The 72,089-nt window shown below is 46.5% G+C and overlaps 2 protein-coding genes across 2 annotated transcripts; both read right to left on the bottom strand.

Moving 5' to 3' along the window:
- Window positions 1-18,142: 18,142 nt before the first annotated feature.
- LOC141164738 (E3 ubiquitin/ISG15 ligase TRIM25-like) lies at window positions 18,143-21,054 on the bottom strand. The gene has a single exon (XM_073650250.1). The coding sequence runs from the start codon at window positions 21,012-21,014 to the stop codon at window positions 19,053-19,055; it is 1,962 nt and encodes a 653-aa protein (XP_073506351.1). The 5' UTR covers window positions 21,015-21,054; the 3' UTR covers window positions 18,143-19,052.
- Window positions 21,055-28,112: 7,058 nt separating this feature from the next.
- LOC141164739 (E3 ubiquitin/ISG15 ligase TRIM25-like) lies at window positions 28,113-31,508 on the bottom strand. The gene has a single exon (XM_073650251.1). The coding sequence runs from the start codon at window positions 31,450-31,452 to the stop codon at window positions 29,821-29,823; it is 1,632 nt and encodes a 543-aa protein (XP_073506352.1). The 5' UTR covers window positions 31,453-31,508; the 3' UTR covers window positions 28,113-29,820.
- Between the last annotated feature and the right edge of the window lie 40,581 nt (window positions 31,509-72,089).

The raw sequence follows: 72,089 nt of genomic DNA, 5'->3' as shown, positions 1-72,089 counted from the left end.
TGTTCGTTACCCCAGAATTTTCTATCCCCAGGCTTAAGTGTTAATCCGGGGTCGGTGGCTGGGGGTACAAGTCAGTGACAGATGGGGGTGGTTGGCGTAGGGGTGAGTGAAGTATTAGCAAATGTGAGGGAGTTATTGTCGCGTCTGGAAAGGGGTAGTAGTGCCGCTTCGGGCCATTTAGCTGCATGGATGAGCCCGCAATTGGGCGGGCTGAGCAGTGTGGGTAATAGACTTGGGGGCGAGAGTCAATTGCCCGAGCCCATTTCGGTGTCGGTGCAGACAGAGAAAGAAAAGGAGTGTAGAATTAATTTGGACGATAGGGCTCACGTGGAGGTTTATGTGTGTTTTGAAGGTCCGTTAGGGGCACACCTTAAGAAAGAGGTGAGGGAAAAATTTGGAAAGATGAATACGTAGAAATTTTTTCTCTTCTGCCTCTGGTGAAATTTAACCTGGATAGAAGTAAAAAGGTTGATAGTAGGAAGGAGGACGAAGAAAAGAAAAGGTGGCGTTTAATCCTGCAGACTTTTACTAATTGGCTGCAGGCATTCGTCATCTTGGCGAGCGTGATAGGTGAGAAAGCACTGGAGAATTGCTCTCCCTTGTTTTGCTATATGGACGCTATTGGGGAGGCCCATAGGACTTACGGGGGACAGACATGACTTCGGTATGACGAGCAGTTTCGTCAGAGGAAAGCTATTCGTCCTGCCATAGGGTGGGATCAGAAGGACATTGGCCTTTGGTTATGGGTGATGGCTCCTTCTAGACTAGGGCATTCCTTTCACGGAGGGGCCGGTTTTGTCGGCCATTCTGCTGGTCAATCTAGTACGCAGGGGAGTGGAGGCACATCCGGGCAGTCAGGAACTCAAAAACCGAGTTTATATTGGCAGTTCAACGACAGCCAGTGTAAATTTGGGGCCAACTGCAGGTTTAAGCATCTTTGCTCGCACTGCAATGGCTCATCACATGGCGCTGCCAGGTGTTTCAAAAAGAAAGCCAAGTCAGGGGCCAACAATTCTCAAGGGGGAGACACCGGTGAACCTAACCACGATGCACCCTTATATCTAAATAGGTTTCCTGATAGGGAAAAAGCTGCAGTGTTATTATCAGGTTTTGCTGATGGTTTTAAAATTCCTCCACCTCCATCCGGGTGCTGAAAAATCTTAGATCAGCAGATCAGTAGGCGGAGGTGGTTTCTGTGAAGTTACAAAAAGAGGTGGCTTTGGGGCGTATGGCTGGGCCTTTTGCCGATCCTCCTTTTTCAAATTCGGTAGTATCTCCATTGGGGGTAGTGCCCAAAAAGGAGCCTAATAAGTTCATGCTTATTCACCATCTTTCTTATCCGCGGGGAAGTTCAGTTAATGACGGGATTGATCCGGAACTGTGTTCCGTGGTTTATACATCATTCGATGAGGCAGCACGGTGGGTTAGACAGTGTGGTAAAGGCGCATTGCTGGCTAAGACGGATGTGAAATCAGCGTTTCGGTTGTTGCCTGTTCATCCTGAAAGTGTTAGGTTGTTGGGTTGTTACTGGGGAGGTGAGTTTTTTGTGGATAGGTGTTTGCCCATGGGCTGTTCTCTGTCTTGTTCTTTGTTTGAGGCTTTCAGTTCATTTCTGGAATTGGTCGTCCAGGACGTGACCGGTCTTGAATCTATCATCCATTATCTGGATGATTTTTTGTGCATTGGTTCGGGCGACTCTACATGTTGTGAAATTCTGTTGAGGGCGATTCAGTGGGTAGCAGGTCATTTCGGAGAGCCTTTGGCTTCAGAAAAAACTGAAGGTACAACTACAACTATTTGTTTTTTAGGAATTGTAATTGATTCAGTTAATTGGGAATTTAGGCTGCCAGAGGAGAAAGAGTCGGCTTTGAAAAAGGAGGTGACGCGCGCTAGGAAGTTAAAAAAAATGACTTTGAGGGAAATACAGTCTCTTCTTGGGAAACTTAATTTTGCAAGCCGCATTATTCCCATGGGGAGAATTTTTTCTCGGCGGTTAGCCAGCGCTACGGCGGGGGTGGAATCGCCACATCATTACGTTCGTTTGTCGGCGGAACACAGAGATGATTTGGTAGTGTGGAAAAAATTTCTGGAGCAATATAATGGATGTTCATTGCTCATGGAGGAAGTACAGGACAATTGTACTTTGGAGTTGTACACAGATTCTGCAGGAAGTTCAGGTTTTGGGGCGTACTTCAGAGGTCAATGGTGCGCATCCGGTTGGCCTGAAGATTGGGTAGCATCAGGATTGGTAAAAAACATAGCCCTATTAGAGATTTTTCCCATTTTGGTTGCAGTATATTTGTGGAGGGGGGAACTTCAGAATAAGAGGGTGCGGTTTAACTGCGACAACATAGGGGTCGTGTGTGCAATTAATAACATTACAGCATTGTCGCCTCCGGTGATTAGGGTCCTCCGCCAGTTAGTGCTGACTTGCCTTTCCATGAATGCTTATGTGACAGTGTCTCATGTACCGGGAGTCCAGAATGCCATTGCTGACTCACTTTATCGTTTGCAATGGGAGCGCTTCCGGCGGTTGGCACCAGAGGCGGCAGACAAGGGGCTGGATTGCCCTCCGGAGCTTTGGAAGGTGGTATACGGGCCGCTGAGTCGCTGATTAGGTCATCGTTGGCGGTGGGAAATTGGGAAGCGTATAAATCTATCTGGCAATTATGGGAAGACCGCTTGCTTAATACAGTTGGACTTACGGCTCTGGAGGATGATCAGTTAGGAGTATTATTGTCATGGATAAGTCAAGGGGCTGCGGGGGATTGGTCAGTAGCAAAAATCTCCTGGACTATTGCAGCTATGGCCTTTGGCTTTAAGTTACATGGTCAGAGAGATTTAACAAAAAGTTTTCTGATAAAACAGGCATTGAAGGGGTTTCGGAGGGGGAAGGGGCAGGAGGACTTTAGGAGGCCCGTTTCATTTGGCATTTTGGAAATTATAGGGGGGGTGTTTACCTTCTGTGTGTTGCTCTGAGTTTGAAACTTGTCTTTTTAGATTGGCCTTTTCCTTGGCCTTCTTTGGAGCTTTGAGGGTGGGTGAGATTGTATCACATAGTAGATCAGTGGGTGGGGGTCTTTTGTCAGCAGATGTGGTGGGCACCTCCAGAGGTGTGGAATTTTGGACCTGGAAATCCAAAACGGATCAGGTAGGAAAAAAAAGACACATAGTTTGGGGAGCAGTTAGGAATTCATTTATGTGTCCGTTAAGATGCTTGCAGCTGTTCAGGGAGTCTGAACCAAAGCCGGGAGATCCATTATTGTGTCACAAGGACGGGTCTTTCTTGTCCAGATACCAGTTTATAGCAGTGTTCAGGAAGTGTTTAAAGTCATTGGGGTTAGATTCATCCTGTTTTGGGTCACACTCGTTTCGGATTGGAGCAGCTGAGGGTGGTCTTAATAGGGAGACTATTCAGCGCATTGGGAGTCGAGACGTTATCGGAGTTACAGTTATATGAAAAAGTTTGGGCACCCCTATTAATCTTAAGCTTAATGTTTTATAAAAATTGGTGTTTTTGCAACAGCTATTTCAGTTTGATATATGTAATAACTGTTGGACACAGTAATGTTTCTGCCTTGAAATGAGGTTTATTGTACTAACAGAAAATGTGCAATCTGCATTCAAACAAAATTTGTCAGGTGCATAAGTATGGGCACCTCACCAGAAAAGTGACATTAATATTTAGTAGATCCTCCTTTTGCAAAAATAACAGCCTCTAGTCGCTTCCTGTAGCTTTTAATGAGTTCCTGGATCCTGGATGAAGGTATTTTTGACCATTCCTCTTTACAAAACAATTCCAATTCAGTTAAGTTTGATGGTCGCCGAGCATGGACAGCACTCTTCAAATGATCCCACAGATGTTCAATGATATTCAGGTCTGGGGACTGGGATGGCCATTCCAGAACATTGTAATTGTTCCTCTGCATGAATGCCTGAGTAGATTTGGAGCAGTGTTTTGGATCATTGTCTCGCTGAAAGATCCATCCCCTGCGTAACTTCAACTTTATCACTGATTCTTGAACATTATTGTCAAGAATCTGCTGATACTGAGTGGAATCCATGCGTCCCTCAACTTTAGCAAAATTCCCGGTGCCGGCATTGGCCACACAGCCCCAAAGCATGATGGAACCTCCACCAAATTTTACTGTGGGTAGCAAGTGTTTTTCTTGGAATGCTGTGTTTTTTTGCCGCCATGCATAACACCTTTTTGTATGACCAAACAACTCAATCTTGGTTTCATCAGTCCACAGGACCTTCTTCCAAAAAGAAATTGGCTTCTCCAAATGTGCTTTTGCATACCTCAGCCGACTCTGTTTGTGGCGTGCTTGCAGAAACAGCTTCTTTCGCATCACTCTCCCATACAGGTTCTCCTTGTGCAAAGTGCGTTGTATAGTTGACCGATGCACATTGACACCATCTACAGCATGTTGATGCTGCAGCTCTCTGGAGGTGGTCTGAGGATTGTCCTTGACTGATCTCACCATTCTTCTTCTCTGCCTTTCTGATGTTTTTCTTGGCCTGCCACTTCTGGCCTTAACAAGAACTGTCCCTGTGTTCTTCCATTTCCTTACTATGTTCCTCACAGTGGAAACTGACAGGTTAAATCTCTGAGACAGCTTTTTTTATCCTTCCCCTGAACAATTATGTTGAATAATCTTTGTTTTCAGATCATTTGACAGTTGTTTTGAGGAGCCCATGATGCCACTCTTCAAACAGGAGAACAACTTGCAAGTGGCCACTTTAAGTAGCTTTTCTCATGATTGCATACACCTGGCTATGAAGTTCAAAGCTCAATGAGGTTACAAAACAAAAAAAAATGCTTTAGTAAGTCAGTAAAAAGTAGGTAGGAGTATTTAATACAAGAAAATGATAAGGGTGCCCATACTTATGCACCTGTCAAATTTTGTTTGAATGCAGATTGCACATTTTCTGTTAGTACAATAAACCTCATTTCAAGGCAGAAACATTACTGTGTCCAACAGTTATTACATATATCAAACTGAAATAGCTGTTGCAAAAACACCAATTTTTATAAATCATTGAGCTTAAGATTAATAGGGGTGCCCAAACTTTTTCATATAACTGTATATCCGACCTCAGGCTCGGGGGTTATAGGAAGATTCGCCCCCAGCAGTTTGCCCCCAGCAGTTTGCCCCCAGCAGTTCGCCCCCAGGTACATTTCGCCCCTGCACATTTCGCCCCTATCATTTCGCCCCCAGGAAGATTCGCAGCCGCACGTTTTGCCCCCGGACGTTTCGCCCCCGGACGTTTAGAAGATTCCAGCCATTCAGACACGGGGCTAAAATTCTGCACTAAAACCTGCACCTAAATCCATAGAGCTAAATGGAGATTTTGGTGTAGAATTATCTACACCAGAATAGCTGTGTATCTACAGTTGTGGATAATCCACAGAGGTTAGGAGACATGTTAATGAATCCTTAAGGTACATTCACATGCACTAAGTAGTTGCAGCAGACAATCTGCAGCTATTTTATAGCAGAAAATTCTACACTAAAATTGATATCTAGTGATGCGGGTTTGATGCGACAACCTTGTCCTCTGGCTGTAATTGACAATGGCTGGATACCTGCAAATCATGGTTGTGGACAAGGTTACCACTCTGCTTATGAATATGGCAGACCACTGTATCTCAAAGGCAGGACTTCTACTTTGAAGCTGAGCAGAGAATCAGACTGCAACTAAACAAGTGAGGCATAGTTGGAATCAGTAGGCCTCACCCTACATGAAACCTCCGGGGGCGAACTGCTGGGGGCGAAACATCCGGTCGCGAACTGGGGGCGATATGTGCGGGGGTGAAATGTGCAGGGGAAAAACATCCTGGGAGCCAAATGCTGGGGACGAAATGTGCTGGGGTGAATTGTACCCGGGGGCGAATTGCTGGGGGCGAACTGCTTGGGGCAAACTGCTGGTGGCGAAACATCCAATTCTCGGCTCAGGCAGGTAAACTGCCTCTTTAATGTTGGATTTTATGGCTGTTGGTGGTTTATGGCAAGTGTTTTTCAAGTTTGTTTGTGTTTATTCTGCAGGTTCCAATTCCGTGTTGGTTTGGATTCTGGGACACTACTACGTGCACTGGGGAGCACTGAGGGTGGATATAAGGCCTGCAGGAAGGCAGCTCGGTTTTGACAGAGAAACGGCGGTGATCAGGTGGAGTGCTGCAGGAGGTACATCACATTGTGCGTTTAGATAGGTCACCTGACGTTTTGGTTTTACACGTGAGTGGGAACGACCTGGGTTTGCGCCCTTTCAGAGAGTTGATAAGGGATGTTAAACATGATTTGTTGCGATTGTGGTTGGCATTTCCAGGTTTGTTTATTGTTTGGTCGGAGATTGTCCCTCGGAGATGTTGGCGTAGGGCTAGGTCAGTTGAGAAAATCAATAAGGCCAGGATTAAAGTTAATAGAGCAGTCTCTAGTTTTGTTACTAGGAATGGGGGGATTGCTGTGCGGCATTTTGATTTGGAGAAAGGAGAGGGTGAATTTTGGTTGGCTGATGGCGTACATTTAAATGCTGTGGGCATTGACATGTGTGCTTTGGGGCTACAAGAGGGCATCGAGAGGGCCATAGCTTTTCGTTCGGGGGGGGTCTCGGGCATTTGAGATATTCAAAGTGCCCTCGTTGTGGCGGTTGGGGGTCCTTGAAGTTGGATTTAAATTGGTATGGGGGGTCCATTAGGGTATGGATTCCTTAATTGGTAAACGTTGGTTGCTGATCTGGTTTTGGGGGTCTCACGGCAGGGAATGTCGGAGCCTGGGAAGTGGAAGTAATTAATGGAACCCTTTTGGGTTATGGTGCTCTCGAGCCAGTGGGGTAAAGGCTGGGGGCAAGTTGGTTTTAATTGTTGGTTTTATGTTAATCACCAGATCTTTGGAGCTTCAAGGACCCTCCCACCATTGAATGTTAATTTGGATTTATCTATGTAATTTTGTTTAAAAAAAGGCTGCTGTGGCCAGAATTTCCCAAAGAGTATGGTGTCTGAGTCTTATTTTATTTTCAAAGGCTGTGAAAGTAGAGATATACGTCCGCGCCGCTGAAAGATCCTCAAGTCAGGAACATGTAATAATATCCTTGTTTATTGGTAAATGCCTACGCGTTTCTGGGTGTTCCACACCCCTTCATCAGGGCACCAACAGATATAAACAAGGATATTATTACATGTTCCTGACTTGAGGATCTTTCAGCGACGCGGACGTATATCTCTACTTTCACCGCCTTTGGATTTATTCTGGTCCTGTGGGACACCCATTGGAGGTCCGCTGCAGCTGCTTTTTATACGTTATGGTGGTTGTGTCCTTACACAACCAAACCAGGTGAGCACCACCTTTTTATTATTCATTCCTATGTCTACAGGTGAAACTCTATTGGTCTTTGCGCTCTCTCTCTCTTTGTATTCTTATTTTATTTTAGTAGGGGAATTACAAAGAGGGGACGGTACAAAATTTGGATGGTTCGGATAAACGGATCATCGACAATACCAGTGTCATGGCTGGGTGTATGGACTTGTGCTGTGAGGACATTATGCCTGTGCAGGCTGCCTGTAACCGATGTTGTAGGTTTGCCAGGACCAGATGTTTCACAGTTCAATGAGGCAGACTACAAGTCAAAAAAAAACTCTTTACTGAACGGTAACTTGATAAGGGTTATATACTAGGGATAGCGGGCACAAAGTCTTATGAACATTTCCTTCACAAGTCGATGCATTTTCCACACAGTTTCCTTCCTAAGTCGTTTTCTCCAGGGCTCGTGATGTCCACTATTTCTCCCTACTTCAACACAATCCAGCTTTAACGCTACAGTCTTTACTTGCTCTGCATTTCCGCAACCTCTTTCCACTACTGGCGCCCTGGAACTCCCGCTCGGGACCCATCACAAGTCACTGTTAATCAGTCCTGTTTAGGACCATTACCTTCCAGCATTACAAGCACGGGGTCACGTGGGTAAGCATTCTCTGCTAGGACCCATCTCCGGAAGCAGGGCTGTGCAGTCTGTAAGCTAAACCTCCGACTCCAACGTCTCAATTTCCATGACACCGACTCCAATTCCGACTCCACGACCCCGACTCCCTCATACATGGCTCATGTTTAAGTGATAAACTTAATGTAGCACAGATTACAGTATTTTTCGGACCATAAGACGCACTTTTTCCTCCCCAAACTTGGAAGGAAAATGGGGGGTGCGTCTTATGGCCCAAACGTTACTTTACCGGTGGTGGTGGAGTGGGATCGCAGGGTTCTCCGGCAGCGGCAGAGGTGAGATGCTGTTGGCGGTTAGGCAGAGCGGCTGGAGCCGGGGCCTGTACCTGTTCTGGCCGTGGATGGTGTCGGGTGGTGAAGCAGAGAGGCCGGGACCCGGGTCTGGACCTGTGCCGGGCTGTGAGCGTCGTCGGGCGGTGCGGCAGAGCAGCATGTGCGGCTTCCGGTGTCCGCAGCCATCTTCCTGAGGCTGTGATCTACAGGAAAATGGCCACCCGAGCCGGCGCATGCACAGACCAGGAGCTCCGGCGACCATTTTCCTGTAGATCACAGCTTTAGGAAGATGGCGGCAGCCACCGGAAGCCACACACGCTGCTCAGCTGCACCGCCAGACACAAGCCACGGCCAGCACAGGAACAGGCCCCAGCTACAGCCCCAGAAAGGCCCCTCTGCTTCACCACCAGACACTAGCCATGGCCAGCACAGGTACAGGCCACGGCTCCAGCCCCAGAAAGGCGCTTCTGCTTCACTGCCAGACACCAGCCACGGCCAGCACAGGTACAGACCCCAGAAAGCCCACAGACCACAGAAAGGCCACAGTCCCCAGAAAGGCCACAGCCAGGCACAGGTCTAGGCCCGACACCAGCCAAGCCACAGGCCCCAGCCAGGCCACAGGCCCCAGCCTGGCCACCGGCCCCGCAGTATCTCACCTCTTCGGCTGCCGCCAGGTACCTATTATCCACCCCAAAATTTGGGGTGCGTCTTATGGTCCGGTGCGTCTTATAGTCCGAAAAATACGGTAATCTTAGCTAAAAGTCTAGACCAGTGATGGCGAACCTTTTAGAGACCGAGTGCCGAAACTGCAACCCAAAACCCACTTATTTATCGCAAAGTGCCAACACAGCAATTCAACTTGAGTACTATGTTTAGGAAAAACAACTTGTACAGAGAGCAGGCAGGGGCAACGGAGAACAAGTGTATCAAATATATTATTTTTTATTTATATAGCGCCAACATATTCCGCAGCACTTTACAAAGAGCAAGCAGGGGCAACAGCAAGCAGGCGTATCAGAGAGCAAGCAGGGGTAACACCAATTAGGCATATCAGAGAGCAAGCAGGGGCAACATAGAGCAGGCAGGGGCAACAGAAAACAAGTAGGGGCAAAAGAGAGCAAGCAGACCTATCAGAGAAGCTGGGGGAAACAGAAAGCAAGCAGGGGCAACAGAAAGCAAGCAGGTGTATCAGAGAGCAAGCAGACCTATCAAAGAAGGTGGGGGAAAGAGAAAGCAGGCAGGGGCAACAGACAGCAAGCAGGTGTATCAAAGAAGGCAGGGGAAACCGAGAACAAGCAAATATATCAGAAAGCAGGCAGGGGAAACAGAGCAGGCAGGGGCAACAGAAAGCAGGCAGGCGTATCAGAGAGCAGACAGGGGAAACAGAGAAGACAGTGGTAACAGAAAGCAAACACGTGTATGGGAGAGCAGGCAGGGGCTATAGAGAGCAGGAAGGTGTATCAGAGAGCAGGCAGGGGCAACAGCAGGCAGGTAAAACAAAGTAGGCAAAGGCAAGAAAGCAGGCAGGGGCAAGAGAGCAAGCTGCGGCAACAGAGCAAGCAGGTGTAACAGAGAGCAGGCAGGGGCAACAGCAGGCAGGGGCAACAGCAGGCAGGTAAAACGAAGTAGGCAAAGGCAAGAAAGCAGGCAGGGGCAAGAGAGCAAGCTGCGGCAACAGAGCAAGCAGGTGTATCAGAGAGCAGGCAGGTGCAACAGCAGGCAGGAGAAACGGGGCAAAAGATAGCAATCAGGGGCAACAGCAGGCAGGGGAAACAAGGGGGCAACAGAGAGCAGGCAGGGGCAACAGCAGGCAGGGGAAACAAGGGGGCAACAGAGAGCAGGCAGGGGCAACAGCAGGCAGGGGAAACAAGGGGACAACAGAAAGCAGGCAGGGGCAACAGCAGGCAGGGGAAACAAGAGGACAACAGAGAGCAGACAGGAGCAACAGCAGGCAGGAGAAACAGGGGGCAACAGAGAGCAGGCAGGGGCAACAGCAGGCAGGGGAAACAAGAGGGCAACAGAGAGCAGGCAGGGGCAACAGCAGGCAGGGGAAACAAGGGGGTAACAGAGAGCAGACAGGGGCAACAGCAGGCAGGAGAAATGGGGCAACAAAGAGCAGGCAGGGGCAACAGCAGGCAGGAGAAATGGGGCAACAGAGAGCAGGCAGGGGCAACAGCAGGCAGGAGAAATGGGGCAACAGAGAGCAGACAGGAGCAACAGCAGGCAGAGGAAACGGGGCAACAGAGAGCAGGCAGGGGCAACAGCGGGCAGAGGAAACGGGGCAACAGAGAGCAGGCAGGGGCAACAGAGAGCAGGCAGGAGTATCTGTGAGTATGTGTATGTAACATACCTGGCGGCGTCCTTGCATAGTGGTCCATCTCCCACTGTGCAAGAGCGCGCACTTGATCTCCTGTCCAGAATGTCTCTCTGGCTTCCCTCCTTGCTGTCTGTTTGTCTGTTTTGGCTGCATAGGGCGACGCCCGCTGAACTTCCTGTTTCTTGTACCTGCTGCGGACACGCCCCTGTTGCACCTTCAGCCTATTGCTGTCCATCTTTGGGTATTTATACCACCTTCTTCCTCAAGATGGCGCCTGAGCATTGTTTCTTGTCAGTTGGCTTTTTGTCTCTGACATGCCAGGTCCTATCCTGTTTTCCTGCCTGTTTTCCAGTTCTGTGTCTGAACTGTGGTCTGTTCTTGTGAACACGCTTCTTGCCTGTTCTTTCGCCTTCTAGGGGCCGTATTCCTAGATCTGCCTGTCTGTGCCTTGCGGTATCTGTTCCCGTCTGAACAGAGTCCTGTTTGTGTCTCTGCCTTGCGGTATCTGTTCCCGTCTGAACAGAGTCCTGTTTGTGTCCCTGCCTTGCGGTATCTGTTCCCGTCTGAACAGAGTCCTGTTTGTGTTCCTGCCTTGCGGTATCTGTTCCCGTCTGAACAGAGTACTGTTTGTGTTCCTGCCTTGCGGTATCTGTTCCCGTCTGAACAGAGTCCTGTTTGTGTTCCTGCCTTGCGGTATCTGTTCCCGTCTGAACAGAGTCCTGTTTGTGTTCCTGCCTTGCTGTCTCTGTTCCCGTTCCTCTGTTCCCTGTTGTCTGTGCCTCGTTTCTACTTTAACCTTGTCTCCCTTTTCCCTCTATGTCTGTTTTCTGCGTCTTTCTGCAGAGTCTGAACCCGCTCCTAAATTCCTTCTCGTCGTCTCTGTACCTCTGTTGTGAATTTAGTGTACGCTCGCTACTTCTATGTAAGTACTGTGAGTGCTTCTGGTTCTGCCTTTCCTTCTCCGTCTGTTCTTTGTGAACAGAGTCCTATCCCCTTGCCTTGTTTACCGCTCTGCGGTGTCCGCTCTGCTCCTGCTTAGCTTGCCGCTCTTGCGGTTTCTGCTCTGCTCCTGCCTTGTTTACCGCTCTGCGGTGTCCGCTCTGCTCCTGCTTAGCTTGCCGCTCTTGCGGTTTCTGCTCTGCTCCTGCCTTGTTTACCGCTCTGCGGTGTCCGCTCTGCTCCTGCTTAGCTTGCCGCTCTTGCGGTTTCTGCTCTGCTCCTGCCTTGTTTACCGCTCTGCGGTGTCCGCTCTGCTCCTGCTTAGCTTGCCGCTCTTGCGGTTTCTGCTCTGCTCCTGCCTTGTTTACCGCTCTGCGGTGTCCGCTCTGCTCCTGCTTAGCTTGCCGCTCTTGCGGTTTCTGCTCTGCTCCTGCCTTGTTTACCGCTCTGCGGTGTCCGCTCTGCTCCAGCTTAGCTTGCCGCTCTTGCGGTTTCTGCTCTGCTCCTGCCTTGTTTACCGCTCTGCGGTGTCCACTCTGCTCCTGCTTAGCTTACCGCTCCTGCGGTTTCTGCTCTGCTACTGCCTTGTTTACCGCTCTGCGGTGTCCGCTCTGCTCCTGCCTTGCTTGCCGCTCCTGCGGTTTCTGCTCTGCTCTTATCTTGCTTACTGCTTCTGCGGTTTGCGCCCTGCCCTGCTTCTGCCCGCTGCTCCGGCAGTCCTGTCCTGCCCTGCTTGTGCTCGCTGCTCCTGCAGCCCCGTCCTGCTCTGTTCTTGCCCATCGCTTCGGGCGTTCCCTCTCTGCTGTGGTTGTCTACCGCATCTGCGGTTCTGTGACCCAGTCTGTACTGGGTCTTAACCTCTCTGTGCTCCAGCCCGTCCTTTCGGCCAGTACCTCCCTGCCTGCATACTCGCCTGTATCCACCCATCTGCATACCTGCCGTGTTTGCTTACATCCACCAGTCTGTGCCAGCCTAACCTGCCTGTTCCAGTAATCCCAGTGTGGGTCAACCCCCGTGTCCGGAGTTTGACCTGGAGTAGCACCTGGTCCCTCTGCCCGGTTTCTCCCTGGTGCACTGGCGTCGTATGCCGTCGTGCCACCTTGGTCGGATCGGCCAGATACTTAGTCACGCCCCTCCAGGCACTCTCCTGTCCATGGTCCAGTGGAACCACAACACCCGCACACGCCAGTCAGTCCGGGCGTGTGCATAACAGTGTATAGCACACAATATATTTTCGACAATGTAGCTGGGGGATAGGATCAGAGGTCAGCCTGGAATAATCAGAGTGCAGTGACAGGACACAGTGTTAGTGATTACAAGCAGAGATTTAGTGTCTACTCGGAGCTCGCTGGAGTCGCTGGTCGGTGCAGTGTGTGGATGAGAAATCTGATACTGCATCAATCAGCTAACAAGGAGCTTCAGACTCACCAGCACTAAATCACAGCTAGTAATCTCTGACATGGCAGCAGAGGGGATCTGCATCCGCAGAGGAAGGAATCTGCATCCGCAGAGGAGGGAATCTGCATCCGCAGAAGAGGGAATCTGCATCCGCAGAGGAGGGAATCTGCATCCGCAGAAGAGGGAATCTGCATCCACAGAAGAGGGAATCTGCATCCGCAGAGGAGGGAATCTGCATCCGCAGAAGAGGGGATCTGCATCCGCATAGGAAGGAATCTGCATCCGCAGAAGAGGGAACCTGCATCCGCAGAGGAGGGAACCTGCATCCGCAGAAGAGGGAATCTGCATCCGCAGAGGAGGGAATCTGCATCCGCAGAGGAGGGAATCTGCATCCGCAGAGGAGGGAATCTGCATCCGCAGAAGAGGGAATCTGCATCCAACAGAAGAGGGAATCTGCATCCAGCAGAAGAGGGAATCTGCATCCAGGAGAAGAGGGAATCTGCATCCAGCAGAAGAGGGGATCTGCATCCGCATAGGAAGGAATCTGCATCCGCAGAGGAGGGAATCTGCATCCAGCAGAAGAGGGAATCTGCATCCGCAGAAGAGGGAATCTGCATCCGCAGAGGAGAGAATCTGTATCCGCAGAAGAGGGAATCTGCAACCGCAGAAGAGGGAATCTGCATCCGCAGAAGAGGAAATCTGCATCCGCAGAAGAGGGACTCTGCATCCGCAGAAGAGGAAATCTGCATCCGCAGAAGAGGGACTCTGCATCCGCAGAAGAGGGACTCGGCATCCGCAGAAAAGGGAATCTGCATCCGCAGAAGAGGGAATCTGCATTCGCACCACAGGGGAAAAAAAAAATAATGCTGCGTGCATGCCTGCGTACACTGAGACACAGGCACTATACATTCAAACAAAATAAAACGTGCAGCCCAAGAGATTCGAGGCAGTGCACTTTTGATTTGTGCGCAGGCCCTGAATCAATGTGCCTACTGCCTAGCGATGCCGCTGGTGTACACTTCGTGCTGCACTCAGTGCATTGCCGAACTTCTCTGCTCCCTCATCCCCGGCGCAGAGCTCCCCCTGCAAGTGCTGCAGCTGATGTCACGTTTGCCATAGGTTCGCTACCACTGGTCTAGACCCTTAGATCAGGAATAGGACAGTCATTTATAGGACATTTCATAACTTTCCAAAATTCTTTTGAAAAAAATATTCCCCACAAACTGCATTGAATTACTGTACCCAATTTATTATACATTTTAGTTGGAGTCAGTCCATTTTATACCGACTCAGATTCCATCAAAATGGGCTCTGACTCCATGACTATGACTCCACAGCCCTGTCACATATGCTCAAGATCTTGCTATCCCTTCTCTTCAGTCTCTTCTCATTTACAGTCTCCCCAGAATTCAAAACTGTTCGCCTTGGACCTTTTGGACTGCTCAACAAGCACTCCAGGCCCTATCTGTCTTCCGAGCAGGAAACAGTCACTTTCCCTAACACTAGCCACTCCCATTGTGGGCTAGTCCCAACTATTAACTCATAATCATTTCTATAGTCAACTACACACATTACCAACATCATTAACATATCCAAAGCATTATATTTTTCACACTACATCACAATATCGCAGTACAAATTACACCACATAACATATTACAATATAGCGCTTGGTGTCTTCAGGGAAAGGAATGGAGCAGCAACAGTCCACCTCCTTAGACTGTTATCGCTGTACTGTGACAATTACTATTGTTTGGGTACTGCTCATCGTACTAAAATGGGTGCACTTTGTGATCATGATTAAGATTGTTATTGGGTTTCTATTACTTTTACTTTTAAGATGGAAAACAGCTGGTATGGAGGCACTATGATTATTATTGTTACTTTGGACACTGTTGGATGTACTGGCATGAAGGCAGTGTGACTAATTCTACTACTGTTACTATGGCCAGGAAACTGTATTACAAATCTATTTAATTAACCTTAAAGGGAATCTGTCAGCTAGTTTTTGCTATCTATTCTGAGGACAGCATGACGTAGGGATTAAAACACTGAATTCAACGATGTGTCACGTCAGGCTGTGTGCTGTTGTTTACTTACACTGAACGTTTTATCACCTGGTGATTATCATTGCAGCACATGCCTACTGGTCAGACTCCGCCCCTTCTGTGATAAGCAGCTCACTGTCTATAGACTGTGTACACATAGAGTCTGGTGTGGGCGGAATTAGCTTTCTCAGCTCTGCTGCATTTATATAGGGATCCTGGTGTGGGTGGGATTAGCTTTCTCAGCTCTGCTGCATACTAAATCTAAAAATTCTGAATGTGTCATAACCGCTACATCCAGTAAACCAAGTGATACATCATTGGATTCAGGGTCTCTTTGCCTACATCAGGCTGCTCTCAGATGAGGTAGCAAAAGCCTTCTGACAAATTCCCTTTAAACATAATTTCATTTAATTTTTTAATCATTTTCCACTGGGGACAAAAGTTAATACGATGGATCTGATTTTCTCCCTTTGACTTTGATAAAACCAAAGACTCAGAGATGACAGTTTTTGACTGAGGTTTCCTTTAAGAAATATATTTATCTTACCTGACTGATATCTGTGGACGCACATGTGCCAAAAAATGAGCTCACCGAGACAAACCTCCCAAATATTTCAAGTTCCTCAATATTTTTTAATTGTAGATAAAGAGGACCTGGCCATTTCTGAACAGTATATATATTTTAATTTTGGACCTCATAATACTGCCGTTTAGTGAACACGATATATGCAATATCCAAGGAATACTCCCTTAAGAAACCCAAGTAATACTGTCATATTACGCAGAATACTGCAATTTCTTTTTTTTTTTTTTACTCCTGGAGTTGTTACCCTTAATTACCCACTCAATAAATGGCTCATGCAGACATCCATGCAAATTGGTCTGATCTTGGACCACAATACACAGATAGCCCATAGGTCTCCTGACCAAAGAATGACAGCTTGGGTCGGGAAAGCTGCAGCCAGTCCACGCATGACCCATAATAATAACCCTGCTCAGGTACCACCATATATATTCTTTGAACATCTGAACAACAGATAGGATGATGAATAAATGGATACCTTATTCAGGCACCAACAACTCAGGTCACTGCAGACATGTGGCGTGGCACCATTTACCCACACAATTCTATTTTCAGTTCTGGGCACCACATTTAAAAAAAAAACATCGAAAAACTGGAGCAAGTTCAGAGTAGAGCTACCAGGATGGTGAGCGGACTGTAAACTATGTCCTACAAGGAACGGTTAGAGCTTGCAAAAAAGAAGGCTAATAGGAGACTTAATAGCGGTCTACAAATATCTGAAGGGCTGTCACACTGTAGAAGGATCATCTTTATTCTCATTTGCACATGGAAACACGATAAGCAACGGGATGAAACTGAAAGGGAGAAGATACAGATTAGATATTAGAAAAAACTTTTTGACAGTTAGGGTGATTAATGAGTGGAACAGGCGGCCACGAGAGGTGGCGAGTTCTCCTTCAATGGAAGTCTTCAGAGGCTGGACAGACATCTGTCTGAGATGGTTTAGTGAATCCTGCATTGAGCAGGAGGTTGGACACAAGGACCCTGGAGGTCCCCTCCAACTAAAACATTCTATGATTCTATTTATCTGGCCACTAAATGAACAATGTGTGACACTATCTGCCCTCTGTGTATAATATTACCTGACCAACTGCTTAGTATTTAAATAAAAAATAAAACCATGATGAAACCACTCACATGCCTCTTTATCAATCTTCACAATAAATTTAGAAAATAGAGAAAATAGCAATACTAATAATCCCATTAATGTATCCCTTTTTCTCTTCCCATCACAAATATATTAAAAAATTAAATAGTAAAACATTCCTCGTCACTCCAACGCTCCAACGCTGATGCTCCAGTATTTTTCTCTGTTTTTTGTTTGCTTTTCTTGATCAATGATATGCCGTAAATCCATGTGACTGCTTGAGCCAATCACTGCTCTCAACAGTGATGGTGACATGTTCATCATGTTATTGCTCAGGCCACTGATTGGCTGCAGCGGTCACATGGATATATTACATGTGATCACTTCAGTAAGTTTAGTTTAGGACAATCCCCTCAATCTCACCCTCTCCTCTATGTTTCTAGCCAAAATGCACCAGGATGACTTTAACCTCTGTGTTTTTGGACAGGTGATTAGTGCACAGTTTCATTTTATTCAATTATTTCATTACTAGATGACAATTACTGAAGCAATGCATATTTATTAGTCACAAATCACCATTATCAATATGATATTCATCATCATGAAGTAAGTAAGCTCACATTCATACCTTCAGAGAGTGGAGGTAATGGGTTAAATCTTGCAAGGCTGGCGAATGATGATGGAAAAGGAGTCAGAAATACCGGAATGCGGTTTAATTGTCAACACGTTTCGAAGTGTCACTGTCACGATTCCTCCCCTCTGAGTGTGTGACAGTTCTGCCATCCAATCTAGCAATGGGGCGTGCTGAGCTGTCAGTGTAGTGATGGACAGCTCAGCCGTCCAATCGGATGCTGGGGCATGCTGAGCTCTGTGTCTGGAGTGACAGTTTAGCCATTCATTCTGGACCAGGGTGTGTCGGGGCTTCATTCACCTGTCTCTTGTTCAGAGTATTTACCTGGATCTTTAACCAACTCTCTGCCTTTGATGGCTGCCAATTGTAGCTTTGCTCGTGAGGTGTGTGCTTACCCTGTGCTCCTAGTCTGGTATTCTGATCTTTGCTGGTTGACCTAGGATTTGTCTTGACCATCCCTTTGCCTAGCCCTTTTGTCGTGATCTGATCTTCTTGGAAAATTGACCTCAGACTGTTTCCTGACTATGTCTTCATCTCACTCCTCTGTCTATGACGTACTCTCTTGGCTTTTGACCTTGGACCTCTTGACTACCCAGAATCATGGATTATACATGAGTAGAACTCTACTAGGTGAGCACCATTGCCCAAAATCTCCCCATTTTGCCCGGATAAGACCATATTGCGCCTATTGTCCTTCCAAGTTTCTACCCTAACCCCACATTTACACCTTCACTCAACACCCAGCAAACATATTCTGTTTTGACACTCAAAACATATTCTGTTTTGACACTTTTTTAGTAGATTCTTGAGGTGACAGGTGGATCCTGGAGCACTGAAAATCATTTTGGCAATAATTCTAAGAGACTGAATTTACAAACTAAGCTTATAGATTTATCATCTAATTTCTTAATATTTCAGTATTTTAACAATTTTGTTGGAAATGATTATTAGTACAATTACAAGATAGAATAATCAGGTGTAAATACATTTGTTTTACAAATCATAATAAAACTAAAAATGCTCAACAACTAAATGACATGAGCGCTTGTCAATCAATCCTGGAGGGCGGAGTTTGAGCCGAGGTCATTTATACATTTAGACTTTTCAGCTTTCTCACTCTCTTCTGAACTTAAACTTTCACAATGAATTATATATCGATTTTGAAATGATTTTTCAATGTAAATTCACCAATTTCATCAAATCTAAGAGATCTAATCAATAAAATACATTTATGTAAAATCCACTGACAGATCCATTGTAAGGGTATGTACACACAGCTTTTTCTGGTGGATTCCACCAGGAACACACCTGAAAAAGCACTGCGAAACTGCAGCAAAAAATGAACATAATGCACAGCAAATGCTGTGCACAGGTTAGGTCCTTTGTTACTTCTTTTAACCATTTCAGGGTTCGGAAACCGTGACGTGGTTAAAAAAAGTCGCACATTCATTCACAGTTTCTGCTACGAAGCTTCTCACTAGTTATAGCTAAAAGTATAGAAAAAGATGTCGGCATCTGCGCTGCTGCAAAACGAACCCTCCTGAGGTTCTGTAGGTTCCATTCTTTTCCATGAAGTCAGAAAAAAAAATGTATCATCATTTCCTAACCTGATTCTAATGATAAGAGATAAATTGCCAATGTCAATAGAAGAAATCAATGTACTTAATTTTAGGAAAGCCCCATAATTAATGTAAGAAAAATAAAAATGGCAACGAGACCATATCTTAAGCCCTTCTATTGCTGTATCCTATAGTTCAAATTCTCCCCCAATTAAGTTCTTTAACTTCTCCCCCCTGTTGCTTCTCCTGATTTCTTTACATCACCACGAAATACACAAAGTGCAGAATGAAGGGGCTCGGTGAAGGCGGCAGTGAAGGTGTGTAAGTGTCTGATGGGGTCACACAGATCATAAAAGGACAGTTGCCCGACCTCATAATCCAGATATATCCTGACTCTATCACTGGAGATCTGGTCAGGTAATGGGATCTCTTCACTGTCATGTATCACTGAACACTGATTATTATACACCAGCCCTCCATATAAACCCCAAGACTTGTTATTATATCCAATGTGTGACTGACGCCCCCTCCTGTCCATACTGGGATAACACATCCCCACCATCCACAACTCTGAACCACCTATCTCCACGTCCCTGTAATGTCGTCCTGAGGTAAATCTCCGGCGGCTTATCACCTGATATTTCTGGAATATCTCTGCTGCTTCTGGATGATGATTTTGCTTTATTTGTAACCTGGTTGCAGTTTTCCGATCATCTGATGTTAATATCTTATCTGCTGTATTTACCTCCACACCCTGACCACATATCCCTCCATTTTCTGTAGGCAATACCTTCCCTCTCTCACCTCTAGTACCAACTATTATCTCATCATCACCTCCATATTTTATACCTGATAAAGATAAATCTTGCTTGAGACTGGACAGAGATAGAGTGCCAAGGGGTTGAGGGTTCGTTTCTTTAGGTTTTGCAGATGGGATGATCTGTAGATAAGTCATTATATCAGAGAAACCTGCATGTAACATCCTTGTAATTACATCCACATCTACATCATGTGTCTTATCATGTCTCCCTTTTTCTTCATCACCTCCATCAAGTCCCCCTGTGTCCTCATCACCTCTATCATGTCCTCCTGTGTCCTCATCACCTCCATCATGTCCGCCTGTGTCCTCATCACCTCCATCAAGTCCCCCTGTGTCCTCATCACCTCCATCATGTCCGCCTGTGTCCTCATCACCTCCATCATGTCCTCCTGTGTCCTCATCACCTTCATCCTGTCCCTCTGTGGTCTCATCACCTCCATCCTCCTCAGTATCAGACAAGTCACCACTGTCTGGTTCCTGTAAGACAGTCAGTGGATCCGTCATGTTACACAGCTCCTCAATGTGTCTCATCTTCCTGGACAGCTCGTCCTTCTTTATTTCCAACTTCTGGATCACATCAGACAGTGACAGTGACAACTTCTCTTCCTGCCTGGAGATCTCATTCAGGACCTTCTTCTCCAGGTCGTCCACCCGTCTCCTGATGTCTGTACACAGGGCAGTGACTCTCTCGATTTCTCCAGCTGCTTTCTCTTGAGCTTTCCTCCAGTGTTCCTCCAGACTTTGGACACTTTCCTCAGTCTTCTTTCTCCTTGTGAATAGGGTCTGAAGAACATTCCTCAGTTTTTTCTTCCTGTTCTCAGAGGCCTCATCCAGCAGCTCCACCCGGTGTCCCCGGTGATCACCGGCCAAACTGCAGGACACACAGATACAAGCAGCGTCCTCGGTACAATAGTATTTCAAAAGTTCTTGATGTACTAAACATTTCTTGTTCTCCAGAGAAGTGCTGGGATCAGTGAGGACGTGTTCTGGTCCTCTGCTGTGAACTCTCAGGTGATTATCACACAGAGAAGCCTCGCAGTGTAGACAGGATCTAACAGCAGGTACAGGAGAGTGAATACAGTAAGTGCAGTGGATCCCGGTGATCTCCTCCAGATTAGGCTGAGTAGACAGGAAACGTTCTGCTACGTTACGGAGAGTTATGTTCTTTATCAGCGAAGGCCGCTTCAGAAACTTTCCTCTACATTCAGGACAAGAATAAACTCCAGACTTGTCCTGTGCATTCAGGACCTGAACAATACAGACCCGGCAGAAGTTGTGTCCACATCTCAGGGTTACTGGATCTGTATACAGGGTCAGACAGATAGAGCAGTCCAGATCGTCTCTCAAATCTGCAGACGCCATCGCTTCAGGATTTTCCAGAAAAGAAACTGAAAGTGTGTGCTTGTTCCGGCACATATGACATTGCACAACCTAAAGATCCCTGTATTAACCCTTTAATGAGCTAGAAGAGAACAAAATGTTCTTTCTCCAGTTTACAAATACAGTGAGTCAAGTTGATTTCTCCATGTTTATACTCTCCCGAGCCTTCGGTCACACATCAGCAATTTTGGTCAGAATTCATCAGTATTTATAAGGAATAACCAGGAGTATCTCTAAAACAGAGAAGTGGTGTGAGATTTTCAATTATATTTTTTTCAACTGTAGTTTTCACCCCTGTAAACAAAACCTAGGGCATCGATAATACAAAATTAGAGTTGAACAGATCAGGCAAAATTTGAATTCGCCTGTTCTGGTGGTTTTTCCTGAGAAATTCAATTTGCTCTAGGGTTCCTGCTCTGGGGTTCATTTAGACCCCAGAACATAACGTATTATGTAAAAAATAAAAAATAAATCCTTATACTTACCTCCCCGGCCCCTACACTCCTCACTGTCATCTGTCTAGTCCTTGTCGTATCTTTGGATCACATTGGCAGAGCTGAAATCACCATTGGCGGAGCTGAAATCACTGGGCCTCTTAAACTAGGTTGAGACTTCCGGTCTTGATAAGCCCGGGAGGGTTCTGCACATGCACCCGAGTACAGGGTGGGATGGAGAAGTGAGGGGTGAGGTTAACATAAGGATTTTTTTATTTTTTACATTTAGATGGCCTTGTACAGTTCATGAAAATAAATTTTGCCGAATCTGTGTGGAAACAGATTCCAAAAAAAAAAAATAATAATTCACATTTTGGCAAATGCAGATTCTTGTAATATTATGATATTCTGGTAGAATTCAATGGCACTCAAATTTATCCACTCATCTCTATACAATAGTAAATACTGCTCTGGAATAAAAGAGTGTCGGATCTCTATAAGACCATCTACTTCACAAAGATCATGAGGATAGAACAGTTGTGACGCTGAGCCACTACTCACGGGAAAGCCATGAGACAGGGTAGTCAGGAGGTCTGAGGTCAGATACCAGGAGGTCTCGTAGTACAGGGAGGCAAGACAAAGGCATGGTCAAGTAACAATCAGGGGTCAAATGCCAGGAGGGTACGTCAAGACCATGGAGCATAACAAACGGATAGTCAGAGGCAAAGTCCGGGGTGTCAGATCCCTGAAAAGTAATTCACATGATAGTCATGACTGACTGACATTTTTGGTGAAAGAGTAACGCTCTTCGGGCACAGTCAGATGGCCGTATGAATTGGAGCGAGATCAGAACACAGGGCATGGACTGGCTGGCGGCTCTCCCAACCTGGGTGTGACAGTTTTATGTATATCTATGCAGCTGTAACACTCAGGTCGGGAGAACCGCTGGCCAGTCTGTGCATTGCATTACGATCTTGCTTCGATTTATACGGCCATCTGACTGTGCCCTTACTCAAGGAATCATGGCAATGTATATAAAACAACAATAGACCCATTATGTGTGAATATGCAAAGAATTACAATTAAAGGGGTTGTCCACTACTAGGACAACCCCTTCTTGATCTCAATGTTTGGCGCCGATAAAAGAAAAAGGCCTATACTCACCTCCTGTGCTGACATTGTTCCAGCGGTGTCGGCACTCACGTTCCCAGGGCTCTCATGTGGTTGTTGTGACACGTGACTCAGGCACCCAATCAGCACTGGCGTCACAGTCTAAGCCTTCATATGGTTAAGTAATTGACAGGAAGTGAGAGCAGCCGCAGCCCTCAATTCCTGTTAATTACTTAACCATATGAAGGCGGAGACTGTGACACCAGTGCTGATTGGGTGCCTGAGTCACGTGTCCCAACAACCACACGGGAACCCCGAGACCACAAGTGCCGACACCGCTGGAAAGGCGCTAGCACTGGAGGTGAGTATAGGCATTTTTCTTTTATCGGGGCCAAGCGAGGAGTATGAGAAGGAGCTGTCCAAGTAGTGGACAACTTCTTTAAGGCTGTGGTGTATATCTGCACATAATTATTCATAATGAAAAGCTTCCTGCTCTGACATATAAAACACTGAATAGAAATCTACGTGAAGCGTGGGACCCGTATTTTATAGTAAATTGATGAACGAGGGACGGTGTCTTGCTTTTATGTCTCTTTTTATGTAAGATGCAGAATAAACTCCACATGAAAGGCGCTGAAGGGTACAAGTTTATAATATGTAGGAAGTTGTCAAATTATATATCTGCAGTCCCCCTATCTATTCTATTTATGTATTTTTCTATTATGTATCTAATATCTTTCTATCATCTATCTATATCTGTATATAAGATTGCTTTATTAGTTTTGTAAATTAGCTTTAAGTTACATAGAGCATTATCGTTATGTAAAAGATGATGTTAAAAACACATTGTATATGAATGCCATATGGATGCTAGGTGAGAAAAAATAAATCAAAAATAAAATTGGCACCCTCGCATAGGAATATCTCACACATGACACTTGTCCAACTTTTCGGGATGAACATTGGAGCGATTTTTAATACGCAGATACGAGTGAAGCCTAAATGTGTCCCCCCTTGAAGGAGAAGGGGACTTGATGTTTTCTATATGGAACAGCGTGTTGTGAGTGTTTGGGTCTGTGGAATATAATATTGAGTACACACCAGGACATATGAAAGAATGGCCAATGATGATTGTTTGTAGAGATAAGTCTATCGATTTGATGCAAATTGAACTAATGTTGAATTTTTGGAAGTTCGCTGGACTCAATGACTGAACAATTTGTGGTTGGATTAACCACTATATTACACAAAGCAGAAGGTTGCCAGAGAAGGCACACATCACATTAGGCGTAAACAACAGACCTGCCAAAAATGCCTTGAAGCAATCACATCACATAGTAGAGCGCAGTAATCACATAGTATAGTACAGTATATCATAGCCTGAATAAAAGCCAATGCAGGGAATGCAGTAAAGCAACCATTGTGCCATATGTATACAGCAGTGGAGCAGGAGTTCCATTGTTAATACTAATGTGGTAGATTTTCTGCCCACCTGGAAGCTCATATTAGAGGGAGGAGAAAAATATCAAAATACAACAGTGAGGGTGATTGACAGTCCATATATGAGCAACAAATACCCATTAGGAAAGGCAAACATTCCTCAGGAATGCTGCCAGAAACTGGTGTCTGACTATGAGACAGGTCAGCAGCAGGTTATAACAGCCGGATAGGCATTTCTAAGTACTAAACATGTTAGTCATGAAGGGGTGAATAATTCTGATAAAAGAGGCATTTTGTGTTGAATTTGGAGAAACCACGTGTTATATAGTTCTTGTTTGATTGGACTATTGAAAACAGCGGAAAGCTTGTAAAGTTGCAATGAGGGGTGAATAATTTTGCTTGAAACTGGAACAGTAATATAATAAAAGTGTCATCACCATCTTGAAGAAAAATCATTTTATAGACTCCATATGACTTCCTCTTAGGTTTTTCTTGGTGTTGCACATTTCCCCCTGTTCCTTTTGCGTGAATTTCTCCATAATATTCTCTCTTTCTCTTCATTCTGCTCCTGTCCTTGTAGCAGCTGAAGAAGCCGTTGGGGCAGAGGAAACACATAGATGACGTGTAGTCAGAGATGTATGAAAAGTTCATTATTAAAAGAAGAAGTTCATGTGATTTTCATGTTCATTATAAACATGAATCCTGGGGAGAAAATTGTACATTTTGTAGGAAAACACGTTGATAAGATAAAAGTGAGCATTTGATGTTCGATTAGGAAACAACAGCTTCTGCCAGAAGTAAGATGGCGCACGAGGAGACTGAAGGGAAGGGGAGCTCTGCCACGAGGGAAAGATTAAAGGGGGCACCCCTGACAATTGCCCTTCGCAACCCTAAGCTCCCTAGCGTCCTTAGACGGGTTCATCCACCCCGTGCGGCGATCACGTTCCCATCCCTGTCCCATCTCCTATAACATCAGATTGGAGAGTCCGGTGTCTTTTGCTCCCACAATGCTGTCCAGAATCTGATGTTACAACCCAAGAGCGCATATGATTTACAGTATATAGTACTATATATGTATAAGTCTCTTATTGATGTCTGAACTCCCATTCCCAACTCATGAAAAACAGGATTATTTAATAAATAAGGCAAACAGAGCGTACCTGAAGAAGCCAGAGCAGGTGAAACCTGGGTCAGTCTTCTTGGAGGTTGAGCACCATATGGATTTTGTCTTCCACAAGCTGTATATAACCATTTGTACAAATAGAAATAAAAGGACCTGGAAGCCATTTCTGCTATTTCTGTGGTGCAACAGTGTTGCAATCTGATCCGCAGGAAATGTGTGTCTCCATTTAACTTTTTTTTTTTGTGTAGATTTTGAGTTTTAAAATCTTAAAAAATATATAATTTGTTTGTCTGTTGCTTTACTCTCAAAAGCATAACTTTTTATTTTTATGTTGCCATGTGATGGTTTACTTTTTAGAGGACGAGTTATTGTTCCCATTGGTACCATTTTGGGGTACATATATCTTTTATATGACTCTTCATTTAATTTTTTACAGATATGATGAAGAAAAAGAAAAAAACACAATTCTGACACTTTTTTATTTTATGGCTCGTAAAACATCGGGATCATTTAATTGTTCAGGTCCTTATAAATGCCACGATAGTAATCTAATAATCATATTATCTAATAATATGAGAAAGTAACTCGATCAAAACCTTTATTACTAGATGTCAAAATGTTACAGAAATGAATACTTATTACATTTACCACCATTTTCATTAAAATATTCATCATTCTATTAGTTTATTTAGTTCACTTTTATACCATCACCAATAACTCTTATATTGTAACCAACATCTGTAACAACATAGTTCTATATAGACGTCCTTAAAGGGGTTGTCTATGCATGTATTTGGGGCTAAAATTAATTTTTGTAACTGGCTGTCATTAAAGTTTTGCAATGTTTGACTTTTACTTGGTCGCTGATTCTATACGTGTAACTTTGATGTGGTCTGTGGTCATAAGTCAGCTGAGAGAAGATCATAAAAAAATAAAAACCCACCAAAAAGTTACTTCTTTCATCAGATTCTTCGTTATCTCATTCTGCATAGAGCAGTAACTGTAGTTCCACAATAAAGTGGCAGGTTCTAGACTCTGGGGCAGCCACTACTGAGGCGGCATAGATGGTGCTAGTAGTGGAGATGGGGCTGGAGGTGGACGCCAATCTATGTGGTTAGTATCATGGCTTCCAGTGCCACCTATATACTGATGACACCCAGATCTCCCTCTCTGGCCCAGACGTCACCTCTCTGCTGTCCAGAATCCCGGAATGTCTATCAGCCACATCCTCCTTCTTCTCCTCTCACTTCCTCAAGCTCAATGTGGACAAATCTGAACTCATTATCTTTCCTCAATCTCGCATATCTTCCCCACCTGATCTATCTATAACAATAAACGACATCACTCTTTCCCCTGTACTGAAAATCCGCTGCCTTGGAGTAACCCTTGACTCTGCCCCATCCTTGAAACCGCACATCCAAGCTCTCTCCACCTTCCTTTCCTCAACCCTCAATCTACTAAACTGCTTGTGCATGCCCTCATCATTTCCCACCTTGACTACTGCAACATCCTCCTCGGTGGCCTACCTGCTAACACTTTGCAACCTCTTCAGTCCGCCCTTAACTCTGATACGCGACTATTTCATCACATCCCTCGCTACTCCTCTGCTTTGCAAATCTCTTCATTGGCTCCCAATTCCCAAACATATCCAGGTCAAACTACTAACACTGACCTACAAAGCCATCCATAACCGGTCTCCTTCGAACATCTCCAAACGAATTTCCCGATATCTTCCCTCACGCAATCTCCGGTCCTCCCAAGACCTCCTTCTCTCCTCCACACTTGTTCATTACTCATCCAATAGCCATCAAGATTTCTCCCGAATATCCCCACATTCTCTGGAATTCTGTGCCCCAACACATCTGATTATCTGCCACATTCGGATCCTTCAGACAGAACCTGAAAACCCATCTCTTCAAAAAAGCCTACAAACTGCAATGACCCAACTGCCACCTCAACACCACCGGGACTACTGCAACACTCAGGCTATGTGCCCACGTTGCGGAACTGAAGCATATTTTTTACGCTTCTCCCTGGCGGGAAAATCGCATGCGGATTTTACATGCGGTTTTCCCGCCAGGTAGAAGCGTTTGTGAGGCGTCTTTGCAGCGTCTTTGCATGCATTTCCGCATGCGGGTTATCAAGCACTTCTCCAAGTGATTTTAGCATCACTTGGAAAAGTGCTTGACAACTTGTTCACACTATATAAATCCATGCAAACGGCAACCGGCATGGATTTTTATAGTGTGACCAGTAATAGTTAAAAAAAAAGAATCAGAATAGTAAAAAATAAAAAAATAAAGTTTATACTCACCTTCCGATGCATTCTCTGCCCCGTCCGGAGTCTTGAGCTGCTCACGCTGTTGTATGCACGACCTGCGGTGACGTCATTGAGTCATGTGATGGGTCGCATGACTCATGACGTGGCAGGTCCTTCACACAACAGCGCGACGGAGGGAAAACATCAGAAGATAAGTATAAACTTTATTTTATTCTTTTTTTTACAGGTTCTTTGGTACCCAGGTCTGGATGAGAGTCTCCTCTTCTCCAGACTTGGGTACCATCCGCACATTGATTCCGCATGCGGAAACGCAAAATTAATGAACATGCTGCGGATTTTTGACCGCAGCATATACGCTGCGGAAAAATCCGCAGCATGGGCATTGACATTGCATAATGCCATTGGGGACCATGGGGTGCGGATATACATGCGTTTTACAAGCGTTTACGCTGCGGAAATTCCACATCAAAAACGCTTGTAATCCGCAACGTGGGCACGCAGCCTCAAACTACTTAAATACGAAAATACCGAAAATCATGGGAGTGTAAATACACCATAATGGTTAGGTATAAGGGCTCTCCCAATAAAGTCAACACCTACAAGAAAAATGGAGTAACTAAGCCCAAGCAAGAAGACACTGTAGAATGATTTCAATGTAAAAAAATACATTTTATTAGGTATGCAAATGTAAAAAGGAAGTCAACAGATCCCTCCTGATTGTAACAAAGACATTTAAAATATGGGTCAAAGGTGAGAACAACATGAACAGATGTTCAAAACCAAGCAAAATAATTTTTTTTAAAAATAGAAAACTGAATCCACCTCTATTTTGGTCGTCACTTTTCTGGTAAATTCTCGGCAACTGATGACAAACCAACATACGGTGGATCCTGCGGCAGCCACAATGAGTGTCCCAATATCTCTAAGTATCAGAATCTGAATTTACAATCTTGTGTATGGATTTATCATCTGATCAGTGATATATGACCATTGTTACATACTGGGTATAAATAATTATCAGTAAAATGACCAGAAAGGAAAATCAGGAGTAAATACATTTCCTATTATTGTTAGTTATAGGCTGTGTTCACGTGAGGTTTATGCTGTTTTCTATTGTAAAGGTGACATATTTTCTTGTCAATTTTAAGCTGGTAAAAAGGACGCATGTGATCATTGCCATAATGTAAGCTGTAAATGACAATATTACAAAGATCTAAATGTGTTTTTATAGTTACCCAATAATGTTTTATACATTATAATAACTAAAAATAATAACTAAAAATTGGCAACAACAAAATGAAAATTATATGTTTGTAACAATTGCTGAATTTGCTTGTAGTAAAATACCTTACTTAAATTAAAGGGAATTTTTCTCTGTTTTTTCTTACCTAATCTCATAGTAGCACAATGTAGGGGCAGAGACCCTGATTCCAGTGAAGTGTCACTTACTTGGCTGCTCAATGTAGTTTTAATAAAATCAGGAGATCATCAATAGAGGAGAACTTGGCCTGCTGCCAGGTAGTCCAACCACGTCCCCACCACTAACTGGCAACTTTCTGCCTGTCATAAAGGTTGTATCAAACTCACCGGTCACCGTCCTTTCCCAGTGTCTGATCCATTTCTGCATCACGTGACAGCAGCGCCACTAACACCGGCAGAAAACGGCAATCGTTGAGTATGTTACTGCCTTCATGACACTTACATAGGACATGATACCTAACAAAGGGGCAAATAAAAAAAAATCACTGTATTTGTCCTTTAATTTACTGCGTTCCCTTCTGGCACTGCTGATCCCATTAGTCCGAGATCCTTCCGGTTTATAAAATGTTGTGTGATAACATGTGGTCAATAATGTGACACCACAAGAACACTGACCATTAGATGCCACAATGTTTATCTACAGATTGTAATGAGAAAGGTCGGGGATCAGCAATGAATGGCGCAAAATAAATATTTAATTATTTTACATTTTAAGAATATTGTCCATAATTAGAAAATCAAATATGCTTTTTTTTTTAAATAGTAACAGCACCACACCTGACTACAGGTTGTATGTGGTATTGCAACTCAGATTTATTCTTTTTCATGGAGTCAGCCTGTAATATTCGGCACAACCCATGGGCAGGTTTGGTTTTCACACAGAAAACAGACATGTTGGAACCTATTATGTATGCCTTATTTATACAGCCCAGGAAAACACCCTTTAATAACCTTCTCCGGGTTCTGTAGGTTCCCTTCTATTTAATGACGTTAGAAAGAACATTTTCATTATTTAACCTGATCCAATAGAAGAGATCAATGTGCTGTAATTGTAAGAAAACTCCTATAATTGTCAAATAAGAAGGGAAAGAAGAAGATTCCTAAAACCTGCTGCATCCAACAGGCCACGTTCTCCATCAATCAGATTCTTTCAGTTTTCCCACCTGCTGCTCCCCCTGATATCTTTATAGAACCATTAAATACATGTAATAGAGCATGAAGGGGCTCGGTGAAGGCGGCAGTGAAGGTATGTAAGTGTCTGATGGGGTCACACAGCTCATAAAAGGACAGCTGCCCGGCCTCATAATCCAGACATATCCTGACTCTATCACTGGAGATCTCATCAGGTAACTGGATCACTTTACTGTCATGTCTCACTGAACACGGATTACTAAACCACCTCTCTCTATGTAAACACCAGGACTTGTTATTATATCCAATGAGTGACTGAAGCCCCCTCCTGTCTATACTGGGATAACACATCCCCACAATCCACCATCCTGACCCCCTGATCTCCACATCCCAGTAATGTCGTCCTGAGGTAAATCCCCTCCTGCTCATCACCTGATTATACTGGAATCTCTCTGCTGTTTCTGGACGATTCTCTGTTATTCTCGTCCAGGTCGCAGTTTTCAGGTCGTCTGATATAAGGAGATTATTAGCAGCCGTGTTGACATCCAGTAATATGTCTGCAGGATCCTGCACATAGAAGATCACATTTATATCTCTTATCATAGCAGATAATGTGTGTGATATGTGTGAGATCAGCTCCACACCCCGATCACCTCCATCATGTCCTCCTGTGTCCTCATCACCTCCATCATGTCCCCCTGTGTCCTCATCACCTTCCTCCTCCTCAGGATCACACAAGTCACCGGTGTCCGGTTCCTGTAAGACAGTCAGTGGATCAGTCATGTTACACAGCTCCTCAATGTGCCTCATCTTCCTGGACAGCTCGTCCTTCTTTATCTCCAGCTGATGGATCAGAGCAGACAGTGACAGTGACATCTTCTCTTCCTGCCTGGAGATGTCACTCAGGACCTTCTTCTCCAGGTCGTCCACCCGTCTCCTGATGTCTGTACACAGGGCAGTGACTCTCTCGGCTTCTCCGGATGCTTTGTCTTGAGCTTTTCTCCTGCGTTCCTCCAGACTCCGGACTCTTTCCTTGGTCTTCTTTCTCTTTTTTGTCAGTTTCTGGAGAACATTCCTCAGTTTCTTCTTCTTCTTCTCAGAGGCCTCATCCAGCATCTCCACCTGATGTCCCCGATGTTCTCCAGTCAAACTGCAGGACACACAGATACAAGCAGCGTCCTCAGTGCAGTAATATTCCAGGATCTTCTTATGGATGGAACATTTCCAGTTCTCCAGAGAAGTGCTGGGATCAGTGAGGACGTGTTCTGGTCCTATGCTGTGAGACCTCAGGTGATTATCACACAGAGAAGCCTCACAGTGTAGACAGGATCTAACAGCAGGTACCGGAGAGTCCACACAGTAAGTGCAGCAGATCCCGGTGATCTCCTCCTGATGAGACTCAGTAATCAGGAAACGTTCGGCTACATTACGTAGAGTTAGGTTCCTCATCAGTGTTGGCCGCTCCAGGAACACTGCTCTACATTCAGGACAGGAATAAACTTCAGGCCCGTCCTGTGCACTCAGGACCTCATCAATACAGACCCGGCAGAAGTTGTGTCCACATCTCAGGGTTACGGGATCTGTATACAGGGTCAGACAGATGGAACATTCCAGCTCTCCTCTTAGATCAGCAGACGCCATGGCTTCAGGATTTACAAGAAAGGAAACTGAAAGTGTAAGTTACAGGGCGTGTCCCAGCACATATAACGCTGCATGACCTGCGGCTGAGTGACGTCTATTAACCCTATAAGCTGAGATAAGAAATGACACCAGTCTACAGTTACAGTGAAGTAAATTGATCCATACTCTGTCTCTCCCTAGGTCTTATTAACACATCAGTAATTTTGGTCAGTATTTCTTCAGTATTTGTAAACCCAAACCAGGAGTAGCTGTGAAATATGTAAGAGGTGAGAAAATTTGAATGATAATATTTCTCTGTAACTTTCACCCCTGATTTTATTGCAGAAAATCCTGATGCAAAATAGTGACCTAATACTGACATGGGAATAAGGCCTTAGAGTGTAAGCTCCTGAGATCAGGGTCACCATTCATTCAGACACTTGTTGATCGCCTGTATTGTAGTCAATAACTATTTTACTGCTCTCCTCATTATACAATCCTGTAATATATAAATGTGTGTTTTAAAGTGTACATGTTGTTGTACAGAGTAAGCTGTCATGTGTGTCCATGAGGAACAACACTTTTTCTGGTTATTTCCTGACTTGTATCCTGCCTTTTTCAGCAGCTTTACCTTCTGCGGCCTCTATTTATCATTTTTCATTGATTCCAAACTAGTGGATGGAGACTATCTGCCATCATGTTCCCCATATATAGCACATACAGACACAAGGGATTCCTATTCCCCTGTCTTAGAAGCAGCAGCATGGAGGACGCAATAAATCAGGACTGAGCAGTGTACCAGTGAATCCAGCTCTGAGAACTAGACCTAGGAGCAGCATTGTCTGTGTTTCTCTCCACATAGTAACATAGTAACGTAGGTCGAATAAAGACTCCGGTCCATCAAGTTCAACCTTCCTCCCCCAATTGTACATTTTGTCTAATTTAACTGTAACCCACAATGTTATGTGTATCGAGGAAATCATCGAGCCCTTCTATAAAAGATGTTATAATCTCAGCCATCACTACCTCTTGTGGTCGGCTTTCCACAATCTGACTGCTCTGACTGTAAAGAACCCTTTCCTATTTAGGTGCCGGAATCGCCTTTCTTCCACCCGTAATGAGTGCCCCCTGGTCCTTACTATGGTCTTTAGAAGGAATAAGTCATGTGCCAGTCCTTTTTTTACTGACCACACATATATTTATACATGTAAATGAGATCTGCTCTGAGGCTTTGTTTTTTTAAGCTAAACAAGCTAAAGTTTTCCAACCTCTCCTCATATGTGAGGCCTCCATCCCTTGTATTAACTAGTTGCCGCCTTTGAACTGACTCTAACTTCTGAACATCCTTTTTAAAATGTGGAGCCCAAAACTGGATCCCATATTCCAGATGTGACCTCACCAGTGATTTATGAAGGGGTAACAATACGTTGGGATAGCAGGACGTTGAGTACTGCTGGTCATCTGTCACGCCAGGTGTGGGAAAGACATAGTGCAACACAGAGGGAAGAGGGAAAGGGAGCCCAGACTCTAGGGAAAGGGGAGAGTGGAGACCTCGCAGCCTGGTCTAGTGTCACCCTGTCTCAACTAACGTCCCTGTATTGCCTCCTTAGCAATCGCCGCCCGCATGCCTTGCCCTGTCTTTCCCTGGCGAATGGCTAAGGCTAGGGATGGGAGGAGATGAGCACTATTCGATCGCTGCTAAACTCTATAGACAAGGGTAGACAAACAGGGGAAGAATGCTTAGCTTTAGACGACTCAAGACAAATGCGAACTCGGTCCTAGGTGCATTGCTCTACATTTATTTACATTAAACCTCATCTGCCAAGTGTTTGCACATTCAGTCATCTTATCCAGATAGTTCTGCAATATCATTATGTCAAGATCAGATTTTAATATCCTACATAGTTTGGTGTCATCAGCAAAGACTGCCACTTTACTCTTAATCCCATCCACTAGGTCATTAATAAAGAGGTTAAAAAGAATTCGTCAAAGCCAGTGCCGTATTTACAGTTCATTCTGCCCTAGGCACTGATCATAAATGCTCCCTGATTAAAGGCCCATTTATACTAACCGATTATTGGTATGGTATGCTCATGTCTATTCGAGAGCAATGTGAATTGGTCAGTGATAACAAAGGAGAACCTCAATAACAAAACTATTGTTTACAATTGATCACGAGTTCTACAGCCGGATCCAGAACGACTGTTCACACTATCACACCTGATACACCCGTGACAGCATCCCAGCAATCAGCCTGGTCCTGGTGTTCAGTGGTGTGGATTGTTGTCCTAATCATCTGCTCTTCTTGAGCACATACTAATAAATGACTGAATAATACCGCTATATTCAGTCTCTGTATATCATTTCCTAATAAAACCACCATACTGTGAGTAACACACCCACACCATGACTAAATAGTACTATCATATGAACACCACCTTGCTAGGATTGGACAACCATCATACAAAGACTGAATAATTATTAACACTATACTGAATAACATGACCAGACAAAGACTGAATAATACCCCAATATTGTTGGCAAATTAAAACAAATACTATGGGAATCCTGACAATCCAGGAAAAGTTACTGAGTGGTCTGTGCATACGTCTTTTTCAGACAGATTCCACTGTGGAAACTGCCTGAAAAAAACTCAACAAATGTTCAAAAAGAATGACCATATTCCATGCTATTTAGAAGTGACTTGCTTTGCACATATTCAGGCTTTTGAACATCTTTTAACCAATTCAAATTTCTAAAAACACCAAGCAGATAAAAGAAGTGACTGGTCCATCAATCTGAAGTTCACTGCTTGCAAGACGCTGTTACTTTACAATACAAATCAATGTTAAAGCTGAAAAAATGCCCAGAAGGCAATCGCTCGCTTTTTGGAGAGTTTTGTTGTCGTTTTTGCTTAAAAAAAATCCTAATGGTTTCTTCATTATTCAATAGAGTGAAAAAATGACTGGAGAGTGACAGTGTCAGGGTTCACAGTGACGACACCGGGGAGATCACACAATATCTCACCGTTGCCGTCACTCTGTCTAGATTTCGTCAGGGATTTGCGAGCCCACGATCCCGACTACTCACTACGTAGCTATTGGCAAGCGACCAGTGAGCGTATGGCGTCACACCTCCTGATTCCAATGCATGGAATATGTGTACACGCCCCGTGCGGTCAATGCCAAATTCATGATAGCCCAATTATTATTATTCGCTGCCACCACCGGCCGAGTTTGAAATATAATACAGGCCTGGATTCTGGTAGTGTATGGCTTCGGGGGAAGGAACGATTACAGGACAAAAGAAACAGAACATTTTAGGTTTAATCCAAAAGGGAGGCAGTGTTATGAAAAATATACAAAGATTTTACAAAGGGGACAATACAGTACAGAATATACAGTTTCACAAAATAAACAGGATTAAAGAAAACTTACTATAAATATCACTGAGACGATTCAGTATAGGTGGAGGGAAGCACTCCGATGCCCGTTCAGCGAACGTGACCAGTGCTACACAAAATATGAAACGTCCACCATGAGCACTGATCCATCCTCCGTGGATTCTTTTATGCCTAAGGGGAGACCTGACCACGCACCCCTTGTGCTGACATCACGTGGGCTAGACTCCAGCCTCCACATTTTCATTAAGATATCTGGTTTTTGTGATAACTTATCACTGGTTGATCGCAGAGGCTTGCAAGCGATGCCATATTTTACATTATGATTTTACCTTTCTCTAGAGACCACACATGGTGTAGCTGCGATCCGTTATTCTTTCACTTTTTCTCTACAGCTCCCTGGAGGGGCTTACAGTGATGGGAAAATATCTATATTGTTCCTTAGCTGACCCTGTCACTAAAAATATAGGTCCCATTATTTCAGAATTATGGAACTTACAATATTCAGTATTTCGTGTCTGTGCCCAAAAGTCTGGAGACTTCGGTTAGATTCCCTTTGACGTCCTGGGAATAGAACTTCCTCAGCTACATGTAAATTTATCCCTCTGCCAGGGGAAAATACACTCACATTTTAATTGGGTTGTAGCACCTCTTGGCTGGCATTTGTTTACAAGTCACTACTGCTGTGTGTGTCAATTAGCATATGAGAAGATGGTCCAAGTGTTAGCTCTTGGTCCTTTGACAATTACAATAGGGGAGGGGGAATGAGGGGTTTGGGAGAAATTGTTAATACTTTCGTAATATCTCCATGACATCTCCCCCTCTTTGAGGTGGCTTAGGGGCTGATTTACAGATCACACCTTAAGCCCATGATGCGCCCCCTGGGCCGTAGGGTACTCGGTGACGGGCCGGTCATTGCTAGGGGTGATGTCACAGTGGCGGTGACCCGGTCCGTGACCCGGTCTTGCTACGCCCAGTCCAAAAAATATTTTTTCCTGTACCAAAAGTCATACAGCGCTATAAGACAGCTACTACGTCAGTGGCGGTAAAATTCAGCTTGTACGCACAGTCAAACCTATATACATTTTTGGTTGGCAGGCAACAAAGGTTTTTTACTGTGGCAAAGTTGATCCAGTCTGCTAAAAGGCACATCCTATTTTAGTGGCGTTGAACTTGTCCCGGTTTCATAGTAAAAAAAACAACAAAAAACTTCTCTTACTAGGCCCAGTCCAAAAAATATTTTTTCCTGTGCCAAAAGTCATACAGTGCTATAACCTAGCTACTACGTCAGTGGCGGTCAAAGTCAGCTGGACGCAGAGCTTATGCAGAGTAACCCAAAAATATTGTTTGCTCTGAGTAAAGTGACACAGCTGGCTAGATCTGAGTTTGAAATATTTTGGAGCATATATTCTATGTCATACTGGCCTCATCCGCATTCAAATAAAAATTTCTTCTGTTCGTAAAGTAATACAGCAAGGGACATCTCAATTTGAAATTGTTTTGAGAATATCTCGCAGGTTTTATCGACCTCATGCACACTAACAAATTTCTTTTGTCTGTTAGTAACATTATACGGCAGGCCATATCTTACCTTGTCATTTAGAGTCGCTGAAATTCAGGTGTGTGCTGAGCTATTGCACAGGAAAAAAACATATTTTTCTTTAGTTAATTGCATGCTCCTGCCACTGTATCTGACCAACATGAGTGGTAAAAAGAGAGTGCATGGTGGAAGGGGGAATAGGCTTGGTGTTGATCAGGCCCAGAAAGAGCAGGTGCTCCAGTGGATGGTAAGCCTCTGCTTCCAGTGCCCTCTCCTCTTCTTCCTCCACCTCAACATCACACACAGTACAGTCCACAGAGGTGGCACCCCAATTACCAATGCTTGACGCCACGTCACAACTGGCCAACTGCCCAACTGACTGTAGCGAACCACAGATGGGCGAGTCTGTACAACTTTTCACCCATTCTACACCATGGGCATCAGAAGTGTACCCCAAACAGTCACAGAGTCAAGGTGAGGAATGCATCTGCACCGATGCCCAAAAGTTTTTAGCTTGGATTCGGGGGAGGACGAAGTAGGGTCCGAGCAGGTTCCTGACCCTCGTCACCAGAAGTTAACCGCAGGGGAGGGAGGTGATCCCGATGAGACTCAGAAACCTGAGGCTCATGCCGACTGTACTGTGCTGTCAGGGCAACAAGAGGAGAGGGGTCACTCTGAGGCCGAGGAATGGAATGACACATTGGATGATAACAAGGTTGAAGATCCTACTTGGTGTGAACCCAGAGTCACACAGCCGAGTAGCTCATCTGAGGAGGTGGAGGAGGAAGACGAGGAGGTTACATTTCGCCCTATGGCGCAGACACAGAGTGAAGCAAGCACGAGGAGCATTGCATCCTTAGCCACAACCGTGGCTGTGGCCAGCAGCAGTCACGGGTCTGCAGCTCACAGGAGCAGCAAGGGTTGCCTAGCATGGGCCTTTTTTGTCACTGCAAAGGATGAGCCAACTCACGTTATCTGCAATCTTTGCGATAAAAACCTCAGTAGAGGGAAAAATTGCAATAATTTGCCTACATTCATGAACATTCACATGCTCAAACAACATTCTTTACGCTGGGAATCTTACCATGCTGAAATGCGGACCAGCGGACCTCAACAACCATTAGCTGCCCCATCAAACGCATCCACTGCTTCTTCCGCCTCCTCTGTTACCGTGCCAAGTATTGTCACGCAGGTCTCCCATCGCAGAAACTCCAGTTCTTTACCCACTCCAGTCAGGTTGAGTGACAGCCCGTTAGCAGTAACGAAAGCGGACAACCCTGCTGTTTTTGTTTCACCGAGCACATCGCATGTTTCTCAATCCACCCTAACATCTGCACCTCACTCACGCTTCACCAGTTTTTCCAGTTCACCATACTCCGCCCTCTCTCAGCACCTTAGCCAGCCCTCGGTCCTGCGTTGTGGTCACATAAAAGATTGTTTCATCCTACGCATGACAAAGCTAAGAGGTTGAACTCCACCATCTCCAATCTGTTGGCCACGGAAATGCTGCCTTTCCGCCTGGTAGATACAATTGGTTTCCGAAAACTGATGGCCGTCGCAGTCCCCCAATACCAATTGCCCAGTCGCCATTACTTCTCTAAGAAAGCTAGCTGTGCCTGCGCTACACTAGCATGTCGCAGACAACATCACCCATTCCTTGTCTAAATCTACGTGTGCCAGGGTGCATTTCACCACAGACACCTGGACAAGTAAGCATGGCCAAGAGCGTTACATCTCGCTGACTGGGCACTGGGTGACTCTGGTGGCTGTGGGGGCAGCGGCGAAGGGGCTACTCCACAAATCTTGGAATTCCCAAGGCTTGCAGAAGAAACCTCTGTATTTCCCATTCCTCCACTGCTTCTGCGTCCTCCTCCTCCTCTAGGGCCTCCACCTGTGCACTCATCCTCTGCCTTAACAATACACGCGTTCCAAGGGTGCGGAGCGAATACACACCACCTCCGTACTGCGCAGTCAGGGCTCACCGTAATCAGGCAGTCTTAAAATTAATATGCCCTGGAGATCGCGGTCATACAGGTGAAGAGTTGTGGGCAGCTCTCCAGGCTCAGTTTGAGCAATGGCTGTCTCCACTGAACCTAGAGCCAGGGAAGGCCTTGTGCGATAACGGTGCGAACCTGTTAGAGCCCGTAGGCCAAGGCAAGCTTGCACACGTGCCTTGCATGGCTCACGTCCTCAACCTGGTGGTACAGCGATTTCTCCGCCACTATCCTGGCCTGGATGAGCTGCTTCATAAAGTACGGAAGCTGTGTACTGACTTCCTCCGTTCGCACCCCTCATGTCATCAACTTGCATCGATACAGAGGTCTTTGTCCGTGACAGTTAACAGGTTGATCTGCGATGTGCCGACGCGGTGGAATTCCACTCTGCACATGTTGTAGCGACTGTGCCAGCAGCAACGAGCTCTGACTCAGTATGTCATGATGTATGGCTTGGGGCAACGCAGTACGGACTTGGGGCATATCACGTTTGCGGAGTGGGAACAGATTAAGGACCTCTGCACCCTTCTACACTGTTTTGAAATGGCTACTAAACTGGTTAGCGCTGATGATGCCATCATCAGCATCACTATTTCAGTCATATACATGCTGGAGCAAACTTTGAATAACCTACGGCAGGCGCTGGTGGCCCCAGAAGAAGAGGAGGATGCGGAAGGGATACCAATGTCTCAAATTTCCAGACTGTCGTCACACAGGCGGATGCCAAATGACGGTTGATTACAGCGATCGAGGAGGTTTGTTGATACCAGGCAAACTGTTAGTGAAGGTGCAAGAGCCAAGGAACTAATGGAGGAGGAAGAGGTGATGGGCGAGCAACTGTCAGAGGATGAAGAGGATAATCATCCCCTCTCGTTTGAAAGTGGTTGGCAGAAGGAGACGGAGGAAACAAGCATCAGTGTTATGCAGCTCGCAATACAGCCTGGCTTTGGACATCCTGGAAGAGCCCGACATATGAGTGCCTTCTTGTTGCACTATCTGCAACATGATCCCTGTATAGTTAGGATTCGAAATAATGCTGACTACTGGCTTGCCACTCTGTTAGATTTACGTTAGAGTCAATTTTGCGAGATTCTTCCTGCCCTGGAAAGGGACCCGCTTATGTTGGAGCATTGAAACAAGCTTTTAAGCAACCTTAATAGAGGTTTTCCCCAAGATAACAGTGAGGCACACAGTGTGCATCCCAGCTGTAGTCTTTCAACCTCCAGCACGTCAGTTCGTCAATGCCAAAACATTAGTAGCAGAGTAAGTGGCAAAAGCAATTTCTGGGAGTCCTTTCACACATTTTTTGCACTAGCTCATGCACCAGCACAACAGAGTACAAGTCTGACACATGGTGAACGACTGGAGAGGATGCTGCAGGAGTATCTAGAGTTCAATATCAATACCATCAGGGAGGGTTTGGACCCTTTTACATTTTGGTCTTCAAAAATGGATGAATGGCCTGAGCTCGCTTCTCACGCCGTGGAGGTTTTATCATGCCCGGCAGTCAGCGTTCTCTCTGAACATGTCTTTAGCGCTGCTGGTAGTGTCTTGATGGATAAGCTCACCCCACTGTCCCCTGAAAGTGTAGACCACTTAACTTTCATCGAGATGAACAAGTCATGGATCTCCAAGGACTTTTGCACTCAAATTGCAGACTGTACAGAGTTGGCGATGTTGTCATTTTGAGTGTGCTGCACTGATCTCTTGAAATTGCAGTCTGTGATATGGCTTCTGTGTCTGCTCTTGCGGCTGCTGGTGCTACTGCTGCTGCTGCAGGTTTTAGGCGCTAATCGGTGGTGTTAGGCCCTCATTTAGGGAAATGTGAAAACTCCTGGTTAGGTCTCCATCTCCTGGGTCGGCTGTACTGGAAGAGGTGTGGGTCTTATTTACACTATTTCTACTGTAGTGAAATTGATTAGACATTGCTAGTGTCTGCCACTAATTTTTGGAAATGTGGGGAATCCTGAATGAGTCTCCATCTATTGGGTTGGCTGTAGTGGAAGAGATTTTGGTCTCCATGCATTTCTATAGTTATACTGTAGTGAAATTGAGCATTTGGTGCAGATATTGTTCTCCTCAAACGGGTACGCAAACGTGATAAACTCTAAATTGATTTTCAATCAACAACCATCAGCCACCCCATCAAACACCTCTGCTGCTTCTTCCTCCTCTGTTACCGTGCCAAGTTGTGTCACGCAGGTGTCAGGCAGAACCAGCTGTATGCTCGCTCCAGTTAGGCTGAGTGACAACCCATCAGCTGTAAGTGAAGCGGACATGCCTGCTGTGTCTGTTTCTCTGAGCACACCACACGTTTCTCAATCCACCGTAACATCTCCGCCTGCACCTCACTCACGGTCTATCGGTTTGTCCGTTTCACCGTACTCTGCCCTCTCTCAGGAGTGCAGCCAGCGCTCAATCCCGCTGTTGTGGTCACGTAAAAGATTGTTTCATCCTACGCATGATAAAGCTAAGAGGATGAACTCCACCATCTCCAATCTGTTGGCCACGGAAATGGTGGTCTTAGGCCCTATTTTTTTAAATGTAAACACTTCTGATTGAGTTTGCATCTCCTGGGTTGGCTGTAGTGGGAAAGGTATGAGTCTGCGTTAGACTACTTGTAGTCTGATGACATTGATGCCGCTTCGGTGGTGTTAGGCCCTCATTTAGGGCAATGTGAACATTCCTGGTTAGGTCTCCATCTCCTGGGTTGGTTGGCTGTACTGGAAGAAGTGTGGGTCTTATTTACACTATTTCTACAGTGGTGAAATTGATGCCACTTTGCCGATGTCTGCCATTAATTTTTTTAAATGTGAGGAATCCTGATTGTGTCTCCATCTATTGGGTTGGCTGTAGTGGAACCTTCCTGTTCCTGTTCTGCAGTCTAAGTTGTGTAAGGTTGCATACCAGTCCTTGCTGATACAGACTCTGCTCCACTCTGATACAGACTCTGCCTTCTGCACTCCTGATACAGACTCTGCCTGCTGCACTCCTGACACAGACTCTGCCTGCTGCACTCCTGACACAGACTCTCCTGACACAGATTCTGCCTGCTGCACTCCTGACACAGACTCTGCCTGCTGCACTCCTGACACAGACTCTGCCTGCTGCACTCCTGACACAGACTCTGCCTGCTGCACTCCTGACACAGACTCGGCCTGCTGCACTCCTGACACAGTCTCTGCCTGCTGCACTCCTGACACAGACTCTGCCTGCTGCACTCCTGACACAGTCTCTGCCTGCTGCACTCCTGACACAGTCTCTGCCTGCTGCACTCCTGACACAGACTCTGCCTGCTGCACTCCTGACACAGACTCTGCCTGCTGCACTCCTGACACAGACTCTGCCTGCTGCACTCCTGACACAGACTCTGCCTGCTGCACTCCTGACACAGACTCTGCCTGCTGCACTCCTGACACAGACTCTGCCTGCTGCACTCCTGACACAGACTCTGCCTGCTGCACTCCTGATACAGACTCTGCCTGCTGCACTCCTGATACAGACTCTGCCTGCTGCACTCCTGATACAGACTCTGCCTGCTGCACTCCTGATACAGACTCTGCCTGCTGCACTCCTGATACAGACTCTGCCTGCTGCACTCCTGATACAGACTCTGCCTGCTGCACTCTGATACAGACTCTGCCTGCTGCACTGATACAGACTCTGCCTGCTGCACTCCTGATACAGACTCTGCCTGCTGCACTCCTGATACAGACTCTGCCTGCTGCACTCCTGATGCAGACTCTGCCTGCTGCACTCCTGATATAGACTCTGCATGCTGCACCATCTAGTCTGTCCTACTGGGTTCAGCTGCTGCACGTCCGTTGGTCTGTCCTGGAGTGGCACCTAACATTCATCGGGAGCCAAGTCTAACCTCACCATCAGAGGCTCTAGTGAACAGTCCGGTGCTCGCTTAGTCACACCCCTCCAGGCTCTCCGGGGTCCGTGGCACAGTGGTTCCACAAACCACGTCCGTGACAGTGCGCCATCACAGGCAGGGTCCTCTCTCCTATTGTACCAGTCGGTGACCCCTTTTGACATGTAAACTGAATAAATGTCGCTGTCACAGTAATAATAATTATAATACTTGTACTCTGGGTCAATTGATGGCACTTCCCTGGTGTCTACACCTAATTTCATGTGTTTTGGCAGCTTTTGGTTCCGTTTCTTGGTGTTGTCTATGCATTTTTTGGTCCCTCCATTGACTCCTATGGGATTCGGAAATGTTCAACGAACATTCGGCAAATAAATTTGGCGAATATAAATTTGTTCGCCGAACTTTTCCGAACTGAACATTGAAATGTTCGCTCATGCCTAGTTATGACACTGTGAAAGGAAAAGCAGCCATTTCCTGTATTGTCCTCGTAAGGTGGCTAACGGACACACAGTTGATGGGAGGTATGTGTCACAGGGATGGATGTCCTCTGTGATGTAACCCGGAATGTTGCTCTAGTGCACAAAAGAACTAAGAGGACTGTTTGGTGCACCTGGGGCCGGGTTACGGGTAGTTGGAGAGACGGGTGGTTCTGACTACCCACATTCCTCACCTCTGGGTGTGGTTAAAATATAAAATGGAGGCCATTGTTTGGCACATGGTCTGTGTATGGAGGGAGAAGGCCTCCTGTGTGTTGTGGTCTCCCGACTGAGCCAGTGATCTGGATGCTATCTAACCTGTGAGCCCACAGGACTGGCTAAGCAGAGACTTTGCCTTAACCCCTTAATGACCGCCGGAATGCATTTTTACGGTGGTCATTAGGGGTACTTATGCATCAGCGCCGTGAAAATGCCTCGCTGAGGCATAAGTGAATAGCGCCGCCCGGCGGTGAACATTCCGACAGCTGTCTATGACATCCTGCAGTATAGGCCCCGGTCAGTTTAATCGGGGTCGATTAACCCCTTAAATACTGCTGTCAATCGTGACAGCGCTATTTAAGTTGTTACAAGGGGGTCTTGCGACTCCCTTCGTAACCATCAGACCCCCCCTCCCCCCGATGGTTACCATGTAACCCTGAGATCAGGTGATGATCCCAGGGCACGGTGGCCTGTGAGATCCAGCTATAAGCAGGCTGAGTCAATGACTCACTGACAGGTCTCATGCACCTCAGTACAGGAGTACTGCAGTGTATGAGACAAGCGATCAAAGTGAAAATCACACATGTCCCACAGTGGACCTAAATAAAATATGTAAAAAAGTTTAAAAAAAAAACACACAAAAAGTGCACACAAATCACTAACATCCATTTCGCCACTCAAAACACAGCATTTGTGATAAAACAAAAATGAACAAAAAGAGTACACATAATTAGTATCATCGCGTACGGAACGACCCACTATATAAAAGTGTTACATTATTTATTCCATTTGGTGAACGCCGTAAAAAAAATAAACAAGCCAAAAATGACACTTTTTCATCATACTGACTCACAAAAAAGTGAATAAAAAGCGATCAAAACGTTGTATGTAAAAAAAAAAATTATAAAGAAAAACGCCAAACTGTCCCGCAAACAACAAGCCATAATATGGCTCATTCGGCAAAAAAATAAAAAAGCTACAGCTCTCAGAATGTGACGATGCAAAATCAAATTCTTTTTCTAAAATACAGTTTTTAGTGTTTAAAAATAACAAATCATAAAAAAATATGAAAATATGGTATCACTGTAATCATACCGACCCGATGAACAAATCGGTCTTATCATTTTTACCGCATGGTGAACGGCGCAAAAAATAAAAACAATAACTGAATTGCTGTTTTTTGCTCCATTCTGTGTCTGAAAAAATCTGAATAAAAAACGATCAAAAATTACTATGTGCCCCAAAATGGTAACAAAAAAATCTGCAACTCGTCCCGCAAAAAATAAGCCATCATACTGCTCTGTTGACTAAAATATAAAAAAGTTACAGCTCTCAGAATATGGCGACGAAAATAACTACTTTTTTATTAAAAAAAGCATTTTTACTGTGTGATAGCAGCAAAACCTAAAAAAACCTGATATAAATCTGTTATTGCTATACTTGCTCCGACCCAAAGAATAAAGACGCCTAATCACTTATACCGTACGGTGAACTGGGCAAAAATAAAAATAAGAACTATTCTGATACTGCTATCTATTTCTTCATCCTGCCCCCAAAAAAATCAGAATAAGGCTCGGCTCACGTTTATCCTGCGCACTCCGTTGAGCGCTTACATAGGGGTTTCTGTGTAAATTCACCAAAACCGCAATTCAGACAAAAAACCCAGATGGAGCCACTCACTTATAAGGCGGACGGAGTCCCTTTGGACCGTTCTCTGTTCTGGCGGCTTACCATAATTTTAGACTGTTTTTTAGCGCACAAGTGTGGACGACCACAGATCTGTGCACGTCTAAAAAAGATGGAGATATTAAACTGACTCCAAAATGTCTCCATCTGCCTCTTTGTGGTGGGTGGTTCCTTGGGGGTTTCGTCTGAGTCGCATTTTTTGGGGATTTACACAGATATTCCGAAGTAAGTGCTCAGCGTAGACTGGTGATCCAGTCTTATTCTGGAAGTAATCGAAAATTATGTACCCCAAAATATTACCAATAAAACCCGTAATTTATCCCACACAAAACTAGCCTCCTCTCAGGTCCGCCATCTGTTACTGGAACTATAGGGGGTCCCACGTTACTGGTGGAACAAGGACTCTGGAAAAGCGACAGCTCCCACCCCCTCAAATAAAATCCAATGAATTCTGCGCACCCAAGTCCAAATGACCCACTGTGCCTAAACCGCAGTAAGTGGCCACATGTTTGGCATTATTATAGCGGGGAGAGCACTTAACAATTTACGGGGTGTGTGTCACCAGGAGAAATGTATGGGGGCTCTACAATATATGGGGCGCTACACTTTTTAGGGGCACAATGTATGGCCACTAAACTGGCATATTTGCAATTCTCCAGAATAAAGCCTAGCGTGGATGCTACATAATAGTCACTGCAGCCGTAGATGAATTCATTGAGATGTGTAATTTCTACAATGGGGTCACTTTTGGGGTTTTTCTGCTGTTCTGACACCATAGGGGCTCCACAAATGTCGCCCACAAAATATTCTACCGAAATCTATGCTCCAAAAGCCAAATAGTGCTCCTTCTTTCTCAGCCCTGACGTGTGGCCTAACAGTAATGTCTGATTACATATGGGGCATCACCATGTTCGGGAAAAATAGCATAACAAATTATGGGGTCCGTTTTCTCCTATTATCCATTGTGAAAATTACAAATTTGGGGCTAACACTACATTTTCGTGAAAAAAAAAAATTTCAATATGACGACTTAATGTTATCAAATTATGTGTAGTACCTGTGGGTTCCAAATGCTCACTATACCCCTTGATAAAATCCTTGAGGGATGTAGTTTCCAAAATGGGGTAACTTGTCAGGATTTTACCACTGTTTAGGCACATCAGGGGCTCTTCAAATGCGACATGACACCCGCAGACCATTCCATCAAAGCCTGCTTTCCAAACGTCACTCCTTCCTTTCCAGGCCTTGCCGTGCGCCCAAACAAAAGTTTTTGCCCACATATGGGGTATGTCCGTACTCAGGAGAAAATGCACAACAAATTTTGGAGTTCAATTTCTCCTGTTATCCTCGTGAAAATAAAAAAATGGAGCTAAAAGTACATTTTTGTGTAAAAAATTTGATTTCTTTTTTTTTTTTTATCAAATAATTTTTATTTAAACATTTTCAAACATGAACAAGTAAGTTTACAATCACACCGGGCGCTCGCAGCAGAAGTATCCCGACCCGCAGCGCCGCTCCCCGGTCCTCCCTTCCGCATGGAGGTCAGCGACGCCGGCGGTCCTTCTGCTGGTACCGGCCGGGAGATGAGCGCCTCGCGCCGGTCATCTCCCGGCTGCATCGCCGCTGATATCCGTCCCGCAGATGAGCCGCTAACGGCCGCCATCTTTTTTCAGAAATCCCGCGGCGCTGATTGGCCGCTGCTGGACCAATGAGCGACGCGGGATTTCCTAGACAGACAGACAGACAGACAGGATAAGACAATTATATAGTAGATGTTGTTTGTTTGTCTTTTTACTGCTACAATTTCTGCTAAGAGGTGTCCATCTTTCTCCCAGTCCCTAGTTCTTGTAGGGATCCCTCCCTCACATCTATAGGTCTTCGTTCAGACTAGCCGAGGACTTTAGCGGGTCTGATCGCAGGATCAGGTTCCCCATTACATCGTAGGGATCTAGCTTATGTAACGGGTCTGGGAGGTGGAACCTCTGAGCTACTATACAAAGGGGCAGTCCTTGTAAGGAAGCGGGTGGCTCCCAGGGAAAGCGGGCAGGCAGTCACGTCAAGTGACAGGGACAGTCTCTGGGTAGAAGGGCAGGAGGTCACGGACAGTGACGGGAACAGTCTCTTGACAGGCGGGTGGTCACGGCAAGTGACAGCAGGATAAGAGTCTCTAGACAGGCGGGTGGTCATGGCAAGTGACAGCAGGATAAGAGTCTCTAGGGAGGCAGGGAGTTACAGCAAGTGACGGCAAAGCCTCCAGATAGGCTAGCAGGCAGGTAGCAGGTGAGCGCTCCCAGATGAGCGGGAAAGAGTCTCTGGACAGTCAGGTGGTCACGGCAAGTGACGGCAGAGCCTCCAGGTAGGCTAGCAGGCAGGTAGCAGGTGAGCGCTCCCAGGTGAGCGGGCAGACTGATCCATAGACAGACTGGCAGGTGCTGGTAGGCAGACAGTCGGACCACAGGAATGCAAGGAGATAGACAGGTATCAGGCCGGTGTCAAGCAGGAATCTGGCAGGTAACTGGCAGGTATCTGGTAACGGGACCTGAGGGCTGAAGCAGAGTTGACAGGCTTTGCAACAACATTGCTCAGGCAACTCCATTTTGGAGGAGGTACCTTATATATGGTGAGGTCCTCCGGCCATTGGCCGGGGACTCCTTAGGACGGCGCGCGCGGCCCCTTTAAGAGGAGGGGAGCGCGCGCGCGCCCTAAGCACAGTGGCCGGGAAGCAGCGCGCGCTGCCAGCAGAGCGGGAGGAAGACGCCGGGCACAGAGCGGAGAGGTGAGGGGAACGCTAGAGCTTAGTTCTATTGTAGGGACAGATCTCCTGTCTTTCCTTAGTGCTTGTAGCAGATCATAACAGAAAGGCTCCAGAAACAAGAAGGCAGAAGGGACCCTAAGAGAGCAGAGCGGACAGCAACCGTTGCAAACCCGCGTTATATCGGGTGAAGGGTCAGGCTGTGGAAGGGTACCAGATTCCCAAGTTGGTGGAGGTAAATCATCCCTCAGCCAAGAACCGGAGGTTGTGATCATCTATTGGTGCGACCCCCCGCCAAACCTACTAGGAAGGCACCATATAGGATAGCGGGAAGTGAAGGCCAACGCTTACCCGATACGGTCCGCGGTAGCTGGACAGAAGTTTGGTCACTGGTGGTGCACGAGAGGCCAGAGAAAGGACAGAAGGGGGTCCTGTGCCATACTCCTGAATTGCCTGGGGGTTGACCGAGCCCCTCACCTGGTGGACGCAGCACGGCCTGGGCAGTTATTGCTGACAGAAGTGACATGGATAACAACTGTGAGTAAAAACCCTGGACTGCACCATTGGACTCTGTGTGATTTCTGCTGCGCCTGCACCATCACCCCCAGCATCCACTTACACTGCCCTGAGGCTACACTCTTCCCGTTGGGAGTTATCCTACCCCTGTGCTGCACACCAACACCAGCCTCAGCAGTCTGCCTTGCAGTGGCGGTTATCTCTGACAGCAATCCACGGGTGGCGCAGTCGGACATTCAAAACACTGATAAATAGACTGCCACCATTTGGTCTGACCACCCTGAGCCACGGGATCGGGTTGCCACTACTACCCCCATCAGCACCGTACACTAGAAGGCCCGGTTCCGGGTACCCCACGGACCAGGGGGCGAGTCAGATGCAGAAACGCTCAAGAAAAAATCCGGAGCATTTCTGCATCGTGGGCACATGGCCTAATTTAATTAATCAGTGAGCTGGCCCATCTTCTTATGAGCAGGACAAATTTTAGCAGTTTTTTCAGAGTGAATTGTGAGTTCAGGAGGTGATTGAAGAGGGAGAAAGTGCTTCATAAGTGGAGAAAAAGCACACTTCTCTGATGAGATATAGTGGTGCTTAAAAGTTTGTGAATGCTTCCGAATTTCCACATTTTTGCATTAAATTTGACCTAAAGTCCTATCAGTAGATAGAGAACCAAATCAAACAAATAAGTAAAAAAAATAATGGACTATGAATTTTATTGAGGAAAATGATCCAATATCATACAAGTGCTTCTCACTAAATTAGAATATCGTTAGTGATTATTATTATTATTATTTATTATTATAGCGCCATTCATTCCATGGCGCTTTACATGTGAAAGGGATATACATAGAACAATTACAATAAATTTGAACAATACAAGTCGGCGACTGGTACAGGAGGAGCGAGGACCCGCGAAGGCTCACAATCTACAGGGGATGGGGGAGGATACAGTAGGTGAGAGTAGAGCTGGTCGTGCAGCGAATGGTGGAGCGAGGGTTACTGCAGGTTGTAGGCTTGTCAGAAGAGATGGGTCTTCAGGTTCCTTTTGAAGGTTTCCACGGTAGGCGAGAGTCTGATGTGTTGGGGTAGAGAGATCCAGAGCAGGGGGGATGCACGGGAGAAATCTTGCATACGATTGTTGGAAGAGGAGATAACAGGGGAGTAGGGAAGGAGATCTTGTGAGGATCGGAGGTTGTGTGTAGGTAAGTACCAGGAGACTAGGTCACAGATATATGGGGGAGACAGGTTGTGGATGGCTTTGTATGCCGTGGTTAGGGTTTTGAACTAGAGTCTCTGGGCAATGGGGAGCCATTGAAGGGATTCACAGAGAAGAGAGGCCAGGGAATAGCGGGGGGACAGGTGGATTAGTCGGGCAGCGGAGTTGAGGATAGATTTGAGAGGTGCGAGAGTGTTAGAAGGGAGGCCACAGAGCAAGAGGTTGCAGTAGTCGAGGAGGGAGATGATGAGTGCCTGCACTAGTGTTTTTGCAGATTCGTGGTTGAGGAATGTGAGGATCCGGGAGATATTTTTGAGTTGGAGTTGGCAGGAAGTGGAAAGGGCTTGGATATGTGGTTTAAAGGAGAGGTTAAAGTCCAGGAATACCCCGAGGCAGCGGGCTTGCGTTACTGGGGAGAGTGGGCAGCCATTGACTCTGATAGGTCAGTTGTGGGGGTTGCGTGAGACGGTGTAAAGATGATGAATTAGTATACACATTAGGATATTAACTTTTTTTTTGTTTTCTGTTTTTTTTGTTTGTTTGTTTCTTGTTTTTTTTCCCTAAGTCTATGTCTGTATATTCTATGAGAATTTGTTGCACGCAAATCTTGTCTAAGTAGGAGTTAATATCCTAATGTGTATACTAATCTATCACACATGCTTAGGGGTGGTCACAGTTTTTATTATAAATGTGTTGTTTTTTAATTCATTTGTATACTGACGATTAAGGGGCTGTGTCCTCGAAACGCGTCCAGTTGTTCCACTCCTAGGGACATGTGATTTTTAATTTTTGGAATAAAGGATTTATCGCTTGTGGCACCGGATTTTACTTTTTCTATATATCCTTACAAGTGTATGCTGGACACTAATCCGTGAGCCTGGGATTCCTGTGAGTATCAGGTGATATGAGCTAATTACCTTTTTTCAGTCTGCTTTAAATAGGGGCAGTCCTCTGGCCATTGGCCGGGGACTTTTTAGGATGACACGCGCGGCCCCTTTAAGAGGGAGGGAGCGCGAGCGCGCGCGTCCTAAGCACAGTGCCCGGGAAGCTGCGCGCGGTGCGCGCCACAGCGGCATGGGAGCAGGAAGGCGCCGGACCGGGACCGTGGCGGTGAGGGGAATGGCGTCTCTGTCTGGTAGGAGGCTGAGACGCCGCTGTTACAGTACCCCCCTTTACGCCCCCTCTTCTTTAGGCCAGCAAGAAATTTGTCTAAAAGGTGAGGGGCATGAATGTTCTCCCTGGGCTCCCAAGACCTCTCCTCAGGACCAAACCCCTTCCAATCCACAAGAAAGAAGGTCTTTCCTCTTACCCTCTTGGTGGCCAAAATGTTTTCTACCTCAAAGACGTCCTCAGCGGAGACTGCAGCTGGGGTGGTACCTGACTCGTCAAAGAAAGAATTAAGGACAACTGGTTTGAGGAGAGATACGTGAAATGAGTTGGGAATCCGTAAGGAGGCCGGGAGTTTCAGCTTGTAAGCCACAGGATTAATTTGGTTCAGAACCTCGAACGGACCTATGAACCGCGGACCCAACTTATAAGATGGTATCTTGAGACTAACATATTTGGAGGAAAGCCAGACCTTGTCTCCCGGATAGAATTGAAGCGAATCCAGACGTCTCTTATCAGCATGCTTCTTCATCCGCTCGGAGGACTGAAAAAGCGCAGATCTAGTGTCTTCCCAAATTGCAGAAAATTCGCCGACAAGAGACTCCGCAGCAGGATTGTCCACTGAAGAGGAGACAGGAAACGGAATCCGGGGGTGTCAACCGTAGACCACAAAAAAACCTGAGATTTAGTAGAAGACTCGTTCTCATAGTTGTTATAGGAGAACTCGGCCCACGGCAGGAGCTCAACATAATCGCTATGGTGAGCGTTGACAAAGTGGCAAAGAAAATCGGTGAGGATTTGATTGATCCATTCCACTTGACCATTGGACTGAGGATGTTAGGCCAAAGAAAAATCCAAGGAGACATCCAGCAGCTTGCATGTGGCTCTCTAGAAGCGAGAAGTGAATTGAACTCCGCGATCCGAGACAATGTGGAGGGGTAAGCAGTGAAGACGGAAGATGTGATGGATGAAGTCCTTAGCCAGCACCGGTGGAGACGGAAGACCAGGCAGAGGGATGAAGTGGGCCATCTTAGAAAAGCAGTCGGCGACCACCTAAATGATAGTACAACCAGCAGAAACAGGGAGATCCATGATGAAGTCCATTGCAATATGTTGCCACGGAGTGGAAGGCACGGGAAGTGGAAGGTGCCTTGTTACAGGCACAAGAGGAACAAGCCGCGACAAAATCCGCAACATCCTTGCGCAGGGCGGGCCACCAATAATGTCGGGCAATGAGCAGAAATGTCTTCCTCTGGCCAGCATGACCAGCTAATTTGGACGAATTACCCCAAAGTAAAACCTTCTTCCGATCCTGAACCGCTACTAAGGTCTTACCGGGTGGTGGATGAGACAGGTCAAATGCAGCAACAGTCATTATTTTGGAGGGGTCAATGATATGTAGAGGCTCCTCCTCTTGGTCGATGGACAGGACTGAGCGGGATAGAGCGTCGGCTTTAATGTTCTTGTCTGCCGGGCGGTAGTGTAGAGAGAAGCAGAATCGGGCAAAGAATAGAGACAACCTGGCCTGATGCGGGTTTAGTCTTTGGGCGTTCTGCAAATAAGCAAGGTTTTTGTGGTCAGTGTAGATGACCACTGGGTGCAGAGCCCCCTCAAGCAAATAGCGCCACTCCTCCAGCGCTAACTTGCTGGCCAGCAGTTCTCGATCTCCTATGGAGTAGTTGCGTTCGTACGAGAAGAGCTTGGAGAAGAAGCCGCAGGTCACCATTCGCTCGGACGAAATTTTCTGAGTGAGCACTGCTCCGGCCCCGGAGGAGGAGGCATCAACCTCCAGGAAGAACTGCTTGTTGCAATCCAGATGATGTAGCACAGGAGCGGGGGAGAAGGCTAACTAAGGGGGACGAAGGCCTTCTCCGCCTCAGAAGTCCATTCCCTGGGATTGGCTCCTTTACGGGTGAGCGCAGAGATGGGAGCAGTCCGGGAGAAGAAATGAGGAATGAAGAGGCGGTAATAGTTTGCGAAACCCAGGAACCGTTGAATCGCCTTCAACCCCTCCGTTCGGGGCCACTTTAAGACGGCAGACACCTTCTCGGGATCCATACGCAGTCCGATCTCGGAGATGATATAGCCCAGAAACGGCAGAGAGGTCTGCTCAAAGAGGCATTTCTCATATTTAGCATACAGGCGATTCTTCCGGAGCCTCAGCAGAACCTGACGAACATCCCTCCGGTGTGAGGGCAGATCCGGGGAGAACACCAAGATATCGTCCAGGTACACCACCACGCAGGAATACAGGAGATCTCGGAAGATGTCGTTGACAAGCTCCTGGAAGACGGCTGGAGCATTACAGAGACCGAAGGGCATCACGCGGTATTCGTAGTGACCGTCCTGGGTGTTGAATGCCATCTTCCACTCATCTCCCTGGCGAATCCAGACCAGATTGTACGCCCCACGAAGATCGAGCTTGGTGAAGATCTTCGCACCTTTTAGGCGGTCAAACAGCTCCGAGATGAGAGGCAGGGGATACTTATTTTTGATGGTAATCTGGTTTAGACCCCTGTAGTCTATACAAGGACGCAGAGAGCCATCTTTCTTCTTGACGAAGATAAGTAGAGAGATGGGGGCGCAATAGCGCTGTTATCCAACAACAACCAAGTAGATAAAAAGAAAATGTGCTCACCTTTATGAGTTGTGTAATGCACAACTCATGTAAGAATTAGTAACGAAGGGCTGCAGCCAGCACAGAATCCCTAGGGATCTTGTAAGCTTATCTGTAGTAGGATGAAGTTGGTGCCGGGAAAAAATCCGCGCTCCTCCATGATGAAGAAATTTGACGAGAGATTGTATAACTAAACAATCTTGTAGTATATTGCTAAAAGCTTCGATTACTACGCGTTTCGTGGACGTCCCGTCCACATCCTCAGGTACATAGCTGATGTAGACCGATTCATCAAACGGTCTTATATACATAAAACCACATGTGGTAAAAAAGCCCGCTGTTATTCTTGGCGCCAAGATCAACAAACGGTTTACAGAAAAACAGTGAAATTATTGATAAATAAGCCTGCTTCTAGTGTATTAGGTATGAGGTGTTTGTCAGTAAAGAAGGGGGGGGGAGGGAGGACGGGCATGAGGAGATAACTGTGGACCTCAAGTGTGTAAACTCCTGAAGGCTTGGTTTATTACCATGTGTTGAAGATAAGAGCTTCCAGATCGCTGCGCTGGATCTCACACTTCGTTGGCTGACTGACAGAAGATAGGGAACTAAAGGAATAGAAGAAAATGCAAACTAGTTTCCATGTGACCGGCCGCGACCAATCAGCATTATGGGCGCCAAATTTAAACACTGCTTTGCTGATTGGTTGCCGGCCGCGACCAATCAGCATTATTGGCGCCAAATTTAAACCCCGCTCTGCTGATTGGTCGCGTTCGCTGGCCGCGATCAATCAGCATTATTGGCGCCAAATTTAAACCCAGCTCTGCTGATTAGTCGCGACCGCCGGCCGTGACCAATCTGCGATATAGGCGCCAAATTTTAACACCGCTCTGCTGATTGCGCCCGGTCGGCCGCATACATATTCTAGAATACCCGATGCGTTAGAATCGGGCCCCCATATAGTATATCCATAAGAGTGCAACTAATCGATCAATAATTTAATTTATTCTACTTATCAATAATTTCACTGTTTTTCTGTAAACCGTTTGTTGGTCTTGGCGCCAAGAATAACAGCGGGCTTTTTTTACCACGTGTGGTTTTATGTATATAAGACCGTTTGAAGAATCGGTCTACATCAGCTATGTACCTGAGGAAGTGGACGGGACGTCCACGAAACGCGTAGTAATCGTAGCTTTTAGCAATAAACTACAAGATTGTTTAATTATACAATCTCTCGTCAAATTTCATCACCACGGAGGAGCGCGGATTTTTTCCCGGCACCAACTTCATCCTACTACAGACATTCTTGACGAAGAAGAATCCTGCTCCAGCCGGAGAGGTGGATTTCTGGATAAATCCCCTAGCAAGATTCTTCTCTATGTACTCAGACATAGCATGGGTATCCGCCAGCGACAAGGGATAGATTCACCCACGGGGAGGTAAAGCACCCGGTACTAGGTCGATGGGGCAATCATACGGCCTATGAGGTGGTAGTGTCTCTGCTTCTTTCTTATCGAAGATGTCCGCATAGGACCAGTAGGGTGCTGGCAGGCCAGGTAGGTTAGCCAGAGTAGACGGGGGTCGAGCGGAACGAACCAGAACCAGACAGGTCTTATGGCATTCCTGACCCCAACAAAGCACCTAACCCGAGCTCCAATTCAGGACGGGCTCAAGTCTCTGTAACCAAGGCAGGCCAAGCAAGGGCGGATGAGAGAGACTGGACAGCACATAAAAGGAGATCTTCTCCGAGTGCAGCATTCCCACCTGAAGAGTTACCGGCTCGGTAACCAAGAAGATGGTTTCAGGAAGAAGCTTTCCATCCACAGAGGAAACCGCTAAAGGATCCGCCAGATGTATAGTAGGAATCTGATAATGCTCCACAACGGCCTGTTGGATGAGATTCCCAGGGCTCCGGAATCCAGATGGGCAGTCTCGAAGAAGCGGGTTTCACCACTGGTAACGGAAACGGACAGAGTCAATGGCGGAGAAGAAGAACTCTTGCCTAGGATGACCTCTCCGAGCGGTCCTAGACTCTGGAGTTTCCTGGTGTCACTGGGCAAGAGCGGATCTGATGCTCTATATTGCCACAATAGAAGCAACTCCCCTCGGCATGATGGGTCTCCTGGTGAGACTTGACCATCTGAACTTAATCAATTTGCATTGGCTCTGGAGAAGACACCCGGGGGAGTGCAGGTTGTGAGACTGGACTTTGGAAGACGGAAGCAAGGCGCGGTGGTTTCCTCTCACGGGTCATCTCCTTAGCACGTTCTAGAAAACGGATGTCAATCTGGGTAGCTAATGACACCAGGTCATCCAGGGAGGGAGGTATGTCACGACCGGCTAGCTCATCCTTGATCCGTCCGGAAAGGCCCTCCCAAAAGGTGGACACCAGGGCCTCATTGTTCCAGGCAAGTTCAGATGCGAGGGTTCGGAAACGCATGGCATACTGGCCCACAGAGAGACTCCCTTGGCGGAGTCGGAGTAGTGAGAAGGCAGTAGAAGATTTTCGTCCAGGCTCGTCGAACACCTTCCGGAAAGCCGTGATGAAAGCCTGGAGATCGGACACCAGAGGATCCCCTCTATCCCATAGGGGGTTAAGCCACGCCAACGCCTCTCCGGTGAGGTGAGACATGATGAATGCCACTTTGGCCCGGTCGGAGGTGAACTGGTGTACCAGAAGTTCAAAGTGCAGCGTGGACTGATTTATGAAGCCCCGACATAGGACAGGATCACCACCAAAACGTGGAGGCGCAGAAAGCCGGGTCCCAAAGCACCACTGGGTTGAGGTGCCGCACGGTTAGAGGCGGACACAGTCGGGGTGGACAGCGTGTCCAAGCGGGAGTTGACTGTCCGCAGATAGGACAGGATAGTATCCTGTTGGGATCTCTGGCGAGAGACCTCTTGGTACAAGTCTGAGAGCGAAGGAGCCTGGGAGCCACCGGCTTCCATGGCCTGTGCAGACTGTTACGGGTCCGGGTGGTGGATGCACGGAGGGACGAGAGGGGCGTAGCTAAGTGCCTACTCGGACCGACGCAGGTCACACGGCGGCTTAGTCGACTCCATGAACCAGGGATGGACCGGCAGGTGAACCAGGTGCCACTCTGGGACCGACCTTGTGTGAGAGCAGGTGACTCCCACAGGTCAGATGACAGAAGCTGTCCGGTACAGCGGATGAGCACGGCAGGTAGGCTGGTGGGTGATCCGGGTAGATAAGCAGGCGGGTATCGCAGATAGTCAGACAAGTGCACCGGGTAGGCAGGTTGGCGGGCACGGTTGATAAACAGATTGGCAGGCACGGCTGATAGACAGACTGGCAGGCACAGCTGATAGACAGACTGGCGGGCACTGGAACCAGAGGGCTGAGGAGAGTGTTAGCACAACTACCTTGCACAGGCACCTCCATATTGAAGGAGGTGCTTTAAATAGGGGCAGTCCTCCGGCCATTGGCCGGGGACTCTTTAGGAAGATGCGCGCGGCCCCTTTAAGAGGGAGGGAGCGCGCGCCCGCCCTAAGCACAGTGCCCGGGAAGCTGCGCGCCACAGCAACAAGGGAGCAGGAAGACGCCGGACCGGGACCGCGGCGGTGAGGGGAACGACGTCTCTGCCCGGCAGGAGGCAGAGACCCCGATGCCACATGGACGTACCTTGGGTATACGGAGAATGTCTCTGCCGAGCAGAATCAGGATATTTGCGCTGTTGTCAAGAGCTGGTATCTTGTTGGCTATAGTCTTTAGATGAGGGTGATGAAGAGCAGCCTCTGGAGTTGGGATCTCCTCTCTGTTGGATGGTATCTGGTTGCGCTCGAAGAGAGTGGGTAGGGATATCTCCACATTGTTCTCGAGAGAAGACATTATGAGTCCATTGGCTCTTCTCCCAGAGACCTCCGTAACACCACTACAGGTGCCCAGGGTGTAGGGGTGAGAGTTTCCCTTTACGTTAAACAGATCAAAGAGTTCTGACCTTGCAAGTGATCAGTTACTCTGATCATCCAGGATGACATACACCCTTGAGATTTTCTCTGATTGACCCTTGGGATGCAGGTTCACCAGGCATATCTTCGTACACAATTTGTCCCAGAGGCCATCTCCACATACTTCTGTGCATGAAGAAGATATTGTGATAAGACTTACTGCTTGATCTGTATCCTCCCCGCCTTGCCTTGAGGTAGAAGAAGGCATAAGCCAGCGGTGGTGAACCTGTGGCACGTGTGCCAGAGGTGGCACTCAGAGCCCTCTCTGTGGGCACGCATGCCAGGCCAGCCGCCGCCCACACAGCGCTCAGCTCCCACGTTCAAATGCAAGTGCGTCTTTTAGATGCGAATAAATTTGAACAGTGCTGCGCCGGGACTAGGGCAGAGGAGAGAGCGCCTGTCAGCCCCGGGTCCGACGTGTGATGAGGTCATCCAGCTACTGAACTCATCACACTGCTGCCTGCGCCGGGCCGCAGAGGAGCAGAGACAGCGCGCTGAACGCGGACACTGGTGAAAGCTCCAGCAGGAACTGAACATTACATTACATGCATCAATGTGAGAGGGGGTACAGCTAGAGGCAGTGTGTGGGGATTGGGGGCTACTGTAGTCAGAGTGTGTGTGTGTGTGAAGTGTGTGTGTGAGTGTGAATTGTGTGTGTGTGTATTATATGCATCAATGTGAAAGGGGGCACAATCTTGCTGCTAGAGGCCGTGTGTGGGAATTGGGGGCTACTTTAGTCAGAGTGTGTGTGTGTTGCAGAGGGGCTGTGTCTGTGTGTGTATATATATTATATATTTTGCAGAGGGTGTGTGTGTGTGTGTGTGTGTGTGTGTGTGTGTGTGTGTGTGTGTGTGTGTGTGTGTGTGTGTGTGTGTAGGACCGGCGTCAGAACCCGGTCAAGTGCCAGGGCCCTGGAGAAAGGGGGGGCCCACTCACCGTCGGGACCAGGACTGACCCCCAGCAGCGGTGCAGGGCCGCCGCTGCTTGATTGCCGTCACTTAAACAGAGATGGCTGCGCACAGTGCACTGCATGCTGCCATGTCTGTTTAAGTGACGGCAATCAAGAAGGGCACCCTCCACAGCCACATGACAGGGGCTGGAAGGGAGACAAGCCGGGGGCAGGAGAGCGAGGCTTGTTGCCGGAGTCACCATATTAAAAAAATGTCTAATGTGTCTGTGTGTGCATGTATGATGTATGTATGTCAGTGTGTATGACTGTGTATATATTTATGTCTGTTTATATGTGTTTTTGTGAATTTGTCTTGAAATATGTATATGTTCGTATGCCTGTATGTGTATGTATCTCTATATGTTTGTGTCTGCGTACTGTGTGTGAGTGTATGTGTGCTCATGTCTGTGTACTGTGTGTGTGCATGTGTGCCCACGTCTGCGTACTGAGTGTGTGTATGTGTGCGCACGTCTGCGTACTGTGTGTGCGCACGTCTGCATACTGAGTGTGTATGTGTGCGCACGTCTGCGTACTGTGTGTGTATGTGTGCGCACGTCTGCATACTGTGTATGTGTGCGCACGTCTGCCTACTGTGTGTATGTGTGTGCACGTCTGCTTACCGTGTGCGTGTATGTGTGCGCACGTCTGCGTACTGTGTGCGTGTATGTGTGCGCACGTCTGCGTACTGTGTGCGCACGTCTGCGTACTGTGTGCGTGTATGTGTGCGCACATCTGCGTACTGTGTGCATGTATGTGTGCGCACGTCTGCGTATATGTGTGCGCACGTCTGCGTACTGTGTGCGTGTATGCGTGCGCACGTCTGCGTACTGTGTGCATGTATGCGTGCGCACGTCTGCGTACTGTGTGCATGTATGTGTGCACATGTCTGCGTACTGTGTGCATGCATGCGCATGTCTGCATAAGTGAAGGATGAGGGACAGGCTGGGCCCTGTGTCGTATACCTATATTTCTCCCCCATATCTGTGCATCATGAATCTAGGTATGTGTTAAAGGGGCCACTGAGACTCAAAAATCTGGATATGTACAGTACAGACCAAAAGTTTGGACACACCTTCTCATTTAAAGATTTTTCTGTATTTTCATGACTATGAAAATTGTACATTCACACTGAAGGCATCAAAACTATGAATTAACACATGTGGAATTATATACTTAACAAAAGAGTGTGAAACAACTGAAAATATATCTTATATTCTAGGTTCTTCAAAGTAGCCATCTTTTGCTTTAATGACTGCTTTGCACACTCTTTGCATTCTCTTGATGAGCTTCAAGAGGTAGTCACCGGAAATGGTCTTCCAACAATCTTGAAGGAGTTCCCAGAGATGCTTAGCACTTGTTGGCCCTTTTGCCTTCACTCTGCGGTCCAGCTCACCCCAAACCATCTCGACTGGGTTCAGGTCTGGTGACTGTGGAGGCCAGGTCATCTGGCGTAGCACCCCATCACTCTCCTTCTTGGTCAAATAGCCCTTACACAGCCTGGAGGTGTGTTTGGGGTCATTGTCCTGTCGAAAAATAAATGATGGTCCAACTAAATGCAAACCGGATGGAATAGCATGCCGCTGCAAGATGCTGTGGTAGCCATGCTGGCTCAGTATGCCTTCAATTTTGAATAAATCCCCAACTGTGTCACCAGCAAAGCACCCCCACACCATCACACCTCCTCCTTCTATGCTTCACGGTGGGAACCAGGCATGTAGAGTCCATCCGTTCACCTTTTCTGCGTCGCACAAAGACACTGTGGTTGGAACCAAAGATCTCAAATTTGGACTCATCAGACCAAAGCACAGATTTCCACTGGTCTAATGTCTATTCCTTGTGTTCTTTAGCCCAAACAAGTCTCTTCTGCTTGTTGCCTGTCCTTAACAGTGGTTTCCTAGCAGCTATTTTACCATGAAGACCTGCTGCACAAAGTCTACTCTTAACAGTTGTTGAAGAGATGTGTCTGCTGCTAGAACTCTGTGTGGCATTGACCTGGTCTCTAATCTGAGCTGCTGTTAACCTGCCATTTCTGAGGCTTGTAACTCAGATAAACTTATCCTCAGAAGCAGAGGTGACTCTTGGTCTTCCTTTCCTGGGGCGGTCCTCATGTGAGCCAGTTTCTTTGTAGCGCTTGATGGTTTTTGCAACTGCACTTGGGGACACTTTCACAGTTTTCCCAATTTTTCGCACTGACTGACCTTCATTTCTTAAAGTAATGATGGCCACTCGTTTTTCTTTACTTAGCTGCTTTTTTCTTGCCATAATACAAATTCTAACAGTCTATTCAGTAGGACTATTAGCTGTGTATCCACCAGACTTCTGCACAACACAACTGATGGTCCCAACCCCATTTATAAGGCAAGAAATCCCACTTATTAAACCTGACAGGGCACACCTGTGAAGTGAAAACCATTTCCGGTGACTACCTGTGGAAGCTCATCAAGAGAATGCCAAGACTGTGCAAAGTAGTCATCAAAGCAAAAGGTGGCTACTTTGAAGAACCTAGAATATAAGACATATTTTCAGCTGTTTCACACTTTTTTGTTAGGTATATAATTCCACATGTGTTAATTCATAGTTTTGATGCCTTCAGTGTGAATGTACAATTTTCATAGTCATGAAAATACAGAAAAATCTTTAAATGAGAAGGTGTGTCCAAACTTTTGGTCTGTACTGTATATATATTGAAGAGGGGCAGTGTGTGTATATACACTTGTTCTGAATTATTAGGCAAGTTGTATTTTAGAGGATTATTTTTATTATTGATCAACAAGTATGTTCTCAATCAACCCAAAAGATTCATAAATATCCAAGCTTAATATTTTTGGAAGTTGGAGTGTTTTTTTTTTAGATTTGGCTATCTTAGGAGGATATCTGTTTGTGCAGGTAACTATTACTGTCCCGAATTATTATGCAACTTAATAAAAAACAAATATAATCCCATCTCACTTGTTTATTTTCACCAGGTAAACCAATATCAGTACACAAAATTTAGAAATAAACATTTCTGACATGCAAAAACAAAAACCAAAATAATTAGTGATCAATATAGCCACCTTTCTTTATGATGACACTCAACAGCCTTCCATCCATAGATTCTGTCAGTTGCTTGATCTGTTTTCGATCAACATTGCGTGCAGCAGCCACCACAGCCTCCCAGACACTGTTCCAAGAGGTGTACTGTTTTCCCTCCCTGTAGATCTCACATTTTATGATGGACCATAGGTTCTCTATGGGGTTCAGATCAGGTGAACAAGGGGCCCATGTCATTATTTTTTCTTCTTTTAGACCTTTACTGGCCAGCCACGCTGTGGAGTAGTTGGATGCATGTGATGGCGCATTGTCCTGCATGAAAATCATGTTTTTCTTGAACGATACTGACTTCTTCCTGTATCACTGCTTGAAGAAGTTGTCTTCCAGAAACTGGCAGTAGGTCTGGGAGTTGAGCTTCACTCCATCCTCAACCCGAAAAGGTTCCACAAGTTCATCTTTGATGATACCAGCTCATACCAGTACCCCACCTCCACCTTGCTGGCTTCTGAGTCGAAGTGGAGCTCTCTGCCCTTTACTGATCCAGCCTCTGGCCCATCACGAGTCACTCTCATTTCAGCAGTCCATAGAACCTTTGAGAAATCAGTCTTAAGATATTTCTTGAACCATTCTTGAAGTTTTATCTTATGTTTCTTGTTTAAAGGTGGTGGTTTTTCAGCCTTCCTTACCTTGGCCATGTCCCTGAGTATTGCACACCTTGTGCTTTTTGATACTCCAGTAACATTGCAGCTCTGAAATATAGCAAAACTGGTGGCGAATGGCGTCTTGGCAGCTTCATGCTTGATTTTCCTCAATTCATGGGCAGTTATTTTGTGCCTTTTTTGGCCAACACGCTTCTTGCGACCTTGTTGGCTATTTTCCATGAAACGCTTGATTGTTCGGTGATCACGCTTCAAAAGTTTGGAAATTTCAAGACTGCTGCATCCCTCTGCAAGACATCTCACAATTTTGGACTTTTCAGAGCTCGTCAAAACTCTCTTCTGACCCATTTTGCCAAAGGAAAGGAAGTTGCGTAATAATTAAGCACACCTTATATAGGGTGTTGATGTCATTAGTCAACATCCCTCCTCATTACAGAGATGCACATCACCAGATTTACTTAATTGGTAGTTGGCTCTCAAGCCTATGCAGCTTGGAGTAGGACAACATGTATAAAAAGTATCATGTGATCAAAATACTCATTTGCCTAATAATTCGGAACAGTGTGTATTTTGCAGCGGGGCAGTGTGTGTGTGTATTTTGCTATTTTGCAGAGGGGCTGTTTGTGTGTGTGTGTGTGTGTGTGTGTGTGTGTGTGTGTATTTTGCAAGTCTCCTGTAATGTCCACACTTGTCCCAGGTTAAATTGCCATGTTGGCACTTAGTGATAAATAAGTGGGTCTTGGGTTGCCGTTTTGGCACTCAGTCTCTAAAAGGTTTGCCATCACTGGTGTAAGCTGTGCAGCATTAGATTGGGATGGAGCGGTTGTATGTGGTCCTCACTGCCACACTCCAAACACTTAATAGGAATTTTACAGTCTTTAGCAAAGTGTTCAGTAGAAGCACAACATCTGTAACATACCCCAAAGTTATTTAGAATCTCCTTGTGTTCCTGGAGCGGTTTCTTTCTGAAGCCGTGACACTTCTTTAAGGGATGTGGCTTCTTATGAATGGGACACATTCGATTAGGATTTTCAACCTTTTCACATACCGCGCTCTTGTCTGAAGCTGGTGAAGGTGTGGAAAGAACATCAGTCTTCTTCACTGACACTGGACTGATGTGATTTCTGTTGCTCCAACGTGAACCTTCATACTTGGGAGGGGATAAACCCGGGCCACTGGGTTCTCCATAGGAAAAGCTTGGGTCAGTATTACACTCTGCAATGTCCTTGATAAACTCACAGAAGTGGGAAAATGGAGGAAAGGAGACTTGGTTAGCTCTTTTGTATTTTGACCCAATTGTGGTCCACTTATCTTGAATACTGTAATATACCTTAGAAACTATTGAATTTACCCGAGCAGTGTCCAGGTAGCTGAGGCCAGGTAGGTGCGTGTCTGCTTTGGCCAGTTGAAACTCTAACAGGTCACTGAGCTCTTGGAATTTTGAACTGTCCTTACTGGATATTTTTGGAAAATCCTCTAGTTACTTGAACAGTGCATTTTCTATGGCTTCAGGACTACCATAGCTTCGTTCTAGGTTCTCCCACACAGCCATAAGACCAGCCATCGGATTACTGATGTGGACAGAACTAAGTCTCTTGACCCATTCTGTGTATTGTGACCCAAGACACCTGATTTCTCTGTACATTTAAGAGGGTCTTCCGTATCAAAATCACTTAAACTGATGCTGTCTCTTTGGCTCCCACTGATAGTTTGTTCCAGGACCTTTAACCTTTACCATGGCTGTGGAGTGTTCATATTCCTTTTCTAGGGCCTCTATTTCTGCCCTTTTGCGTGATGCTCTGGCTTCCATTTCTACCTTCTTGCGTGCTGCTTCGGCTGCTGTACTCGCTTCCATTTCTGCCTTCTTGCACGCTACTTCTACTTCCATTTCTGCCTTCTTGCACACTGCTTCCATCTCAGTTTTCTTTTGCGCAAAAGCGGCTTGTACCTTAGTAGCCTCGGCTTCTGCCCGTGCCTGATAAGCTGTTCGCTGAGGGTTGAAGATTTCAAAGAGCGTGACTTAGATGATCGTTTTGACTGCCTGGCAGACCCAGCAATCAGAGATGACGATTTGGCTATTGGTACAATTCTTGCCTCTGTCTTGGCTTTAATATCACACACTATGTTTTCTCTCTCAGAGTTAAGTTGTTGGAACACCTGCAGTTCTTCAAGAGAAACAGAGTGTCACGCAAGGTGTAGGAAAGACTAAGTGCAACATAAAGGGAAGGGGAAAAGGGGGCCCAGACTCTAGGGAAAGGGGGTAGTGGAGACCTCCTAGGCTGACCTAATATCACCCTGTCTCCCCTAACGTCCCTACATTGGTACCACACCAATCACTGCACAGGAAACTCACCCTATCTTTCCCTGGCGTTTGGTCCTGGCTTGGGAAAGGAGGGGATGGGCGCTAGTTGATCCCCACTGACAACTAAAGATAACGGCGGTGAACAAACAAGGGAAGATAGCTTAGCTTTAGTCGACTTCAGAGAGATGAACACATGTCCTCTTAGCGCCAGAGAAGAAGTAGTAATGCACTAGCAACAAGCCTTCACAAGGGGTCATGTGAGTATCGCTGGCACCTCCCTCTAGCAAACAGCAGGTATTTATACACCCAGGCCAGGGTGTTAATTAGCAAGAGGAAGGTAGCCACTGGGTCCTAGAGAGACAGCTTCTAAGAAGGTGTCTGTAATGCCAAACAAATAGATCTCCTGCAACCAACTGCAGGATGACTGTGTGACTTCTGACACACCCGTGACAGTACTCCACCCTCTACGAGTGGCCTCCGGACACTCTGAATCGGGTTTCTCAGGATAAGAGGTGTGGAATGAACGAACCAACCTGTGAGTGTTCACCTCTGATGCTGAAACCAACATGCTCCCCTCTGGACCATAACCCTTCCAGTGCACCAAGTATGGTAGAGAACGACGGAGACGAGAATCTACAATCCTCCAAATCTGAAACTCCAGATCATCATCAACCATTACTGGGGGCGGTGGTAGAGGTGAGGGCTCAAGAGGTTCCACATACTTCTTGAGTAAGGACCTGTGGAACACATTGTGGAGCTTAAGGGCTGAGGAAGTTCAAGACGGAAAGCTGCTGGGTTAATGAAGGCGGTTATTTAATAGGGACCAATAAACCTAGGTCTCAGCTTCCAAGAAGGAACTTTCAATCTTATATTCTTGGTAGACAACTACACAAAGTCATTCACATTCAGGTTCGGACCTGGCAAGCGTTTTCTGTCAGCCATACGTTTATACCTGTCACCCATGATCTTTAAATTACTCAGAACACCCCGCCATACTGAGGAGAGCGACGAAGCAAACCGTTCCTCCTCAGGAACTCCCGAAGCTCCTCCCTCACTAAAGGTACCAAACTGTGGGTGGTAACCGTATGCACCGAAGAACGGTGACCTGCCAGTGGATTCTTGTTGATGATTTTTAATGGCAAATTCTGCCAGCGGTAAGTAGGGTGCCCAATCCTCTTGATTTTTGGAGACGAAACACCTGAGGTAGCTCTCCAAATTCTGATTGACACGGTCGGTCTGTTCATTCAACTGAGGGTGGAAGTCAGAGGAAAAGGACAGCTGCACCACCAGTCGAGAACAGAATGCCTTCCAGAACTTGGAAACAAATTGGGTCCCCCGATCTGACACCACATCGGAGGGAACCCTGTGAAGCTTCATGATCTCATTTATGAACACCTGAGCAAGTGTCTTGGCATTTGGAAGTGCAGGTAATGCGACGAAGTGAACCATTTTACTGAACCAATCTACAACCACCAAAACCACCGCTTTGCCTGCAGAAACTGGTAGGTCAGTAATAAAATCCATGGACAAGTGTGTCCATGGCCTACTAGGGATAGGTAGCGAAAGAAGAGTACCAGACGAACGACTATGCGAAACCTCAGAACGCGCGCAAATATGTGATCAATAACATCCCGATGCAATCCCAGCAACCAAAAACAATGAGAGAGGAGGTCCGCGATTGCCTTACCACCTGGATGACCAGCAAGCACAGAGTTATGATGTTCTTTAATAACCTTACGGAGCAGATTGGATGGTACAAATAACCTTCCTGGAGGGCAGGCGCGTCCCCCTGAGCCTCCAACACCTCACCCTCCAGTTCAGGATATAATGCCGAAATGACTACCCCCTTCTGTAATATCGGGGCAGGGTTCTCATGGTCACTGACACCAGGGAAGCTCCGGGACAAAGCATCAGCCTTGACATTTTTGACTCCTGAACGAAAAGTGACAACAAAATTGAACCTAGTAAAAAACAGGGACCATCTGGCTTGCCTGGGGTTGAGATGTTTAGCTGACTGGAGATATAACAGATTCTTATGGTCAGTAATAACAGTAATAGGATGGACAGCCCCCTCCAACGAATGTCGCCATTCTTCGAACGCCAATTTGATTGCCAAAAGTTCCCTATTACCCATGTCATAATTTCTCTCAGCCGAAGACATTTTTTTACAAAAGAAGGTTCATGGACACCATATACCAGGGGACGGGACTGAGACAACACAGCCCCAACCCCCACATCCGACGTATCAACTTCCACAATAAAGAGATGGGAAATATCGGGTTGACTGAGTATAACTGCAGTGGCAAAATAATTCTTTAAAGGAAGAAAAAGCCTGGAGGGAGGCCTCCGACCATTTGGAGAAATCAGACCCCTTCTTAGTCATGTCAGTAAGGGGTTTCACAATTACTGAGTACTTTTGGATGAATTTCCGGTAAAAATTTGTAAAGCCAAGAAAACGTTGTAGAGCCTTCAGGTTCTCGGACTGTACCAATCAAGGACTGCACAGATCTTCTCTGGATCCATCCGAAAACCCGAAAATGACAAGTACGCCAAAAACTGCACCTCCTGAATGGTAAAAACACATTTTTCCAGTTTGGCATAGAGTTTGTTATCCCTTAATATCTGGAGCACCTGTTTAACATGCCCCCGATGTGTCTCAAAATCAGGTGAGTAAAGCAAAATATCATCCAGATAGACCACCACAAACCTCCTCACCAAATGATGGAAAATATAATTTATGAAATGCTGTAATAACCGCAGGTGCCTTGGTCAAACCGAAACTCATAACCAGACTCTCAAAATGACCTTCAGGGTTATTGAACGCTATTTTCCATTCGTCCCCTTCTCTGATTCTAGCCAGATTGTAAATTCACCTTAAATTCAACTTGGAGAATACCTTAGCTCTTACAACCTGGCTAAACAAATCAGGAATCAGAGGAAGAATTTATGGATCTCGGATGGTAATTTGATTTAATTCCTGGAAATATAAACAGGGACGTAGACCACCATCTTTTTTCTTCACAAAGAAGAACCCAGCCGCCACAGGCGGAGATAAGGGCCTAATGTGTCCCTTCTTCAAACTTTCCGCAATGAAATCCCTCATGGCTTGTCTCTCAGGGCCAGATTATACAGTCTGGACTTCGGTAGTTTAGTTCCGGGGGTCAGGTTAATAGGACAGTCATATGCACGATGAGGAGGCAATTCCTGACACCCCCTCTCAGAAAAAACGTCCTCAACACCGGACAGAAAAGCAGGTAATATTTCCATAGAGACAGTAGCAAGAGAAATATCTAAACAGTTCTCAAGTTCTCATGGCAGTAATCTCCCCATCAATGATCTCCATGGTGTTACGCACATGCCCGGGCTGACTGGCGTGAGCGTGGTTAGTGACCCCACTGGACCATGTACCAGTGCCTGGAGGGGCATAACTAAGTATCAACTCGGTCCGACCAAGGTCGCACGGCGGCTCAGTCGACTCCGTGAACCAGGGAGGAACCGAGCAGAGGGACCAGGTGCTACTCCAGGTCAGACCCCGGTCACAGCTGTTGACCCACACCGGGGAATGCAGGAACAGGCAGGTTAGGCTGGCATACAGACTGGTGGGTACTGGCAGGCACGGCTGGTATGCAGACAGGTTGGTACTGGCAGGTAGGAATGCAGGCAGGATAGAGACCAGTACAGACTGGGATACAGGAACAGAGCCGCAGGTGCGGTAGACAAGCAGAGCAGAGCAAAACCCGCAGGTGCGGTAGACAAGCAGAGCAGAGCAAAACCCGCAGGTGCGGTAGACAAGCAGAGCAGAGCAAAACCCGCAGGTGCGATAGACAAGTAGAGCAGAGCAAAACCCGTAGGTGCGGTAGACAAGCAGAGCAGAGCAAAACCCGCAGGTGCGGTAGACAAGCAGAGCAGAGCAAAACCCGCAGGTGCGGTAGATAAGCAGAGCAGAGCAATACCCGCAGGTGCGGTGGACAAGCAGAGCAGAGCAAAACCCACAGGTGCGGTAGACAAGCAGAGCAGAGCAATACCCGCAGGTGCAGTGGACAAGCAGAGCTAAACCGCAGGTGCGGTAGACAAGCAGAGCAGAGCAAAACCCGCAGGTGCGGTGGACAAGCAGAGCTGATACACACAAGGTACTTACAATGAAGTAGCGATTGGACACTAAACTCACAAACAGAAGTACAGAGACAACGAGTTGGAGTTAGGTGCAGGTTCAGACACTGCAGGAAAAGGGAAGATACGGACATAGAGACAACAAGTAGCGGGCTAGGACACTGTTCAGACAGAAACTGAACCAGGAACAAGATACAGGAACGAGCCTGGGAACTCAGCCCCCAGGGTGGCGGAAACAGACTAGAAGTCACAGATACAGGTAAAGGTCCTGGGTATACAGCCCGCAGGGTGGCGGAAACAGACTAGAAGTCACAGGTACATGTAACAGGCCTGGGTACTCAGCCCCCAGGGTGGCGGAAACAGACAAGATACAGGACAGGACCTGGCAACTCAGTTGCAAGGAACACACTGAAAAATAGTGTTGCTCAGGCACCTTCTACAGGGTGGAGGGGGTTTAAGTATCCCTTGACTCACAGCAATAGGCTGGGGATGCATTAGGAGTGCGCACACAGCAACTACAAGAATCCGGCAGCAACCGCGCCACCGCCCTAAGCAATCAGAGACATACAAACAGCAGGTACTGGAGCAAAGTGTGTAGCCTGGACTGATAGGTAAAATGGCGGTCTTGCATGGTGGGTTACACATGGCTTGCCAATCCGCTAACGGATTATGGTTCACCAGCCAGGGAAGACTCAAAACAATTGGGGTGGGAAGACTGTCCAGGACATAGCAAGGGATTATTTTACAATGAACCGAACCCACCCTCAGTTTTACATTATGTACAATCTGAGTAAATGCTTTCTGTGCAAGTGGTGCCTAGTCAATGGCAAAGATGGAAATAGGTTTAGCTAAAGTACAGCAAGCAAGACCATGAGTTTTCACAATCTCAGCATCAACCATGCTGACTCCGACTCCACTGTCAGCAAACACAGAAGTTTTCTCGGTTTTGCTCTCTTGCACCACCTCTGCTGTCAGGACAAACCGGGAACTGCAGGTTGGCAACAAATGCACCCCTTGCTTATCCAACTCCAGACTACGAACAGTTAATCGAGTCTCCTTTTGTTTAGGAATTGAAGGACAGGTCCCAATAAAATGTCCCTTTTTCCCACAAAAAAACATAAACCTTTTTTCTTGCGAATCTCCAGGGAAATGTATGATGTAAAGGCCCCCCTCAACTGCATGGGTTCCTCCACCTCCCGCCGTACTGGTTCACCACCAGACCGCTCCCCCGGCAGAGGTACGTAACCCCGACAAGAAGGCCCCGGAGAAGGTGGTCTATCAAGATGTATAGCCAACAACATGGCAGCCTCCAAGGACTGAGGGGTTTCATATACTGTCAAGGCATCTTTCAACCTTTCAGAAAGACCCTCACAAAATTGGCTTCTAAGTGCTGAGTCATTCCATTTAGAATCCGTTGCCCATCTACGGAATTCAGAACTGTACGTCTCCACTGACCAATTCCCCTGCTGAAGGTGACTTAGCCTAGACTTAGCCAAGGCGACTCAGTCAGGGTCATCATAGATGAGGGCCATAGCCCCGAAAAACCCCTCCACAGACTAGAGACAAACAGAATCCTGCGGTAAAAAAAACGCCCATGACTTGAGGATCTCCCTGCAGTAGAAAGATCACAATTCCAACCCGTTGCTCCTCATTTCTGGAGGAGCAAGGACGAAGTTTAAAATACAGTTTGCATGCCTCCTTGAATATAAAAAACTTGTCCCTACCTCCTGAAAACCAGTCCGGGAGGGCAACCTTTGTCTCAGGCTGGACAGGCCTACCTGCAGAGACCCCCACATTAGTGACCTGTAGCCGCTGATGCTGTTGATGAACCACACAGAGGAGGTCATTCACCTCCAGAGACAGACTGCGCAGCTGCTCTGCGAGCTCTGCAACTGAAACCATACCGAGGGAGAAAAGAAAAAAAAATCCACGCCCAAAAACAACTCAAAGTGTCAGTTGTTTTTTTTCTTTTTCAAACTGTGCACGGCCAGCGATAATGTCACACAAGGTGTAGGAAAGACTAAGTGCAACACAAAGGGAAAGGGGAAAGGGGGTCCTAGACTTCAGGGAAAGGGGGTAGTGGAGACCTCCTAGGCTGACCTTATATCACCCTGTCTCCCCTAATGTCCCTATATTGGTTCCGCACCAATCGCTGCACAGGAACCTCACCCTGTCTTTGGTCCTGGCTAGGGAAGGGAGGGGATGAGCGCTAGTTGATCCCCACTGACAACTAAAGACAACAGTGGCGAACACACAAGGGAAGATAGCTTAGCTTTAGTCGACTTCAGAGAGATGAACACACGTCCTCATAGCACCAGAGAGGAAGTAGTAATGCACTAGCTCCAAGCCTTCACAAGGGATCATGTGAGCATCGCCGGCACCTCCCTCTAGCAAACAGCAGGTATTTATACACCCAGGCCAGGGTGCTAAATAGCAAGAGGAAGGTAGCCGCTGGGTCCTAGAGAGACAGCTTCTAAGAAGGTGTCTGTAATGCCAAATGAAGAGATCTCCTGCAACAACTGCAGAGCGACCGTCTGTCACTTCTGACACACCTGTGACACAGAGGTATTAAGCCTTTGCAGGATAGTAATGTATTCTTTGTCCTTTTGACATAGGTTTCATAATCTAAACACAGTTGTCCTAGGGCTGCTTCTGGTGGTAGTTTGAGAGAAGCAGGCAGAGAGAGGCTGTTAATGTGACTCAGCAATTTTTGCTATAAGTCTGCTATAACACAAGAAAGTTCATGTTTAATGGATTCAAAGTTCTCTCTAACTTTCCATGTAGGTTTTGTAGAATGTTTAGCCTTCTCACTGGACTGTGGATTAAACGCTACACATTCTTTATCTAACAGTGGATCTGGTAGAGACCGTGTAGTCTTTCCCTCAGCCATTGTAATTCACATGCAGAATGAAAACTGGATGATTTCTTATATGCGGAGAGCGGATGCTCCAATGACTGTTCTGTAGCTTTATAGAAGCTTTAGGCTGGCTTTACAGATGAATCTGGCAAAGTCTTTTTTACTATTCTGACTACATGACAAAGCTGCAAGCATAGGGCACTGTGAGACACTGTTTCTAGGCTCTCTTTACTTTACTCACACATAGTGATGTCTTCAGATAATTTAACTCGACTGCAGGAAGCACGATGTTGAAGATACAGAAGATTTATTTTCAAGCAGAAATCTTGTTGATGTCCAAATGTACAGCAGGTAAAAATACTTTTTTTTAGAAACAGGCTGGAAGCACATAAGCTAACATGGCTGAAGATGGTAAATGAGGAAAAAGAATGGGGAAGAAGGGAGGGGTTACTTACATCAGAGTTTCATCGGAGATAAACAGGGAGAGAGAAATGATCACAGGCGGATTATAATGAGGGCAATCCGGGCGACCGCCCGGGGCCCCGAGCCTCCAGAGGGCCCGGGGCTCCGGGCGGGGTGTCTATGTCCGGATTGCCCTCATTATATGTGTGGGCCGCCGCCGCGGCACGTACCGGCATCAGTGGCGGGAGAGGGGGCCCGGACCGCTCCCCCAGCAGCGGCGCACGGCCGCTATTTCTTCATCGGCCGGGCCAGCACTGCAGCAGTTAACTTCCCTGTGCTGGCCCGGCCGCGTCACAGCTAGGAGACACGGCCCTGTGCGCGGCCGTGTCTCCTAGCTGTGACGTCATGCAGTGCGCCCCGGCCTGCACTGCTACTTACCACCGGAGAGCCTGAGGACAGGAGCCGAGCCGGGAGATGGTGAGTCTGTGTGTGTGTGTATATATGTATGTGTGTGTGTATGTATATTTATGTATGTATGTATGTGTGTGTGTATATGTATGTATGTATGTGTGTGTGTGTGTATATATGTATGTGTGTGTGTATGTATATTTATGTATGTGTGTGTGTATATGTATGTGTGTGTGTATGTATATATGTGTGTGTGTGTGTATGTATGTATGTGTATATGTATGTATGTGTGTGTGTGTGTGTATATGTATGTATGTGTGTATGTATGTATGTGTGTATATGTATGTATGTATGTGTGTGTGTGTGTATGTGCAGGCAGGTATCATTGTGTGATGTTTGTTTATATGTATTTTTGTGTTTCAAATGTGTTTATGCGTGTATGTATATCTGTATATGTTTGTGTGTGTGTGCGACTGCGTGCGGCCTCCTGCTGAGTATAGATGGCGCAGTGCGGCCTCCTGCTGTTTCTGGGGGGGGTGCCGTGCGGCCTCCCACTGTGTATAGATGGCACC

Source organism: Phyllobates terribilis, unplaced genomic scaffold (assembly GCF_046119375.1).
Source record: "Phyllobates terribilis strain yellow unplaced genomic scaffold, ASM4611937v1 Scaffold_10__3_contigs__length_209671492, whole genome shotgun sequence".
NCBI lineage: Eukaryota > Metazoa > Chordata > Amphibia > Anura > Dendrobatidae > Phyllobates > Phyllobates terribilis.
The sequence above is the reverse complement of the archived record's forward strand: the minus strand, read 5'-3'. Positions and strand labels throughout refer to the sequence as shown.

Bases quoted from the DNA above. Each gene is read 5' to 3' on its own strand.
- LOC141164738 (XM_073650250.1), bottom strand. From the start codon at position 21,014: ATGGCGTCTGCAGATTTGAGAGACGATCTGGACTGCTCTATCTGTCTG.
- LOC141164739 (XM_073650251.1), bottom strand. From the start codon at position 31,452: ATGGCGTCTGCTGATCTAAGAGGAGAGCTGGAATGTTCCATCTGTCTG.